This window comes from Thermobia domestica, chromosome 6 (assembly GCF_964235325.1).
Source record: "Thermobia domestica chromosome 6, izTheDome1.hap1.1, whole genome shotgun sequence".
NCBI classification, from domain to species: domain Eukaryota; kingdom Metazoa; phylum Arthropoda; class Insecta; order Zygentoma; family Lepismatidae; genus Thermobia; species Thermobia domestica.
In genome coordinates, this window is record NC_137459.1 from 267,057,102 (window position 1) to 267,129,190 (window position 72,089).

The following is a 72,089-nucleotide window of genomic DNA, read 5'->3' on the forward strand; positions in this document are numbered from 1 at the left end:
ACCGCCGAGCTTTTTGGGTTGCCTGCTATTGCAGGAAAACGAGAATTGCAGGTGGTAATGCACTTTTGGAGTCGTGTATACAAGAACTGTTCAGCAATAACCCTGATAAACTTGCGAAATTTATTTTTGAAGATAGATTAAATCTAGATGGTAATGATACGGGTGAATTCAATTCAGAAGATATTTACAAATGTTATAGTAAATTATGGGGAGTTAAAGGTGACAGTAAAATTAATTTTCATAAAGAAATACTGGATGAGGAAAGACTAGGTATATTGAAAAGTCTAATTACTATACAAGAAGTATCGAACAGAGTTAAGAAAATTAATAACTGTTCTGGTGTTGGCCCTGATGGGATGTCAAAAAAAAATATTAATAATAGACATATGTAGTACATTCTTTGTAAATTATATAATCTAACATTTAGTACCGGAAAAGTACCAAAATTTTGGAGGACTAATCGCATAACTCTCATACCAAAACCTGGGTAAAACTTAAATGATGTGTCAAACTGGCGACCAATTACTGTTTCGTCAATAATATGCAGGGTATTTTCAGGAATAATTGAACAGAGATTAAGTAGAGTAATTAATATCCATCAATGTCAGAAAGGTTTTATAAAAGGAAATAATACGTTGGTTAATTGCTTCTCACTTGATACCCTACTTAAACTAGGAAAGAAATACAAGAGTTCTTATGGGGTACTGATAGAGATTTATAAAGCATTTGACACCCTACCACACAATGCTATAATCAATGCTGTAAAAAATAGAGGTCTCCCGTTAAATTACATCCAATTAATTGAAGAATATTACAGAGATAACGTTACACAATTTAGTGGCACCGATGTGGCTCTAAAAATACTAAGAGGTGTTAGACAGGGAGATCCGTTGAGTCCCTTACTATTTAATGTAGTTACGGATACAATTATAAGGTCATTATATTCAACAGATTTAGGCTATAAATTATATGGTAGTAGAGCTCCTGTATTTGCATATGCTGACGATATGGTCTTAGTAACTAACGAACATAAAAATCTTCAAACGTTATTAGAGAACTTTAATGATCTGCTTAAAGAAACTGGTATGGAAATTTCAATTAGTAAATGAATTTGCTTTGGTATTGAACCAAGAGGGCGTGCATGGTTATGCCCCCCCTTTCACCCTCACTTTGGATAATCAGATAATCAATAGAGTTGAAGTAGATGAAGAGTTTAGATAGTTAGGCTGCAAATATACGATTAAATCAGGGATTGAAAACAAATTTCATTTGGACTGCTTAGTAAACCTATTAAATAGTGTCACACTTGCTATTGAAGCCTCGGCAAAGAATTTTACTATTGCAAACATATATCTCACCGAATTTTTTTTACATTTGGGTTGCTAGTTTTACTTCCCCCACTTTTCTTTTACAAGTTGACGCACTTATCAGAATTTTTTTTAAAGAAATCGTTGCACCTACAACAATTTACTGCTGATGTTTTTTTTTTTTATTCTAAAAAAGAGATGGAGGTTTACTGATGAAAATGATGAATATTTTAAAACTGTTATTTTACAAAGTAACTTAAATTTAGTTCAAGGCAAGCTATTGCATAGAATAGGAATTCATAGACCATATAACTTAACTGTCTTACTTGATAAAAAGAAACAATTGAAAGATGATTGGTTCGTTAAATGGGCTGCTAAAGAAAGTCAGGGTAAAGGCATTATGTATTTTTACAATAATCCAATTACGAACAACTTTTTGTATCAGTAAACATTGCCTGATAATAGATTTATTGATACGATTAAACTACGTACGAACACCTACGGGGTACTTGTTGCTCTGGCTAGAGCGAACCCTAATATTGTTCAAGAGTGTAGAGCATGTCACGAGCCACTCGAAACATTAGGACACGTAATTGGACGATGCATAATGCACGCCACCAGAAGGATAGCTCGACACAATCGAGTTTTAGACATAATAAAGAATCATTTGGCGATAAATAATTTTAAGGTAGCACATGAACCAGTAATCAAGTATAATGATATTACATACAAACATCTTTGAAAAGGGTGAAACTAGAACAATAATAGAGGTTACTATTAGTTTTGAAGAAGGGGAAATGGAAGAGAATGCAATAAAAGAAAAAAACTGAAAAATATGAAGCCTTAAAAATTCTTTATGCGTGGTAAAAACTTTGATATATTACCGATTGTTATTGGTTCTAGAGGAGCGGCTACTAAATATTTTATGAACTTTAGTAGAAAATTTAACATTCCTAAGTTTATTCAGAAACAAATAATTAGTTTAACACTGAAGTCTAGTTTAGAAATACTGACCGCTCACCTAGACTATCAAAGCTGAATTGGGTACAAAGGGAAAAAATAAATAAAAAAAAATAATTAAATCTATAAAAAAATAAATCTATATATTTCAATTTACTGTTCCTATGAGAGAGTCAGTTTTTGGTGTATCTTTATATCAAAATAATTTTAGAGTATTAAGAAGTTTTTAATTTGTTTTTGAAATATTTATTTACTTGTATGCTTTTTACCAGCTTTGTTACTTGTGGTTTAATGTGATTAAGTAATAACAAATACTTTGCCTCTTTATTTGTTTTGTATCTCACTTCTTATTTACATTATATATAATTTATTCCTTCTTATTTCGCTCTTTATTCAGCAATGTAATAATGTAATTTTAATGTACTTTATATTTTTATTTATTGTTTTGTTTATTTATATTCGATTTTAATTATTTTATTTATTTGATACGATTATTTTTTATCACTCTTTAAATGATTATTTCCTGGCTATCTATATATTCTTCGTTCATATGGATTATGAAAATATGGTATAGAGATTGAATATCTAGGTGAACGAAACAATTAATAAAATGAAGAGAAGAAAGAAAGGGTAAAAATAGAGAATTGAAGAAAAAAATAATAAAGAATAAAAAAGAAAAAAAGAAAAAAATATATTTGTGTCAGATTACAACATAATTAATTGATGTTATTGTATTGTATTATAATTTTTATTTGTGTGCATTCCTTTATTTATCTATGTTTTTATCATATGTATCCCTACCATATCTGATCCTGTATGAAACATTGTAAATGTAGTGATTTTGAAATAAAGATCTGAAAGATGCAGAGAGATGCCCAGGGGACCTAGGTTGGCAATTTCGAGCACAGTTCGGCTTCTATGAGCAAAATTCGGCAATTATGAGCGCCTTTTCGTTAGGGGAAAAAATTAAAAAAAAAGAGAAATTAGAATCCTTAGATTTTTGGCACTTGTGCCTGGGGGAAATTTTGTGTATCCCGAGCTAAATCCCCTCAGGTTTGTGACATTTATAGTCACGCCCCTTTGGGTCTATAACTCCCTGCATGTAGTCCAGCCCCACCTGGACTCATGCGGGGGGTTCTTCGCCTTTGAGTCGGGTAGGAGGGTACGGGTGCGCTACCTTGGATTCCCGGGTGGGGCCGACAATCCTCGGAAGTTTCCCCGTATCATTCTCATCCGGCAGGACGGCAGCCTAAACGGGTGCTTGTAGGTTCCCACCAGTGTCTTCACCGGGTGGTGGCTTCTTCTTCGCCATTGCGGCCTGGTTCATCACCTGTATGACAAACCTCCCTGGACATCTCCCCGGATTGGGGCTGGGACCTGAAAAGAAAGACATCCTATCTGAGGTACAGGTGTAATGTATAAGGAAGGGTTAGTAAAAGGAACTAAAAGGTGGCCTAGAAAGTAAGGAAATTAATATAAATGTGTAGATGCATAATGTTGTTAGTACTATAGTGCTGTGCGGTACAACCTAAAATAGGCCATAACTCAAAGAACAGAACAAAATTGTGCACCTGGCTATGGATATAAAAGGCCCCCGTTGGTAGCGAGCACGTTAGGCGCCCTACCATCGGGGGTCGCTACCCATTTTGTTAATCCCACCTCAAGGGGAGTACTCGGACTTTACCTATAGCACCCGTTGAGATGAGTCCCAGCTCCGACGACGTAGCGTAGCACCGGAGCCAGTTGTTATGTTTGCAGAATATATATATAATATATTATATATATATATATATATATATATATATATATATATATATATATATATATATATAATATACGTAATGTTTTAAAGATTGTTTAATAAAGGCAAACGGGGTTAGGGGTTCGAAGACTGATCTATTAGTAAGGGGAATGCTATTTTGCTTTTGAGATTCAGCTTTGCAACCATACTTCTCCCGGAACCCATAAGCTTTGGTTTTCCGGAAGCCGCTCACCGAGTCATTGAAGGAACTTCGGCGGATTGCTGAGTGGCATCGTTTATGGTTAGAACTAGGGCGGTATCTGATCGCCTTCGAACCTCTAACCTTCGTTCTTGATTATTGAAAACGTTCTTGGCAAATGCTTTCGCATCGGTTAGTCTTGCGACGATCCAAGAATTATATACCTCTAAAGCCGGAAACACACTTAATTGTTTGCATACTTCTGCAAAACATACAAACACCAAATTTTGCATACTTGTTCGTCATGCACGTGTTGTGTGAGTAATGGGAAAATTCGGATATCATGAAAAAGGCGACATTTTCCAAGTAAATGAAGGGTCGAAATTTTTCGTCGTTTCGAAATGCTGGTTTTTAGAGTAGTTCCGTACATCATAGAAACGTCATATTTTGTCAGACAGTGAAGATAGGAACATTGTTTATGCTAGAAAAAAAGGAGCATTAAAATTCGTTTCGGTTTGGCGGCGCAAATCGAAAAATGTGAAATTTGTAATGGCTGTGTCTAGGACGTTGAAATTCCGAGGTGGTGTTTATTTTGATGCTTAGTTTGCGAATCCGCCATTATGCTTGAAAAAGAAAAGTCATTTTCGGTGTAGGTTGTCATCTAGACAACTTGTAGATATGGTCGGATCACGAAATTGCGTTCAAGTGTGTAGATTACAGCGTAACCGAGGGGAAAAATCGGACATGTTGGAAAAGTCGTCATCTTCGATTCAAGATGGAGGTTCAAATGTTTGTAACCATGAAAATTGTAAGTTGTTCTCACGGTGGGACAGTCATGTTTCGCTATTACTCTTAAGGATGAAGTGCAGTTTCAATGATAAAGAAATCGTTAGAGAAGTCGCCATCTTGAATGCAACGATGCCATGTTGTTGAATTGGCTTAATCTGCCTTGTTATGAGCTTTGTTAAGCATAATAGAACAAACATGAATCAACGTACAAGCATAGCTGAGAGGTAACGTGTGGGCTTTCTAAGTAGCAGGTCTGGGTTCTATTCCCGACTAAACGGTTTTCTATTTTTTTCCTATCTCCAATTTTTCGTATTAGCAAAGTACTTTCTGTTCGTATTGCGGAAACAAAATATTTTCATTACTGCATACGTAGAGGGAAATATATATTTATACGGCAACTTTTGAGATAGTCCCGAAACGAGGCAGTATGTTCGTCTGAAGTTTCGAGACGATACTGAAGTATTTAAAATCAAACATATGTAGCTTTGGAAATGGAGCATCACCAGTGTGACTTTCGGAAGCAACAATCCAGCGAGGGGGGAATTATTAGGCCGAGGCACTGCTAATAATAGTCTATTTGTTTTTGTATTATAAACGTATTATTTTGATCTCCTCCAGGGGCGCTCTAAGGAGGCAGTGTCCCCCAAAAAGAGCGTAAATGAAACAATCGGCATCATTTTCACAATATAGCGTCTATACAAGTCAACAATACATTTGGTCTCGCAACAACAGTGTCTGCTTCAAACCGGAAATGATTGCAAAATATATCTCTCCCCTTTTATATCCCTCGTTAAGATACATGCGTATACAAAGTTTGAAGACAATACCACAAGTGGAAAGTATAAAATATTTAATTTTATGGAAATACACACACACTCATACATACCCACACACCCAGGAATGGGCACCTCTTGAAAATTGTCACGTCGGCAGCGTAGATAGTTATATAAGATACGTGGAATAGTGTCCCTTTCGATTTAATAGTTTTAGTGGCCTGACCGGTTGGAATGAAATGCCGTGTATAATAGTGTCAAGCTAATGAGCAATCACCTATGCTATAAAAATAAACTTTCAAAGAAAGAAAAAGTGAGATATTTTTTGAGATTCGAACCCAAGTCTCCTGCTCAGTATGCTCACGTCATTCCCCTACACTACTGAATTCCTTAGATTTTCGTCTTCCTACTTACTGCTCAAATAGTACTAATACGTAGAGGTGTGTGGAATTACACCTCTAAAATCGGAATATTAATCGTGTTATATATGCGGTTTTAGGATGATTAAGGAAATGATGTCTTGCTATTTGATTGCAAGAAGAAATGAGAAAGTCACCATTGTAATACACTGTTTTACTACAATGCAGAAAGTGGTGTTGTTTAAGATGCTTTAAGCATTTTTTAAAGCCTCTAATAATATTCATATTCTAAATTATCTAGTAAATAATCGTCTTCATTGAAAATATAAGAGTGAAGATACAGGAAGACTATATGTTATTGTCCCGTATATATAAACATTACAAGAAGTCTTGCTGCCCAATAACTACTTTTGTACCAAAGGACACCATTATAATACGGTGTACTACGTTACAGCGCAATAACTGGTGTTCAGACAAATGTTATGAACTAATGTTTAAAAAGCCTTAACAAAATTTATATTTGTAAATTACCAAAAAATTTAGTCTTCATTGAAAATACAAGACGAGTGATACAGGTAGACTGCAAGGAATTGTCCAGTAAATATAAAATATTTCAAAAAGTCTTGCTGCAGGTAATATGTACTACTATGCCGAAGGATTCCATTATAAGGGACTTTTCTATATTACAGTGCAAAAGTAGTGTTCTCTCAAATGTTACAAACAAATGTTTAAAAAGCCTCCAACAATATTCATATTTGTAAATCATGTGTGGCCCCATCGAAGTGCACTAATTTTAAAGATGACCACCCAGCTTGGTCACGTGACTGTCCTACTTTTATGGCTGAGAAGAAGATCCGTGAATTGATGGTAATCGAGAAGATCTCCGCCGCTGAGGCTAAACGAAGACTACAGCCAAAAGTCAACTTCGGCACCAGTTTCTCTTCGCTTCTAAAGACCAGCAGATCCCAAGGTACCCAGACACTCAATTCTGCTACCCAAACTGACGTTGAGGTTCCCAGTGCGCCAGTCTCTTCCAAGGCGTCCCGTACCACTACTTCTGTGAACCCAGGACTATCTCGCACGAAGCACCGATCATCATCTGCTTCGCAGCCTAAGCTTCCCTTGAACGATCGTTCGCCTCCACGAATTGTTAAGCCCATTCCTGCTTCTCAGCCTCCTACCGCTCCGGCAGCTGGCTCTATCTCGACTGCTCCTACTCCCTCCATAACTCAGTTTTTGAAGCAGTCAAACAGCCAGCCTCCTACCAAACCCCTCACTAAGAAGGAACGAAAAAAACAGCTCCAGGCTCAAGCTTCCAAAGCTGTCTCTCCCTCTTCCACTGCTTCTTCTACCAAGGCATCGAAGAAATCTTCACGCACCCAGTCTTCTAGCCCACCTGGGGCGAAGAAACAGAAGCATACGTCACGTAGTCCACCTAGTGATGACGAGTCTCTTATGGATGATATGGTGGAGGAGGAGCTCGATGATTTTACCCTTGTGGAAGGCCGTGAAAAAGGCAAGCGCAGTACCTCGCTTCTTGTTCTCGATGCTTGTTGAACATGTCCCTTCTTCAATGGAATTTAAATGGCTATTCCACTCACTACGAGGAATTTAAGCAGTTATTGACATTGTTTCATCCTACCATATTCTGTCTTCAGGAAACGCATTTTACCTCTACTAGCAACTCAGTTCTCTCTGGTTACACTGTATATCGTCATGATCAGCTTACTGCAGGTCGTGCAGCAGGGGGTGTAGCAATTGGGGTCTCTGATGCTTACCATTCTGCTCTCATCCATGTGAATAGTGCTTTCTAGCTTATAGCTGTTCGTGTCTTCTTAAGACAACCTGTTACTTTTTGTTGTATCTACCTTGCGCGTCATGACGCCTTTACTGCTGTCGATCTTGAACAGATTGCTCGACAGCTTCCATCCCCATTTCTGTTTGTGGGTGACTTTAACTCGTACCATGTACTGTGGGGCTCTCCTCGTACTGAGCCACGAGGTCAAGAGATTTCCACTTTCCTTGACAACACTAACTCATTGCTCCTCAATGATGGCAGTCCCACACATTTTACTACTGCTACTGGTACCTATTCTCATTTGGACCTCTCCATTTCCAGTCCTCAACTTGGTGCCCATCTTACTTGGCGCGTGCACGATGATCTCTGTGGCAGTGACCACTTTCCTATTCTTGTGCATGGTCTTCCGCTCATCCATTCTGCTCCGTTCACTGCCTACAATCTCCGTCGAGCAGACTGGGATCATTTTTCCGCCACTTTTCATTTCACTTTAGACCCTCGTTTTACTGTTGATGGTCATTGTGAGGCCTTTCAGCAGAGTATCCTTGCAGCTGCGCACGACTCTATTCCTATCTATGCTGGTTCCCGGTGTAAACGCACCGTTCCTTGGTGGTCAGAGGAGATTCGTGACGCTATTCTGGCCCGACGTCGAGCACTACGTACTTTTCATCGTGCTCCTACAGCTGATAATTTGGCTCAATTTCGACTTCTTCGTGCTCGAGCCCGCTATCTGATTAAGCAAGCTGAGCGTCGTAGTTAGCGCACTTATGTTTCTTCTCTTACTGCTGGCAGCTCCATGACAGCGGTCTGGTCGCAAATTCGTCGTCTACAGGGACATGTTTCCTCCGTTGCGGTTCCATCCCTTATTATCGATGGTGTAATGGTCACTGATCAGGACAGAATTGCTGCTGCGTTAGGTCGTCATTTTGCGGATGTCTCCAGTTCTACTCACTACTCAGCTGGATTCCTCAGTTATAAACAACGCACCGAACGTACGCCACTTCAGTTCCGCTCTGCAACTGCTGAAGCTAATAATTTTCCTTTTACTACTGCTGAACTTGCTGCTGTTTTGGATTCTACGAAGGACACGGCACCTGGTCCTGATGGCATCTGTTATGCTATGCTCCGGCACCTGCCTGCGGATGGCAAGCAACATCTTCTTGACCTCTACAACCGCATCTGGCTTGAAGACTCCTTCCCCGCTGCCTGGCGTGAAGCATACATTCTTCCTATTTTGAAGCCTGCTAAACCTGCCACGTCAAGTGGAAGCTACCGCCCGATCGCTTTGACTAGCTGTCTGTGTAAACTTTTTGAGAAGATGATCAATACCCGCTTAGTCTGGTTTCTTGAACACCATGGCCTCTTTCCAATCTTCAGTGTGGCTTTCGGCGCTTCCGTTCCACTACTGATCATTTGGCGCATCTTGAAAGTGCTATCCAGGATGCATTTCGTCATCAAGAACATCTGATAGCCGTTTTCTTTGACCTTGAAAAGGCCTATGACACCGCTTGGCGATATGTTATTTTGCGGCAACTCCATCTCTGGGGCTTACGTGGCCACTTGGCTCTCTTCATCCAGAATTTTCTCCAACAACGTTCTTTTAGAGTCAAGCTTGGAGCTACTCACATTGTTTGCTGTTGCAGTGAACAGTGTGATTTCGCAGCTCTCCCCTTCTGTTCATGGCCTGCTTTAGGTGGATGACTTTACTATGTACTGTCGCTCACGTGATCTACGTACAGTTACACGCCAGTTGCAGTTAGCGCTCAACCGGCTTCACCGATGGTCTACCACTACTGGTTTCAGCTTTTCTCTCTCCAAAACACACTGCGTCCATTTTTGTCGCCTTCGTCACTGTGCCTATGATCCTGAGATGTTCCTTGGCTGTTCTCGATTGTCCTATGTGGATCATGTTCGTTTTCTGGGCTTGGAGTTCGACCTACGACTTACCTGGGCTGTTCACGTTCGAGACCTGAAGTACCGCTGTCTCCGCTCCATGAACTTATTACGTTTGGTGTCCCATCTTTCGTGGGGTGCTGACCGTGTGGTGATGTTGCTACTATAACGTAGCCTCATCCGCGTCCAATTGGATTATGGCTGTGTTGCATATGGTTCTGCTCGACCTTCCATTTTACGTCATCTGGATTCTGTTCATCATCTTGGCCTCCGTTTGGCGCTTGGAGCTTTCCGAACTAGCCCTATTCCTAGTCTCTATGTCGAGGCTCATGAACCATCTCTTTTCCACCGTCGGGACAGCCTGCTCCTGCGCTATTACATCCATATCCGTGCCGTACCTGCCCATCCTTCGGCCTTTGCCCTTGAGGCTGGTGCTCGCTATGACAGATATCAAGCACGACCTACTGCTACCCGGCCTTTTGGCATTCGTGCTCTAGACCTTATGGCTTCATTAGGACTGGAAGTTCCTGCTATCTGTCCATTGGGCTTCCTTCCTATTCCTCCGTGGACTGTTCTTCCACCAGTTGTTAGTTTTCATTTACTGAAATTTAAGAAGTCTATCACCAGCAATCAACAGTTCTGTCAGGAATTCTTCTCTTTTCTGGAGGCGTACCGTACCTACGATATCTTCTACACAGATGGTTCGAAGTCTGAAGCTTTTGTTGGCTGTGCCTTCGTCACGGCTGACCATGGCGCTGGCTTGAAGCTCCATCCTACTACCAGTGTGTTCACTGCTGAATTTGTTGCTATATTGGAGACCCTGCATTATATTCGTCGCCGCCATCTTCGGCAGGTTCTTGTCTGCTCTGACTCCAGCAGCGCTTTATGTAGTCTTACCGACGTGTCAACTGCGCACCCTATCGTTCAGCAAATTCTCCTCTCCTGCCATTCCTTACATTTTGCAGGTTGTGACGTCCAGTTTTGTTGGATGCCTGGCCATGCTGGTATTCCAGGTAATGAGCATGCTGACCGTGTTGCCAGAGAAGCTGCCCTTACAGGACCTCTGATCTTCGTCCTGTGATCGATCGTCGTCGTCTTCACCGCTGGCAGACACACTGGGATGAGCAGATTCACAATAAGTTGCATGCAGTGAAGCCCCACCTTGGAGTCTGGTCGACGAGCTCCCGATCATCTCGCCTGGAAGAGCGGACTTTGGCACGCCTTCGTATTGGACATAGTCATCTTACCCATGCACATCTTCTGCGACGTACGCTCCGACTGTGTGTCGTCATTGTGGTCAGCCCCTGAGTATTCGTCACCTCTTAGTGGAATGTGTGCCTCTTGCTCCTGAGCGAGCTCGACTTGGATTACCAGCCGATATGGCAATCTTGCTTGGAGATGATGAATCCATGATCCAGAAAATGTTCAATTATTTGCAGAATCTGCATATTCTGAATGCTCTGTGAGGGCATTTCTCACGTTTCCTTTTAATTAGTTTATTTCTGATTTTATCTACTATTTCTTAGTTTTCATGATTTTATGCTTGTCATAGCATTTCCTTGCTTTTATTCTATTACTGCACTGTTATATTCCATACTAATTATGGGCTGCCCTACGTGTGTTCACCTATTGCCGAGCTGCCCCGGCAGAGAAGATTAACCTGTCATTGTGTACTAACCAATCCTAGTCTTTGTGTATTGAGTTTGCACATTTTCTAAATGCTATGATATTTTACTTCATCAAAGTCCTGGCACTTTAGCATGCTTCAGATACCTCTTTTCTTTTATTATTTCTGCACTACTATTTTTTCTTCTTGATTGCTTTTATTTTGTTCCTGTCAAAGAAGTGTGCAAAAGACCCCGTTGTCGACGCGCCCAACCAAACAATTTCAATCAATCAATCTCTATGGAAAAAAAATGAAATCTTTGAGTTTTACGTCCCACGGTTATGCCGCTTAGGCTAAAGGAGACGGTGATAATGAGTAATGAATGAAATGGTGGAATGAAGAAAGTGGGAGGAAACGGGAGAACCCCGAGAAAACCCACGCACACGGTGTTTGTCCACCACAAATCAATCTCTATGGAGTTACTATTATCTTCAATGGATATTCTACCTATTCGTATAAGATGTTTCTTTTGTGTCGAATTTCATTAGCCGTACTCGCCTGAAAATGATCGGCTAGGATGGTATTTAGATCTTTATTCCCCTTATTCATATTTGCCACCTTGATGAACAATTCGATCTCTTCGTTTGTCCATTTTGGTCCTGCTCCCGGTATTTGTCTGGATTTATTTTTATTTATTTCCGCAATTTTATCAACATTCCTTTCATTAGGATGTTCTTGTCTTGTATGGGTTCCTCTTCCATGACTGGATGTAAATGTAATCGGGCAGTACCAACAACGAAAATTTCCTTCTTCTACTTTTTCCCCAGGGCATTTAGGGATATGACATATCATATTATGAAATTTCTCAAGTAGTTTCTTGCATTGGCGGCACTTGAACCGATATTTACCCTTATGCTTAGTTTCAAGGTGTGAAACGAATCCTTTCATATTTAAGAATAATTCATTGCGGTGCCTGGGGCACTCTATATTGGTTTCCTCAATTGGATATATAATATCTATGGTGCCTTCCATCTTACGTGATAGTTACCAATATACTGAATGCGTTACAACCAGGAGACATACAAATAATCAGCAGATTAAAATCAATAAATTATTATAAAAGTACTAGTCAAGACGTAAGATGGGTTCGCTTATACATGTTACAACCAATAGTCTATGATTGATTAATAAGTCAATAACTAAAATATTCGAATAGAGGTACGCCTGAGACCTAGGCCACATATTAATATAAAACAACGTTACCACATTTATATTTAAAAGTTTTCAATAGACAAGTTCTTATAAAAAAAACAATAAATAATTAGATTATTTGTTGTAAGCCTTAAAAAAGTTAACTGGACTGTGCTTAATTTTGATGTTCTAAAATTGCTCTTTTTCCTTTTAATTAAAAGAATTATCCATCTTCAAATAAATCATTTATCTTCTTGCATAAGATTTAACTTCATACTTCAAATAACAACTATTGTACTGTAGAACTAATAGAGGAGGACTAACCATAGGTCAAAAAAGAAATTTCCTTAGGCTTTTAATTCAAAAAGAAAGAAGTTAAATCAATGAATACAGTATACCCTTTTATGTGAGATCTAACTTTGTGTCCCTTATTAAAAATTATTTTACTATGATTATAATAAAAAAGGACAAACCTTCGGCTTAAAATTTTAAATTGCTTTTTTGATAAAAAAAGTCGATAATTGCATCGTTCCGTTTTCTACACGAGATTTAACTTTATAACACTTATGACAATTTATTGAGTTATGAATATGATGAAATAGTACAAACCTTACGATCAGAAATTTATATTACCTATTTTAATTCAGAAAGAGATCAATAATTGCAACTCCCAAATTATTACATGAGATTTGACTTTGTATCCTTTGTAACAATTGTTGTCTTATAATTAAAATAAAATTAGGACTAGTCTTAGGTTCAATATTTTAAATTACATTTTTGATTGAGAAGAAAGTTAGTAGTTACAATATCCCACTTTCTACGTAAGATTTAACTTTATACTCTTTATAACAATTGCACTACGATTATGATGAGATAAACTAACCTTAGGCTAACAATTTTGTTACCTTTTTTAATTAAAAGAAAAGTTAATAATTACAAAATTCCGCATTCTACATAAGGTTTGAGTTTGTACCCTGAATAACAATTGCTATGCTATAACTATAACCTCCACGTGTCTCCCTCTCGGATTTTCAAGGTCCATCGGGACTCTCTGGACACTGCTGCAACTGGGGTGCTCTTCGCGTTCTATTCAATATCTCGATGCGAAATGCTTCCAGAGAACGTGAACGCTGAAACAAAAAAAACCTTCCCAGAGCTCCCGGCGGCGTCTCCGAGTCCTGTTAGGTTACCCTGACGAACCTGTGAGGGTCCGTAGAATACGGTTGTGCTGCCCCGCTCTGGAATAGGAACCAGATTCTCTTTCGCCCAAAGAATGGGCATTGCATTGGGAAATCCGTGAAGGCTAAGCCAGATAGCACTTGAGCCGTACTAGTGCCGTATTTCTGGACGAGGGTCCCAATTAACCCCTTGGCAACATATAGGTTTTTCTCCTTCCAAATGAACCACAAACTTTATGACGGCTTTTTAATGCAAAATTCAAAGTCTCCCGACTGGCTATGGTCTGGACGCGCTTTCTATAAGGGATGTTATGCTTTTGGCCAGTGATCCACATGACAGTACCTAATAATAATGATAAAAATAAAAATAATAACACTGGTCTACATATGATTTAAAGGAAATGTTTATATTTTTATTGCCTTGAAGTGGACAATAGCGTCCGCTTGTGATCACGATTATTTCATTTTTTCTTTATTTTTTAACTTGTTGCTAGAATAATGAATTATTTTTATAGAAGGTGTACCTAGATGGAAGTACGTATAGAATGCTTTTGCTTTTAAATGTTCAATTTTGCAGAAAGAGATTCCACTTGAAGTTTTAGCAGAAGGTCTAAAATTTGACGGCGAGAAAAGGCCTCGCTCACCGTCACCTGCAGTGGACACAGTCGGCAACGGTATATGAGAATGCCAAATCAGGTTTATTCTCAATTGTAAAGAAACCGTAGAGACAACAATCAACCGTAGAACTTGTATATATATTCAATTCTAAGAAAGAAAATTCAGTTTATTTTTTACCGGAGGGTTGAAATTTTGTCCGCAAAGACAGGCTTCGCTGTCCGTCAAGATGTGCGGACATTGTGAGGGAAAATGAAAAGAAGAAAAATAGTGATAAAAAGAAAAACAACATAAATTTTATTTCACCATATAATTTTCTGTTTCAATAGGCGAGCTATAACAGAGTAAGAAAGTAAATAAGAAAAATTTTACATTTTGCTCATACTTGTGGTCATTTTTATTCCAAATTAAGTTTTTGCACTATTTCAAAAAAACTATTCATATCAGATTAACGCAATTTGTGCAAGACGTGAACCTACATACTTTACAGGGAAGTTCGTAAAAAGAATTGTTGTATCGCCATCTTTAAAATGTTACAGAAAGTTGAACATTTGACGGCAAACAGAGGCCACGCTGACCGTCGAAAGCTGCGAACGCAGCGGCAGGTGTAGAGAGGAACACAAAATCATGTTCTTTCTCAATTGTATAGAGACCGTAGAAGCTAGAATAGTGAAAGTTCTACACAAGACATACTTAAACACAGTACATGCGACAACGTACAGACAATTTGTATATACAAATTACTAACAGAGAAAATTCAATTTCTCTTTTACCGGAGGGTTAAAATTTTGTCGGCGAAGACAGGTTTCGATTGCCGCAAAGATGTGTGGATACTGTGGTGGAAGGTGAGATGAGGAAAAATACTGATGAAAAGGAAATAAATATAAAATTTATTTAACTATATACTATTCTCCGTCAATCGATGAACTATAAGTAAATTAGAATACTATTATATTTCGCTCACCCTTGTGGTCAAGCTTGTTTGAAATTACTTTTCTACACTATTTTTGGGAAATTATTCAAAGCATAATAGTGCAATTTGCACAGAAAGTGTATGAAAATACTGTGCATGGGAGTTGATATAAAGAATTGTAGTACCTCCAATTTTATAGAGAAAAATATACTTCAAATTGGTCCAGAAGGTTGAAAATTTTACTGCAAGCACAGAGTACACTGGCCATCAAGGGCTTTGAACGCTACCTGCAAGGATAGATAAAAAATTGAAATCATTTTATTTCCCACTACGGATAGAAAACCCAATAAAACTAGAATAGTAAAGTTTCTACACGAAATGTATGCAAACACAGTATATCGGAGTAGGTTATTAGGAATTTTTGTATTCACATTTACAATAATAATAATAATAATAATAATAAAGACAAACATAAAAAAGTTATTACAGTTTAAAATGTAGCGGCGGGTTGAAAATTTTCCGGCTAAAACGAGGTTTATTGGCCATGAAGATGTGTGAGCATGCAGCGTAAAAATAAGACAATCGTTAGAGCAGCGCGGTTGGGGGCAGATAAACATAGAAATAATGAAAAGAAATCACTAATATTAATTCCAGCTTCAATTAATGAACAATGATGTAGGGAGAGATCAAACAACAACACTGTTGTTTATTCCTTCACATTCGGAATGACGGTCATAACAGATTCTGTTTTTCCACTAACTTGACGAAAGAATTGAGTATAGAATAGTGATATTACCAACCTACCTGTACCTAAACACTGTGCATTTGAATATGTATAATATTAGTACTCTCATATTTGCGCAGATAAGGCTCATAGTGCAGTCAACATGCTCACAATTGTCGTCAAAATGCTCACAGGTGCCGTCAAAATGCTCACACTTGCCGTCAGAATGCTCACACCTGCCGTCACAATTTATAAGGTTTAAAAAATGCGGTAAGAAGTAAAGCAACATAAATGTCACTTAACCAGATACTATTCTGTGCCAATGGGTGAGCAATAACAGAGTAAGAAACTAAATTGGAAAACTTTTACATTTCGCTCACACTTGTGGTCATGGTTATTCTAAATTACGTTCTCCCACTATTTTAACGAAACTATTCAAACCAGAATATGCAATTTCTACATGAGGTGTACTTTGATCCCAGCATAACTGTGGGACGTAAATTTTGAAGTTTTCATTTCATTTCATTTTTAATAATAATAATAATAATAATAATAATAATAAATATGTGCAAGGAAGTTGAAATTTGGCTTAATACAGGAGGCGAACCACCCAGGCTGTTTGCCGGAATAAAACTCGGATACCTAACGTCAGAAGGGCATATATTAAGGGCTTAGCCACGAGGTGGCTGATACAGAAATAAAGCAAATTCCAATATTTTTACTTTTCGCTAACGTTTGAAATTATTGATATTGCAAATCACGTTTTTTAAAAAAAGTGTTCTAACTACAAACGTAAAATTTCAACCCAAACCATGGGAAAGCACTGTGTAAAGAAATAAAAAATACAGTTAACCGCAGTGACACGGAATATATATAAAAATTCGTCCATGGTTTTTCTCACAAACCCAAACGCCCCCCACCCCCAAAGAAAAAATAGGTTTATTGCATCTCTTTGGTCCGGTACATAATCGTGGCAGACAGGTTAAAATTTCAAGGGACTTCGTGCACACTATAGCAACAGCAAAGTATATAGGAAGGAACGGCAGAAATCCGATAAAACGCGGTGTTGGCGTGTGCCACCTCGGTAGTGAAAGAAGAATTTCTTTCTGTGAACACGAATTTTTCTCATCGAGATTAAACAAATAAATAATTTAATAAAAATTAAATACTTCTAAGGGAAGAACACAGCAAATGAATGAAGAGGTAGGTAAAAATTTCAAATTGAAATACAGGGCTTTGAACTTCAAAATAAACCATCATCATACTTAAAAATATGTGGTAAAAATTAAAAAGAAAACGTTGTGATAAGACCTTTGTTGTCACGAGAAGTTCGTCTGGAAATTTGAGTCGATAGAAAGCGCATAAATCTGAGCTAAAACAACCAAATTTAAAACGAAATCACCACATAAGTGTAAGCTAATGAAGTTCATCAAAAGAAAGCATATGTTAAATTATGGCGGTGTTGGAGGGCGCAGTTACCGTCATGTAAACTAGTCCGTCCACGCTTAAGTTTAACGGGGGCGAGAAGGTAAACCATGTCGAAGATGGATGGCTTAGTTGTTGTCATACAGAGGAGCCCCTGCTTATCGTGAGACCCATGATCCCCTTGCTAGAACTTTTACGTATGAGAGAAGAAGTAAAGATCGGCAAGTGTGAGTGAGTGGGAAAAGGTAAAGTCGGCAATTATGAGCATATGGAACATTCCACATAAGACACTTGTTGCACTCTCAAGAGAAGATATCTACTTTCCAGATCAGGTATAAATATATAACTGTGAGCGAAAACAACAAAATTAAGAAATCACCCCATAACTGTAAACTACTGAAATTCAACAAAAGAAAGCATACGATAAATGGTGGCGGTGATAGAGAGCGCAGTTACCGTCATTTAAACCAGTCCGTGCACGCTTAAGTTTAACGGGAGCTCATGTCGATGTCGGTGATGGATGAGTTTGTTGCCGTCAAATAAAGGAGCCCCTGCTTATAATGGGACAAATGTACTATGTCTGGGAACGGACACATTATATGGAAGTGTATGCCAGGTGTACTTGTCGCTGATAGTAAGACTACTGTGGTATCTGGTGTCACGGAGGCAGTACGGACTGTGGTAGGGAATTGACGGACGAGGTCGCCCCTGTCTAAAGTAGGTTCCCTTTAAAGATCTCGCCCACACTAACTGCGAGGTTCTTCCATCTCCTGTAACACCGCTTACCCGCAAAACACGCGCGGATCAGACACGAGTCAGACACGTGCGTGTGACAGTAATGATCGAATAGCACTAAAAAGCGGCCGGAGAGGGGGACATGGTCCCCCTTACTAAACCTTTTATATATGGGGAAAAAAGTCAAGTAAAAATGGGCAAGTAAAGTAAAGATTTCGCAACAAAATGTCGGCAATTATGAGCGAAAAAAGTAAGAAAGTACACCACCTGAGGTGGCGTAGATACCCCGGAGGTCCCGTTTAACCGACAATACGAATCCTTCAAGCGAGGGCTAAGTCTCAACAGATCGCAGCGTGGCAACCGCTCTACCGTTCACAATACCCCGCCAGATATCTAAGTCGTTTACAGAGCATTCCACGTCCCAACCTTTCGTAGTAGATAGGTTCGCGTAGTAAACACACTTTCAAATGAGGGACGCCAGATACCGTTGCTTTGTCTAGATCGGATTGTACCCTAGAGGCGTTCAGGTATAATCCAGCGAATGGTATCGTCACACCACCGACCGCTCGACCGAGTGTATGAACCAATTGCTCGTACTGGGCAGGATTACTATGGCAACGTTCGCGCATCAGTAGGGTAAAACTAACCTGTCTCACGGCTAACAGAGCCTCTAGCACCAAAAATTACCCGATAAACCACCACATTCTTAACTTTTCATTTATCCTGAATCACATCAATAATTTTCTAGTATTTATCTTTTCTTTGCCTTATTGCTTGCGTTTCAAAGTTAGACTGCTCAAATCTAACTGTGACATCAGTAATTGATGCACCATTATCTTTCGTGACAACTATATCAGGTTTCAGTAGTTCACCATTTCCTAACTTATTTCAGGCTCCTTACTTATTTTGTAATTATTATCCAACATCTTTTCACAAAGTAGATTAACAATCTCATTATTTCTTTGAATAATTTTATTTTTGTTTTCAATACATTCGCACAGTACATGTGCCAAGTTTTCATTTTTAATCCTGCACCTTCTACACAATACACTACTTTGATCAGAAGCTTGGGCTAAGGTTCCTCTAGTACCAAAAGTATTTGTACGCAATTTCATTAAATCTATGAATCTTGACTCTGACATTAGATTAATATCATAGAATGGTGCATTGATCCATTTATCATCTTTAAAATTACCTATACTTTAGCCTTGAAAATGTAAAGATGACCACCTTTCAAATTCCTTTTTTTTTTAAATTCTAATTTGGTTCTCTCTATTTTTTAATTGAAATAGGCCATTTCAAACCCAGGGCCGTGGCTCTACGTACCATAACTAGATCTACTCTGTTATGAATGTACAATTATTTTACAAGGGAGTCTTCGTTATACTTCCACTTATGCCCCATTTTCAGCACAGCCAATGAGACCACATTTGTTACTCTTGGCAAGCCAAGTCCACCATCCCTTTTTCTACAATATAAAATGGCATCTGTAACAGAATGATTCAAATGTAGAACCTTCTTTACAATATTTCTTAGAAATTCAGTGATACCAACCCATTTATTAGATTATAATAGAACTTTGGCAATACATATTTATAAATTACATCTAGTTTCTGCCTTGGTTTCAACCTTAAAGTAAGTACTCTCTGAATTACTTTATACCTAGGTATATAAAATCTAATTGATTTTTGTTATTTATCCCATCACTAACCATATATTGGCAGCCGAAGTATTGGAACTGCTCATCTACATTTAAATTTCTTATTTTTTTGATTTTCAGCAGATAGTTCAATTTTATGAAAGTACCAGGTTTTTTCGAGAATTTCGTATCCAGAAAGCATAACATTTTTCAATAGATAATTGCATATCCAAGTTATTAAGATATGTGTTAATCATATCCAATTTACCCTGCAGCCCTTTTTCCTCCATATCTAAAACCACGATGTCATCAGCATATGCAAGTATTGAGACATTTTCACCATTAACCTTATATCCACCAACACTCTGTTGTAGTCCATTAATTAGGTAATCAAAACCCAAATTAAAGAGAAGGGAGTAAGAAGATCACCTTGTTTTATTCCTCTTTTTAACTGCAAATGAATGTCTCTGTTACCTTTAATAACTGTTGTAACGTCGGTGTACATGTCCTTTATTGTTTCCACAATCAGATTAGGGCAATCTTTCGCTTTGAGGACTTCTACAATTGCTGCATGGGGGACAGTGTCGAAAGCCTTGGATATATCAATGCCCAAGACGGCAACTCCCTCTTGCCTCTTACTATGATATAAAATTGGTTAAATAGAAAGCAATTATTGGGAGTGCCTTCATTTTTGGTAAATCCTTTCCGCCTATTATTATAGCAAATTTCATTCCGTAGTCTCTCATCCAGTATGGCACTAAAAATCCTGTGGAAGAGTGGGCTACTTGTAATCGGCCTCCAGTTTTTAGCTTGAGATAGGTCCATTTTTTTTTTGAATTAACGTTGTCCTATTTACGTTCCAAATTTGTGGAATTATTCCATTTGAAGGACAACATTAAATAGAGCCTCGAGAATATCAACAACTTCCGGGCTTTCTATATCCTTTTTTCTAATGTTATCTACCCCAGGAGCAGATTTTCCTTTTAATTTATGATCTTCATTAAAATTTCCTTTCTTGTAATTGAGTTACTTAGACGTTCTTTTGATAATTGATCCATTTGACCTCTCTGAAGGTTTATTTCACATTTACCTGTTCTACCCCATAAACCGTTATATAGCCGTTCTATATATTCATCAAGTGGTTTATTTACTGGTCCCATAGTCAGTTCCCCTAAGTTATTATCCATGATTTTATTGGGTAAGGCTTCAGAGTTAGTCCTATATAACTGTTGTGTATTTGCATATTGCCTCACTTTTTTGTTTCCAGAGTTAAATTTTCTTTTAGTTTTATTTACGTTCTTCTTGCTTTTTGTTTTGTCTTCATTACATTTCACTAGACTGCTAACAATTCCATCATTAAGCCTGTTCAAATCCGATATATCTAGGGTGATTTTATTTTCCAGTACAGGTCTAAGGATTTTGTAAATAATCCACAGATCTTCAATTAGCTGGTTATTCTTTAGTAATTTTATAATTTCCTTTCACTTCGTCACAAGGTGTAACCCTTGAAGTCACCTCGCCCAGCCCGGCACGTCAGCGAACAACCCACTTCCCGACCAAGCCCGACTAGCCCCGGTCCTCAGAGCCAATCCTTATCCCGAAGTTACGGATCGGATTTGCTTACTTCCCTTACCTACATTAATCTATCGACTAGAGGCTCTTCACCTTGGAAACCTGCTGCGGATATGGGTCCGATCGGGCGCGACACCTCCACGTGTCCCTCTCTCGGATTTTCAAGGTCCATCGGCACCCTCTGGACACTGCGGTGCTCTTCGCGTTCTATTCCCTATCTCCATGCGAAATGTTTCCAGGGAACGTGAACTCTGAAACAGGAAAGAAAACTCTTCCCAGAGCTCCCGACGGCGTCTCCGAGTCCAGTTAGGTTACCCTGGCGAACCTGTGAGAGTCCGTAGAATACGGTTCCGCTGCCTGGTTCTCGAATAGGAACCAGATTCCCTTTCGCCCAAACGATGGATATTGCATTCGGAAATCCGTGAAGGCTAAGCCAGATAGCGCTTGAGCCGTACTAGTGCCGTATTTCTGGACGAGGGTCCCAATTAACCCCTTCGCACAACAGTTCATGCCCGCAATCCCCTTGGAGTTATCCTAGGACTTAGGATCGACTGACTCGTGTGCAACGGCTGTTAACATGAAACCCTTCTCCACATCAGTCCTCCAGGGCCTCGCTGGAGTATTTCCTACTACGACCAAGATCTACACCAACGGCGGCTCCAGGCAGGCTCACGCCCAGACCCTTCTGCTCACACCGCCGCGACCCTCCTACTCGTTACTGCTTCATTCGGTGCGATATTCAGCCTCCACTGCAGTAACGGCCGAGTATAGGCACGAAGCTTGAGCGCAATCCATTTTCAGGGCTAGTTGCTTCGGCAGGTGAGTTGTTACACATTCGTTCGCGGATTCCGACTTCCATGGCAACCGTCCTGCTGTCTTAAGCAACCAACACCTTTCATTGTTTCAAAATAAGATCCGACTTAGGCGCCTTAACTCAGCGTTTGGTTCATCCCACAGCGCTAGTTCTGCTTACCAAAAGTGGCCCACTAGGTACTCCGATCCTAAACCTCTGCTTCACTTTCAAGCAAGCAGAGTGTCTCACCAATTTAAAGTTTGAGAATAGGTTGAGGTCGTTTCGGCCCCAAGGCCTTTAATCATTCGCTTTCCCGGATGAGACTCGTTCGACATTAGTTCAAATGAGCACCAGCTATCCTGAGGGGAAACTTCGGAGGAAACCAGCTACTAGATGGTTCGATTAGTCTTTCGCCCCTATACCTAGCTCCGACGATCGATTTGCACGTCAGAATCGCTACGGACCTCCACCAGGGTTTCCCTTGACTCCGTTCTGGCCGGGCATAATTCATCATCTTTCGGGTCCCAACATGTACGCTCTAGGTACGCCTCATCTCGCAATGAGAACGAGACGCCCCGGGAATGCGGGAGGGCCCGTGTTAGGCAACAGAAAAGCCGTTTCAACCCTTCCAAAGGAAAAGCCTATATCTTCCCTCAGTCTCTATACAGAGACAATTACTTTCATTACGCCTTTGAGTTTAGTAATTCCCAATGACTCGCGCACATGTTAGACTCCTTGGTCCGTGTTTCTAGACGGGTCGGATGGTCCATTAAACAGTACTCGCCACAAACAGGAGATACGCTCGGTTCATAGAGTCTGCACCAACAGCATCAGATTACTAAAGTCTGTGGCTAAGCCCGACGGCTAACAAATCCAACACTTGTACAGACATGAAGGCGTTAAACGCGGGCAACTCCGTATTGTCATAACGCCGAACGCCAGCCGGGACACCAAGGGTTTAAAAGGACAACGGGGACCCAGACAAGATCCTCCCTGGGCCGTAGACTGGCATTCAACGAGTTGTGACGCCTCGAAAGACAGAAATGCGAGGGCCTATGTACAGTCAGCTGAATCCCCCAGGAGTCCCAACCCCCGAAGGAGTAAATAATCAACCTAAAAGTGCACTCTACACAGTTCTCTTTGAATCTCTAATCCGGGGTTTCGAGGTACCATCCGTTTACCCCCGAACGGTTTCACTTACTCTTGAACTCTCTCTTCAAAGTTCCTTTCAACTTTCCCTCACGGTACTTGTTCGCTATCGGTCTTGTAATCACATTTAGCCTTAGATGAAGTTTACCACCCACTTAGGGCTGCACTTTCAAGCAACCCGACTCTGAGGAGAGGTCTTCCCGGGAACTGAAACGGACGCACGAGCCTGGCACCCTCTATGGGCAGTGGTTCCATTCAAGAGAGACTGAAACACGCCTCAAGAACTCGGGAGAATAGACCCTCCCTAACACCACATTTCTCAACAGCCAAAAACTGCGAGATTCGGTGCTGGGCTCTTCCCTGTTCGCTCGCCGTTACTAAGGGAATCCTAGTTAGTTTCTTTTCCTCCGCTTATTATATGCTTAAATTAAGTGGGTAAGCTCACTTAATCTGAGGTCGAGCGCCACAAGCACAGCGCGCCTGAAGGCTCGCGCACAACAGGACTTTTCAATTTACAAGATGTAAACCGCCAAGGTAAGTCAGGGGTCACCTTGTACTGAAGCTCATCCACGTATAGAGGCAAATTGGAATACCAAGACTCAGAGGCCCCATTACCTTGCGCTGGCCCAGGCTAGAGAATTGCATGGACAAAAGACAGTCTTGTTCCCATCGAAAGGTATTTGGCAAGGATGAAATCCAACGACCAAGTTCCCCAATTTACTCAGGAACTTTCGTCGAGACAAAAACTGCCTCAACAGGCGGATGTAAACCACCAGCCTTTGCTGCTCATTTAAGACAACCGCTGTCGCGGAAGCCCAAGAACACACAGGTTCCATTCCCCGGACCCATGGTCACAAGAGGTTACCAACAAGAAAGTGAAGCCTAGAGCGAGACCCCTTGCCAGGGCCCTTGCACATGGCCACAGAATTACTACCGAAGTAGCGAGAGGCTGTGCGGTCATCCGAAAAACTTCCACCGCCAGGATAAAGATACCGACCCTCAGACAGGTGTGACCCAGAAGAGATCCTGGGTCGCAATGTGCGTTCGAAACGTTGATGTTCGTGTGTCCTGCAGTTCACACTCTTTCGAGCAGCTAGCTGCGTTCTTCATCGACCCACGAGCCAAGTGATCCACCGTTCAGGGTTGTAAAAAATTCTACAACAGCATTTCACGTATGCCGGGCAAGATATTAAAGTTCGTTTAACTTACCGCATCGGGGGCCGCACTGCCTCCAGTTTGGCCCCGTCAGCTGCGGTCGCTAACCACAAAGCTGGGCGTGTTCATTCGAAAGCCTTTCCCTGCATCACAAGGAATTATCTTAGGTTGCCCATGAGTTTCTAGCCAAAAATCATGGCTACCGGTTTTTGATTGAAGGCCATCTTGAACAGAAAATGATACTGGCCTACAAAGCAGCAAATTCTAGCTCTAGTCGCCCGACCCGAGCATATTAAAGGCTTCTTGTGCTACTAACGTGTAAGCCTTGCTCCTCAGAGCCTTTTCAAGACTTCTCCCACAAAGCAGTCACAGCCTACTCGAGTCCTTGGAGGACAAGCTTCCGTTCTACCCCAGAACCCGACATCCGACACAAGCATTTTAAACGCTCCTGCTCCGATGGAATAAGTCTTACTCTTTTAGAGCCTTTTCAAAACTTCTTTTCAAAAGGAATAAGCATACTTGAGCCCTTGGATAACGGAACTGGTTTATCATGTCTCTGACCGAGCATTTACGACTCCTGCTTCAATGGAATAAGTCTTACTCTCCTAGCGTATTTTCAAGACTTCTGCTCCACCGAAATAAGTCTACTCCAATCCTTAGATGATACACGGACTGTGTCAACAGGTAGCCTACGCTACCCTCGCCGATGACAGTGGCTCCCATTCTTGCTGCTCGCTTCCCAACTGTAGGGAAGACACGGCTCACCTTCCTCTCCTTCGCCTGTCAAGATCTATGGCTCCCGTTCAATGGTGTCAATCTAACTGATACGACACACCAATAAGAAACTTTTGACATCAACCACCGCAGTGATGATGAATTGATAATGATCCTTCCGTAGGTTCACATACGGAAACCTTGTTACGACTTTTACTTCCTCTAACTGATCAAGTTTGGCCATCTTTCCGACACGTCGGTACCACCGCAAGACGGAGGTGCCGGGTATCAGTCCGAAGGCCTCACTAAATCATTCAATCGGGAGGAGCGACGGGCGGTGTGTACAAAGGGCAGGGACATAATAAGCGCAAGCTTATGACTTGCGTTTAGTGGGAATTCCTCGTTTATGGGACATAATTGCAAGTCCAATCCCTAGCACGAAGGAGGTTCAGCGGGATACCCGGACCTTTGGTCAGGAAAGACACGTTGATTCCTTCAGTGTGGCGCGCGTGCGGCCCAGAACATCTAAGGGCATCACAGACCTGTTATTGCCCAATCTCGTGCTGCTAGAGGCAGCCTGTCCCTCTAAGAAGACATGAACGTTGGAAGGAAAGACTCCAACGCCTATTTAGCAGGTTAGTCTCTCGTTCGTTATCGGAATTAACCAGCCAAATCGCTCCACCAACTAAGAACGGTCATGCACCACCACCCACTGAATGAAGAAAGAGCTCTCGATCTGTCAATCCTTCCAGTGTCCGGGCAAGTTGAGGTTTCCCGTGTTGAGTCAAATTAAGCCGCAGGCGCTACTCCTGGTGGTGTCCTTCCGTCAATTCCTTTAACCTTGGTGAGGTTTTGCAGGTTGGTGATTAGGAATGACGACATGGCTAATACTTGGTTTCTGCAAGAGTGAAGTCCGTACCCAGCTAATTAATTATAGTGGTAACATTACTATTTTATATTATTTTCCACAGGAATCCAGTCGTCTCTCAAGCATCCTTCAAGATAACAAAACTATTCCATAAAAATATGATTTAAAAGGAGCCATGCTCGCTTGGCTGTCCATGAGTTTTGTGTAATAGTGAAGTTACTGCTCAGTTAATTAATTATTATAACGACCTTCTTATTCTATATTTTTATAGAGCAGTTTGTATATTCCTAATTATATTTGAGATACAGTTGGATTCTTGTGGAAGATAAAAAAAATAAAAGGGGCCTGTTTATTCCAACAAATTCACTAAACCTCTAGCTAACCAAGCATTCTAAATTTCAATAAATACATTAATAATTATTATCTAATAGTGAATACTTAGTGTTCAGTAATAAAAAAACAATTATATGGGTGGATTATTTCTTCACTTGCATACCGGATTGCATTGGATTTCTAAAAAAAAATAATGATTAACTCTTGAGCACGTTTTGCCATGTTAGACATAGTAATGAATGAAAATTATTTTATTTTTCGTGAAATAACTGAGTGGCTTTTGTTAGCATATTTAAAGGTTTCGTGGTAAAGCTGTTTTAAATCTGTAATAAATATATGGCGTTTTGAACCCCGATGCCTAAGATATAATTGGATTTAGAAAGGAAAAGTAAAAGCATCATACTGCGAATATGGCGGGTGGCTCCTTCTTCCTCATTTTGAAGAATCATGGGAGTGAAGCATGCTGGGACTATGTTGCCAGATGTAAAAAAGTTTGCCAGTTTGTCGTTACTATATTTAAAACACACGGTACGGAGCGATACGACAGATTGAGTATTAATGAGAAAATTTAGGTGTAAATGGTATTCTTACTGGTTTTACTAGTTTGGATATTAATCAACTGAGCGAAGATATTAATCGACGGTATATAAATCTTGACGGTGGATTAATGAGGAAATTTAGGTGCAAATGGAATTTTTGCCGTATTTTTATCAGTCTGGATATTAATCAACGGAACGAAGATAGTCGGATTCGACGGTATATGTCTCGAAGGTGCATTTAAGGGTGTGTTGTGAAGAGACGAAATTATGGTGCAGATATATAATAGGGTGTACGGTTAATTGAATTACTAATTGACGATGGATTTAACGGGACGGTGTGAGGTGTGTTGCTGATTTAAGTTTACTGCAATAATTGAAACACACATATAAGCAGCAGGAAGTTTTCTGTCTAATCTGTTATGACGTTGGTCTAAATTTATAGGTAATATATATTAATGAATGCGTGCTGCTTTTAAGCTGGATTAATTATTGTGCCTTTTCACGGTCACGGTCACGGTAATTTTGGAATTGTGAGTAGAGTATTGGGCCGAAGCCCCTGACTCCAAGAGTTAGATGGCATAAGAGATATATACAACAGGTGGAGGTGGTTGGGTGGATAGTACTATTGTTTTGTTTGGTGTGATGGGCTACATCGGCAACTGTCGCAGAGTAGCTGATGATGACATCAGTACGAACGCTAGGAAGTTATTAAATGCGTGGCGTGCGATGGACATTTCGTAGAGCGAATTCAGTGCCGATGTTAGCTATTGCTGGATTAATGTGTCTGGGTAAAGTACGCCAGAATTTACTGTAGAGATGTCGTAGTAGTTCTCTGACAGTAGGGAGCTCCAAATCTTGCAGAATCTGTCTGTTTGATGTATATCTGTCGTGACGAGTGATTATGCGACCAGCTCTAGTTTGCACACTTTCAAGTGTTTGAAGATGACTGTATGAAGCATGTTGCCAAGCAGGGCATGCATATGAAAGAGTGGACAGGATTATCATCTTAAGTATGTGAACACGGACCTCATGAGAAAGTGAACTGCAGCGAAAGATCAGATATAACGCTGAGATTTTACGTAAAGCTCTTTGCTTTATATCACTGATGTGTGTGGCGAACGTTAGCCCACGGTCTAAAGTCACTCCCAAGTATTTGGCGTGGGTGGCGTGAGGAATGTGGGCGTTCTCATAGATAAGATGTCGAGGGGCGCGGACGCGTCTTCTACTGTGGACGACAGCACAACTTTTGTCTGCATTTACTTTAATCCTCCAACGTCTTGCCCATTCTTGAAATCTTATTAGTTGACGTTGCATATAGATGTAGCATTGTGCAAGGGAGCTACTGGTCGCGAGAAAGGCAGTATCATCGGCGTACGTTGCGAGAAAGCTATGTGGTAGTGTCGGTAGATCTGCTGTATACAGAGTATACAAAAGCCGTTAAAGTACAGCGCCCTGTGGAACACCTGCTTTGATAATCCTAGAGGAGGATTTGGCACCATCAACAGACACATGAAATTTTCTGCCAATGAGGTAAGAACGAAGTAAATGCAGAAGACGATCCGGAAGACCTTGGGTATACAGTTTATATAATAGCCCTGCTAACCAGACTTTATCAAATGCTTTTGAGACATCCAGATATACGCCAATAATGTGTTGTTTTCTATTGAAAGCTACAGTTAAATGATCTACTACGCGTACGAGTTGCGTAGTAGTGCTATGTTGTGCACGAAACCCAAACTGATGAGATGGTATGAGATCATTATTGAGTACATGCTGTCTCAGCCTTCAGAGTAACACACGTTCAAATAATTTACTTAAGTGTGACAGAAGACTGATCGGCCTATAGTTTTCCGGGAGCAACGGGTTTTTTCCAGGTTTGGGGATGGTGATGATACGTGCTTTCTTCCAGGTCTTTGGGAAGTAGCAAAGTTCAAGGATAGCATTAAATAAATAGGTTAAGAAGACCAGCAATTTCCTTGTGGGGTGTTTTAGTATCTCAGTTCTAATCCCATCAGGCCCAGATGCTATCCTTGCCGGCAGACGTTTGATATGTCTTCCTATTTCCCGAGGTGTTACTAAGATTATTTCATCTTTAGGGCTTTGTTTGCTTATGGTATATAATGTGGTTCGGATGTGCTGTTTGAAATAAGGATCAAGAATTGCTCTATTGGGCTGGAGCTGTTCTTCCAAAGAGTCGGCGAAAATATCCGCCTGCGACTGAGGGTCTTGAGTCAGTCCTTGAGATCCTTGAATGACTCTAGCTTTTGAAGCGTTTGTAGTGCGTTGGAAGGACTTGGAGTACGTCCAGATTTTGCGATCATTTACTGTGACATTTCGAAAAATGTCTTCCCAGTATTGTTGGTTTTGTCGCATAGTTAGCATCTTGAGCTTTGAACGCAGTTTGTTCCATAGCGTCTTATATGCTGGATGTAATGTGTGCTGCCATCGACGCCTAGCCCAGCGTTTTAGATGGATATACAGTTGTAGATGAAAACTGTCGCATTGACCGGTTTGGGTTAAAGAGATTTTGATGGTGGTGCTCGCTGCCTCTGCAGTACGAAGTGCTAAGGTGACGTGAGAAACTGCTTGTTCGATGTCCTCAATAGTGGCTGGTCTATCTCGTAGATCGATCATATTGTTTAATTCCTGTTTAAATACATCCCAATCAGTTTCTGTTGTTTTGATGAGAGGGGTGGTATGTGCGAGGCTGCGGTGTGAAACGTGGAAAATGACAGGATCATGATCAGAGTCTAAATCCGAGATGACATAGGGATGTACAGTAAAGGATACATCTTTGCAAATAGCGACATCAAGAACATCGGGTTGACCACCGAATTTTGGATGGTAAGTCGGGTCTCGTGGAGCACTGATAATGAAATTAGACGTTAGGATATATTGGTGTAAGGCGTCCCCTGCGTTGTTAGGTTTAATTGAGTGCAATTCGCCATGCTTAGCATTAAGATCTCCAGCCAAGATGACTTTTGTTCCTAAGCTAGCTATGATATCAAAGTCTGTAGGCTCTAGTTGTGTGGCTGGGGACCTGTACCCAGTGACCAATATTAGTGGAACGCCTGGAGTTATTAGCTCAACAGCAAGGGCCTCCAAAGTAAGTAGGGGTGGTATTGTAATCAACCTCACTGGGAATGACTTTTTGATGATAAGTAACAATCCTCCTTTCTGTCTACCCACTCTATCCTGTCTGTACACAATGTAGTTAGGTAAGCGCCAGCTAGTGATTCGAGCAGTATAATGCGTTTCTTGTACAAACATAATATCAACTTTATGTTGGATGAGAAATCTAATAAGTAGGTGTTTCTGCCCTTCGAGACCTTCTGCATTCCACGTAGCAAGAATAAGGGAGTGATGGAGAACCTTGGATTTAGAAGCAGCCATCGTCAACCATTTCCGCTATAGTTTCTATTACAACTGCAGTCTTAGAAGCTGAGTCGACTGCTTATCGGAATCGTGTAATCCACGTTTAATATGAGTTATTATTTTACGGAAAGGTAATTCCTTGAGGAAGGAAAGAACGGACTTTAAGTCCAGACCTCCTTTAGAGTTTCCTTGATTGAGTGCAGAAGTTGGCTCGATGTTGGAAGAAATGGGAGCTTCAGGATCATTATCTGCAGCCATTGGCTGGTTATTAACAGAAGTGGGAATGGAGGTTTTCTCTGTCGTTGGTTCCTGTAAATTTTTCTTGGGTGCTTCTGGGTGTTTCTTCGGCTGCTGTGCCGGTAATTTTAGTGCTTCAGAGTAAGACTTAAATACCGGGCAACCACGGTAATTTGCCGGGTGATCCCCCTGACAATTTGCACAAGTGGCGGGTGTTGATGTGTCTGGTTTACTGCAAGACTGTGTGAAATGCAGTTGTCCACATTTGAGAAACCTCGGGTGAGCTTGGCAGGTATCTTGAGAATGCCCCAAGTGTTGGCACCTGTAACATTGCAGCACTGAAGGAGGCTTATAGGTTTCGATCTGGACCTTGTAGTGCAGTAAGTTATTAATTGCATTTATCTCTTTAACAGCTGCAGTTCTCTCCAAAGCTACCAAGAACAGTGGCAGCAGTATTTTCTTATCAGCCTTGCTTTTGCGAGACATTTGGTGGACACTTATTGGTTTGAAGCCTAATCGTGTAAGTTCTTCCTTCAGGTCATCTAATTCGGTGTCAATAGGCAGTTTACGGACAACTACCTTTATTGGCCTTTCATTTTTTGCTACTCCTGTGGCATATTCAGTTTTCGCTTGCTCACAATAAGCTTTGATAGCGTTATAGTCATCTTTGGTAGCCGCTTGAAGTCGGATGCGCTCCTTATTGGGCTGAGCTAAGGGAGGCTCCTTCAATGCTCGCGACAAGGTCTTTATAAATGTATATGTGTTTGTTACTCCGTATATGAAAATCGGAGGCGGCCTGAAACTGGAGAGCTTGTTAGTCGGTGCATTGTTGTTGCTGGTACTAGTATTATCTGCTTGCTCAGGTGACAAAGTATCGAACCTATTACTGGTGGGAAGAGGTGGATATTCTTGGGTGCTATTAATTATTTTATCTGCCTTGTTGAGGTTCTCCAAAGAAGATATTCGTCGCTTCAGTGTTCCCACTACTCTGAAATCCATATCTTCAGTGTTATGCGACGTTGATGGTTGCGATTTACTTGACTGTTTAAGTGTAGTTGTCGTTTTCGCTTTCAGCTTCGCTGGGGCGGTTGATTGTTTCTTTTTGCCTAAAGGCAGAAGAAAATCTTCCGGTTTATACGTTGATCTTATTATTTTGCCCCTGATACTAGGATTCTTGGATGATTGTGCCTTTTTCTCAGTCTTGACTGGGGTCTTCCGAGAAGTCATCTTTATAGCGAAAGTGGGAGACGGCGCCAGCTTACCACAAAGGAGGGTAGTGGAGTATCTAGTAAAAGATATGTTCTTAGAGCGATGCTCTAAGTTTGGACTTGAATAATATGGCTTTTCCTCCGAAGAGGAAGCACAGAAAGTAATCGTTAGCCGGTAGAGATGCCGAAGTCGTCAACTGGTTTGTTCGAGTATCTCTGCCTCCGAAGAGGAGAGTCTCAAAATAAATCGTTAAGCCTAAAGAATAGCAAGGTCGTCTAAAAATAAGATCAATTTAGTGTGTCAGCCTCCGTGGAGGCACAAAACAATTCGACGGTTGTTTCCTTAACCTCGATGAGGTAAGTAATCCAACCGTATATACGAAGATCGCGAATCAATTCAAAAAAGGGAATGGAATACCTAAATGACTCGTTTATTTTTCTCCGCACAGCTACGGATACCCTATTTTATTTACCTGGTTAGATTGCAGGTGGCCAGGTCTGTGCCTTTTAGGATTACATGGAAATATCCTTTTAAAAGATTTGGTTTCATAGTGTGAGATTCTTTACTTTTCTAACTTTTATAGTTTGTGTAAAAAAAAATCTCAACTAGCTAATAGCATTTTTAGGTATTCATTTTTATTGTGCCTTAAAATAATTGTTTATTTGAATTTAATTAACGTTGAAAGAACAAAGTGAGATTTTATTTATTTTGAGTGTTTGGAATTTATACGTAAGATACTTTTGGAAAGCACTAACACTTTTAGGCATTAATTTTTATTGTGCCTTTAAAATATTTGTAAACTTAAATTTAGTTAATGTAGAGAAGACATAGTGAAATTTTATGTATTTTGAATGTTTTAAATTTATAGGTACGATTTTTTAAAAACATTAGCATTTTTAGGTTTGGTAATTTACTGGGCTATTAATGGTAAATACAATTCTGAATTTAATAGCTTTCAAAAGATAATACGAGATCTTAAATACTCTTTATGTTGTAATTTATATACAATAGTGGAAATTCAAAAAGAGTAGGAAAAAAGTGAGAAAGAAGAGCAACAAAAATGGACAGAGTCATACAAAAATTTTAAAGTATTTTGGAAAAGAATAAGGATGAAGTAGACATTAATGAAATATTTTATAGGTTTTTCCTTAACAAAACGTTAGCGGAAATTAGAAATAGAAAATGTCAGATGTTAAAAAAAACGTAAGTTACAGTAGAGAAGGCCTTGGCCGAGCTAACACCTATAGAAATAGGTATAGATTAAGGAGATGAAGTGGCTAATGAGAGAGATGATGGAAGGGATAAAGATAATGGAGTAGATCATAATGAGGTTAAAAATGTGGAAGTAGAACTATTAAAGAATATGATTTTAGAAGAATTAGCGGGTTAGGTGTCGAGTTACAACAGGGTGATGTGATAGACTTGTTTAAAAGGTTAATAGGGGAAATAATGAAAAAATATAGAAATGTTGTTGAGAAAAGGGAAGAACAGACAAGAAATGCGAGTAAGGAATAATTAGTTCTTTGTTAGAAGAGGTAGAGGGTAAAGTTAAAGACTATAAGGAAGAAAATTTAAGGCTTAAGGAAATGATTGGTAATAATTCAGATAAAATTATAGCGGAAAAGGATTGGAACAAAGAGTTAGAGGAAATAAATGAAAATCTAAATCAAGAATTAGGGAAGGTCCAACAAGAACTGCAATGTTTAAAACTAAGAGAACAAAAGTTAAGGGCGCTCAATTATAAATTAAAGGAGCAAGTAATGGAGTCTGAGTTCAAGGTTAAGCAGAACTATCATGAGAAAGTTGGGGAGTTGGAAAAAACAATTTTAAAGTATGAAAATGAATTAGTGGAATTGAGGGGAAGTATAGTAGGAATGGAGCAAGTTATTAAGGAAAATGAGGTAAATTGAAGAAGTTGGGGAAAAAGGAGGTAACGGTTGATATGGGAATTAATACTGAAATAGTATTGGCAAGGGATAGAGAAATTATTCATAGGCAGGAAAAGGAAAATGTACTTGAGATAATAGTACAATATGTAGTAGATAAAAGATTGGTTGATCAATTGGAGGGTGCAGAAGTTAGAAGAGGAATGGTGGAATATATGGAGAGTCTGTACTTAGATGGAATGAAAGAGGTGGAAAAAAGGATGGATTGTACATTAAATGAGATGTTGATAGAGGGTTGTTCCAATATTAGTGAAGTCTATGATGAAGTAATAGGGATGTTAGGTTGTAGTAAAGACAAAGAAAAGGTTAAAGAGGAGGTTATGAAACGAAAGAACGGTAAGGATGGTGAAAGAGAAGATATGCCAACTTTCAAAAATTATATGAAAAGAATCCAGAAAAAATAGCAACATTATTTGTTGAAGATTGGGATTTGGATGATTTGCAGGTGGATATTTATCCCGATGAAGAAAGTATTATAAACTTTTATAGAGAATTATGGGGGAAAGCAAATTAAGTGAAAATAAATATTGTGGAAGAAATGGTAGATGAAAACAGTAAGAAAGAATTGATGTGAAAAAAAGAGATGGTGGACTGGGTTTCCCGACACTAAACTAGTGTTGACATACTAGTTTATGTTTATCTTCTAAATACTCACCGTTGACTTGCCAATTTTCACACTAACCCTGAAATTGCTAACACTCGCTGTCACAATGCTTATAGTTGCCGACTTTTCATACATAATATAAAATACACGGCTCATAGTGTAAGTTAACTGGTTCATGGTTACTGTCAAAAGGCTCACAGTTGCCGTCAGATTCCTCACACAAGCCATCAGAATGCTCACCATTACCGATAAAGTGCTCATACTTGCCGACTAATCGTTCATAATTGCCAACCCACGGCTCAATGCTGCCGTCAAGACGCTCATAGTTGCCGACTTTTCGTTCATAATAGCGGATATAGGGCTCAGAGTTGCCGTCAAAACGCTCATAGTTGCCGACCTTTCATTTATAATAAGAAACATACGGCTGATAGTGAAATAGAAAATGGTTAATGGTTGATGTCAAAAGGCTCACAGTTGCCATCAGATTCCTCACACAGGCCATCAGAATGCTCAACATTACCGAAAAATTGCTCATAGTTGAAGACTTTTCATTCATAATTGCAGACATAGGGCTCACATGGGAAAAGAAAGTTGTTTTTACTTGCTGTCAAAAGACTCACAGTTGACGTCAGAGTCCTCACACAAGCCGTCAGAAAGCTCACACATGCCGTCAAAACACTCATAGTTGCCGACTTTTTGCTCATAATTGCGAACCTAGGGTTCATAGTTGCATACTGGTTTATGTTTATTTAAAAAATACTCACCATTGAAACGCCAATTGTCACACGAACGCAAAACTGCTAACATTCGCTGTCACCACGCTCATGGTTGCCGACTTTTCATTCGTAATATAAAATACACGGACGATAGTGTAAGAAACAATGGTTTATGGTTGCTGTCAAAACGCTCACAGTTTCTGTCTGATTCCTCACAAATTTAAAATGCTCATAGTTGCCGACTATACGTTCATAATTGCGGACGAAGGGCTCATACTTGCCGTCAAAACGCTCATAGTTCCTGACCTTTCATTCATAGTATCAAACATATGGCTGATAGTGAAAGACAAAATGGTTCATGGTTGCTGTCAAAAGGCTCACAGTTGCCATCAGGTTCCTCACAAAAGCCGTCACAATGCTCACATTTACCAATAAAGTGCTCATAGTTGCCGACTATTCGTTCATAATTGCCGACCTAGGGCTCACAATTGCCGTCAAAACGCTCATAGCTGCCGACTTTTCGCTCATAATGGCGGACATAGGACTCATAGTTGAAAACATAATTTTTCATGTTTATCTTCAAAATACTCGCAGTTGGCTTCAGAATATTCGCACGTGCTTTCAAAGTGCTCACATCCGCTTTCACGATGCTCATAGTTGCCGACTATTCGTTCATAATTGCCGACCCAGGGCTCACAGTTGCCGTCAAAACGCTCATAGTTGCCGACTTTTCGTTCATAATTGCGGACTAAAGTCTCATACTTGCCAACATAATGGTTCATGGTTGCCGTCAATATGCCCAAAGTTGAACACGTATCTCCCATGAAAAACTTTAACCGCCTATCGCCAAGAGAGCTCAAAATCCAGCCTAAAGTAGAAATTGAACGCTGCCAGCGGAATCAAAACCTGGAGGATTTTTTTTTTTACAAAGGAGCTTTCCATAGAATCCCGTAATATGAAATAAACCGACTATTCGTGTGAACGAGCATGAAAATTAGGACCTCTTTTATGCGTGTACTTAAGGGATGAGCTAAGTGACTGATGACAGATATGTTGCAATGTGAATGTCGATGAACCGAATAACATATCGTTGTTAATTCACAGATAAAATTGAGATGTGATATATCTTTTCAAACGTAGGTATTCTGTGAGCAGCAGTGCAAATTAAAGATTTGGCACCAAGTTAAACGTGTACTGAAGTACTTTCGTGGAAGGTGCAAGCAAGTAGCAGTACTTACAGCAGCAGATGTAACTTAAAATATGAGGGGGGAAATGTTTTAAGAAACCATAATGCAAAATTTACTTGCCAATATAAATTTTTGCTTCAATGACTATAAAATCGCAGAGTAAGAAAGCATGTTACAACAACTTAACATATTGCTCACATTTTTGATCACGGTTATTTCATTTTTTTCTTTCTTTTTTAACTTGTTGCTAGAATAATGAATTATTTTTATATAAGGTGTACCTAAATGAAAGTACGTATAGAATGTTTTTGCTTTTAAATCTTCAATGTTGCAAAAAGAGAAGCCACTTCAAGTTGTACCAGAAGGTCTAAAATTTGACGGGGAGAAGAAGCCTCGCTCACCGTCAGCTGCAGTGTACACAGTCGGCAACGGTATATGAAAATGCCAAATAAGGTTTATTCTCAATTGTAAAGAAACCGTAGAGGCAACAAATGTTGTATTGAAAACGTGACCAAACACGGTACATGGTACAACGTACGAGGAATTTTTATATATATTCAATTCTAAGAAAGAAAATTCAGTTTATCTTTTACCGGAAGGTTGAAATTTTGTCCGCGAAAACAGGCTTATATAAGGTGAGACGAGGAAGATGTGCGGACATTGTGAGGGAAAATGAAAAGAAGAAAAATAGTGATAAAAAGAAAAATAACATAAATTTTATTTCACCATATAATTTTCTGTTTCAATGGGCGAGCTATAACAGAGTAAGAAAGTAAATAAGAAAAATTTTACATTTCGCTCACACTTGTGGTCATTATTATTACAAATTAAGTTTTTGCACTATTTAAAGAAAACTATTCATACCAGATTAATGCAATTTCTGCAAGACGTGAACCTACATACTTTACAGAGAAGTTCGTAAAAAGAATTGCTGTATCACCATCTTTAAAATGTTACAGAAAGTTGTACATTTGACGGCAAACAGAGGCCACGCTGACCATCGAAAGCTGCGAACGCAGCCGGCAGGTGTAGAGGAGAACACAAAATCATGTTCTTTCTTAATTGTAAAGAGACTGTAGAAGTTAGAATAGTGAAAGTTCTACACAAGACGTACTTTAACACAGTACATGCGACAAAGTACAAACAATTTGTATATACAAATTACTAACAGACAAAATTTAGTTTCTCTTTTACCGGAGGGTTAAAATTTTGTCGGCGAAGACAGGTTTCGATTGCCGCAAAGATGTGTGGATACTGTGGTGGAAGGTGAGACGAGGAAAGATATTGATAAACACGAAAACAATATAAAATTTACTTAACTATATACTATTCTGCGTCAATCGGTGAACTATAAGAGAGTGAAAAAGTAAATTAGAATACTATTACATTTTGCTCACCCTTGTTGTCAAGCTTGTTTGAAATTACTTTTCTACACTATTTTTGGGAAATTATTCAAACCAGAATAGTGCAACTTGCACAAAAAGTGTATGAAAATACTGTGTATGTGAGTTGATATAAAGAATTGTAGTATCTCCAATTTTATGAAGATAAATATACTTCAAATTGGTCCATAAGGTTGAAAATTTTACTGCAAGCACAGAGCACCTTGGCCGTCAAGGGCTTTGAACGCTACCTGCAAGGGTGGATGGCAAATTGAAATCATTTTTTTCCCACTACGGATTGAAAAACCAATAAAACTAGAATAGTAAAATTTCTACACGGAATGTATGCAAACACAGTATATCGGAGTAGGTTATTAGGAATTTTTATATTCACATTTACCAAAATAATAATAATAAAAATAATAAATAAAAATAAAAATAAAAAAGTTATTACAGTTTAAAATGTAGCGGAGGGTTGAAAATTTTCCGGATAAAACGAGGTTTATTGGCCATAAAGATGTGTGAGTATGCAGCGTAAAAATAACACAATCGTTTGAGCAGCGGGGGGGGGGGAAGAGATAAAAATAATGAAAAGAAATCACTAATATCCATTCCAGTTTCAATTAATGAACAATGATGTACGGAGAGAGCAAACAACTACATTGTTGTTTATTCCTTCACATTCGGAATGACGGTCATCCCAGATTCTGTTTTTCCACTAACTTGACGAAAGAATTGAGTATAGAATAGTGACATTACCAGCCTACCTGTACCTAAACACTGTGCGTTCGAATATGTATAATATTAGTACTCTCATAGTTGCTCAGATAAGGCTCATAGTTGGCGTCAACATGCTCACAGCTGCCGTCAAAATGCTCACACTTGCCGTCAGAATGCTCACACTTGCCATCACAATTTATAAGATTTAAAAAAATGCGTTAAGAAGTAAAGCAACATAAATGTCACTTAACCAGATGTAATGGAACATTACAATTTAATGTAATGATATTTTTGATGGGAGGGTCCCACAAATTTTTGCACCGACTTTACTTCCTATCTAGCAAAAATTTCTTTCGATCCATATAAATTATTTATTTGTTCGTTATTTTATTCCAAATTAACATGGAAGACGGTAAAAAATTGTTTAGGAATCGTATTTTGGGGATTCATATCTTTATTTATCTATTAACTAATTATAAATCTTATATATGCATATTTTAAATGGACGATTACAAATCTCACGGTGTCAGTGCTATTCAGAAATATAATCCCACCATTGGATGGAAGTTTAGAATAATTAACAAATCTAAATTTTGGCACAATATTTTGGACTCTCCTCACCCCTCTTTTGGTACCAATGTTCATCTAAAGATCCGGTTCAATCCAGATTTTACCATTTTTTATTCGTTTTAAATACTCCACCGCCAAAAAAGCTTTACTTTGATTGGTGCAGTTACCCACGCCACAGATTAAGGCGCGATCATCTTCACTCTACCTCGTCGACCGAAGGAAGAAAGCTGTGCGTTCGATCGGATAGTAGATATGAAAGAAATTTAACAGTAAAACCGTGTGAGATTGGTAAATAGTATATCCAGGTAAAAAACTACACTACCAGGAAGCACAGGAGCTCAAATTTAGAAAATTTTAACAGTTAAAACAGGATAAAATCTTAGTGAAATATAGCCAGAACCACAGGACGCCATGTCGGATGTAAATATTTAGTGTGGACAGGTTCGACATTTAAGTGCGGTTAATTTGGTGTGATACAATCTTCATTTGCTTTGACTCAGTAAATTCAATTCAGTGATTATCCTTTTCACCCCTTCCAATATCATTTACAGTCAAGACCTGTCCGTGTAGTAATTTATTACTATAGATAGTGATTTTTTTTTTTTACTAACCCGCATGGCGGTATCTTGAGTTTTGCAATCTTGGTAACATTAGAATGATGGCTTAGGTTAACTCTCAGCACTCCTGTTTTCATCCCGAATTGGGATAGCTTCCACAGGGATGGGTTGAAAGCATAGTTATCATAAGGTTCTTTCCCTTCAGGAAAGGGGCCTATATATATTTTCCAATAAATAGTTTGGATATTAACTGAATAGTTTGCATTAAGAATGTGATTTAGTGAATACAAGGGCCAATTGGCCCTGTTCCTTTCTTTCCCTTTCCTTTCGTGAACCGATAGAGCCGAATTAAAATGGTAAAAATTTGAAGGTTGTTTGTGTATATTTAGTAGTATAACATGTATTAATGTAGTGTGTAGTATAGATGTGGCATGTAGATATTCGTAATGTAGTAAACATTTTCTTGTAGTAGTAATTGTGGTAGTGAGTGATTGGGAGTGTGAGATAATTAAATATGGACAGTGTAGTATTTACCATGCGATTTTCATATTCCGTCATTAAATGAACTTATAAACAATATTTGAAAGTGAACGTAATATAGTACAATAATCCTGAGTACAAGGTCACATTTCGTGGTTTACAGTTCGAACAAATAGTTACTAGCGCCCTTGTGTCGAAATTTCGTACTATCAGTCGTGCATATTTTACCATTGAACCCAGTTAGTGATTTAGATTTCACAAAATTGACCTTTATTTTCGATTTAAAACCGAGTAAACACAATTTCCGGCCCATATGAACAGATAGTTGGATAATGTGATTTGACACTTTAATATTCTGAAAACTACAACATTCTGTGTAATCCAGTAATGAAAATATTTAAGTAAATAAACTATGCATAGATTCTTAACCGAAGTCAGCCAATGTGATGCTATTTCCGTTCTGAAATTAAGATATTGAATTCCAATTCTTTTCTTGTAGATGCAGAATAATTTTCATTGTTGCTGTCAGAATGCTGTCACATTCAGCAATATTATCGCACATGTTTTATTTTTTGTGAATATTTCTATATAGAGAATTGTTTTAAAACAGCTGCGAAGTAAGATATAGGATGGTTTGTGTGGCAAAGAAGTCTTGGGTTCGAGTAATGTTTCTTGCGTGTTGGTCGGGACGCGATTTATAGATTTTTTTTAAGTATTATGATGAAATGTGTATATAGGCTGGGCGTAGATAGAGGAGACAGGGTATTTCTTTTTAAAATATAACGTCGTAGTAAATGGAAAAAATGATGATATGAATATATGAATATTTATTTGAATATGAATATGAATATTGTAGTAAAAGTGAATAGATGATAGGACACCCGCATAGTGTATACATGGGCCCAGTGTATTTTAGCCATATGTTGCTATATATAGATGAAACGTAAATGTGTGGTGAGAATCGTTTCGAGTTCTGACCTCCACGCCGAAACATCACTCGACAAGGTAGGCGAGTTATATATCAGAATGTATTATTACTTCGTAGTTGAGCCATAACAGTAGTATTTATTTATAACAATCTCGTCTGACAGCAGGGTAGGGATAGCATCATGTAATGGCTAACTAAATGTAATTGTTCATCGATTACGATACCAAATAGTTGGCGTTTTGGGCTGTTGTAAATTATATTTACAGTCGGTTATGAAAGAGAATATCCTATGACTCTGAGATTTTTTTTCCACGTTACCTACTCGGGCTAGTTTACACTATTCATGGAGGCGACAGCTCTGACAGGGTTACAGAATTAAAACAATTAGTTATTGGAATTTATTATACCGTACCCGGGCATCGACCCCTCCCCCCTTGAATATTTTTCGTTTTCTTTTCTCAGTTTTCAAACTAAATAGTGATGGAAATTAATCGATGCCTCAGAATTTAGCGCATTCTGCGAAGGGAAGCTATCGGTGATGTTTGGTCATTGAAATCACCGATCCAAAATTCAGTTTATTTATTTTTTTTATTATTTCGGCAAATCATTAGTTAGGGATATCTTAGCTAATACTTTTACTCTAGTTTCATTACTGTCCTAGAACCTTCTTAGTTCTTCTGAGGGGTCAAATATTTTTTTTTCTTAGAGATTTCAAAATTGGGGACGCAGTTACCTGGTCCCTTCCCCCTCTCCTTTTATCCTACTGGTCTGGGCCGGATACGGGGCTCGTATTTCAATCTTACAAGCAAACTCTTGTGGGATTGGGATCTGATGGACACAGAACTTGCATCCTTGGCAGCAGGGCCTCCCTCCTAGTTTACGTATTTAAGTAAACCATCCTTTTTCGGCATATGTGAATATTTTTGGCTATGAGTTGTTATATATTTAAATTCGATCACTCTTCTGTGTAGTGAGTAGTACTTTAATCTTTCTCCTTTCGTTGGCGCCGCTTTCTCTCCCTTGTCTCTTCCTTCTTACTTCGAGATTTTTTTTATTTTTCAACCTTCCCCCCCCCCCCCGATTTTGAAAGTATGATATATCAATGAATTAATGTATAATATTTTTTTAACCGAAATGACCAGCTGAGACATCTCAAGACACGATTCGTTTGATGAAATAGTTAGGGACTGGGTTTACATTATATTTGACCCATCGACGGGGTGAGTAACGATTCGGTATACCGTAATTTCCACTTTCATTCCTTCACCATTGTCCGTCTGGGATTTTTTTTTATCCAGTGGTCACTTTCCATTTAGTTTATTTCCGTGAATGTTGTTGTAATATTGGGCCCAAAGTTAAGATAAAAATTGTTTGGTTTATATATATTCATGTATTTGAGAATGTTCTGTGTTACGTGCCTGCCTCACAAGTTTTTTTTTCTTTCCTTGATCTACTCTCCAATTGGATATGTGAAAATTTAAAATTACTAGACGCGCGGTATAAATGAAATTAATATTTTATGATGATACGTCGGAAGTTTTGTTTCTTGGTGTAATGTTTGAACCTTCTTGGACAAATTAGTGTTGGGGTTATGTAATTAAATGTGTGCGCGTGTATTAAATATATATATATAGAGAGAGAGACGTCGAAATGTAAATATGTATGAAATATAGGATATTAAAGTGAAATGTAAAATGTTAAATTTATAATATGGATATATGTAAGAGCACCGCATCTGCCCCATACGTTTATTGGTTGCCATGGGTTTTAAGTAATGTTTTGCGACGAATGGAATGATGTAGTCTATTTTTTTTAAGGAATACCGCCGCGAACTTAAATAATTTCTTTTGTTCTGCATAAATGTAATTAGTAATCAATAATGTAAAGAGTTTCAATGGCATGCATTTCGAAATAACGGCAGGTCTAAAACATAATCCAATCCCTCGACAAATATTATCCTTTAGTGATCAACCAGAATTTTTTTTTTGAAAGTGTACCTAGAATCCCCCCTGTTTTCCAATGTGTATCCTATGACTTAACCAGTGTTTTACCACGATATAAATCACCACAATCCTCCCAACTAGTGAAGATCTCCTCAAATATAAATACTATGAATAAAAGTTATAAGTAATTCACAAATAAAGTGTTATGATGTGTCCCAGTGATGAATGACTAACTAGTAACCTGGAATGGACTGAACCGAGAGGAGAATTCTCCTCTGACCAAATGTTGTTGGTGAAATCCCTAGATGGGTATAAACGTTGTAGTATGCGAGTACTGTCACAAACTGAAAATAGTTGATGAATGGTTTTATAAACCAATAGTCATATATATATATATATATATATATATATATATATATATATATATAGATATATAGATATATATACACAAACTAAGTTAAATGGAGCGAAATGTTTTGGACACTACGAGTAGTGCGTGATTTGTAATTTGAACGCTCAGAATTATTAATATTTTATTGCTCGACGTGAGGTAGAGACTCATAAGTTCTAATACACCTAAAAGTTTTTTTTCCTTTCCTCTTTGTCCAAATTTTTTTTGAAGTGAAATAAGTGTCTTCTTTGCGTATGTCGCAAATCATAATTTGCTTTAGCATGCCTAAGATATAATATATGTAATTATTTTTTTTGTCAAGATGATTGAATATATAAAAAATTACTAAAATATAACTCTATGTATTCTATTAATATATAACCAAGAAGTTGTGCTTTTAAGATTTTCTTTGTAATTATTTTTCCTTTTCACTATGAATGTAATAAACTATTTGTACCCTTGTAGCTAGTTGGTTTAGCTTTAAACACACATACACTGTCCTGAGTGAGTGAGCGAGTGAATGCATGATAGATTTAATTTAAGTAATTTTAGTAATATCATTTGTCATATTAACATCTATAATATATGTGTGTTAAGGTAAATAACCTAGGTCATGAAAGACCGCCACTAACAAATTTAAAGTCGGCTCTAGGAGTGAGACAAAATAACGGGATGAGCCTAAATACGACATCTTTCTTCCAGGAAGTTGAAACTCTTATTGAGACGATACATAAATTTTATATTGAGTTTATATTTATTTTTTTTCTTCTTCTTTCTCTTAACTAATTCATATGTGTGGTCGATCTCAGATCATGGAGTTCAGATATTGGATAGTTATCAATTATGGTTTGAGATTAAATTACAAAGAATTAAATTTCACTTTTCTCTTTTCCAGGTCTGGGTCTGGGCAACCCCACGAACGTGGTGCCTGGAGCTAGGTCTGGGTGGTATGAGGGAACATGTGTCTATTCCACATCACTTCAAAATTGATTCTCCACTAATAGTATTTGTAACGTTTTACCGGATAATAACCATTCGAATTCATTACTATATCTCCTAAATCATCCAGTAATCCATTCTCCTTTAAAATCCTCAATCTTTCCTTTTCCCTCTCCTTTTCCTTTTCTTTTCTTATTTCTTTCTACTTCTCTCCCCTCCTTTCCCTTCTCACTCTTTCTTTTCTTATTTCTAACAAACCTGAAAAACTAATTAGGTCGTGACTGGGAGTAGTCGCTATCAGCACGGTCAAAAATTTCGATTCGATAAGTTTCTTTGGAAGTCCGATTTGGGATAATTACCTCTAAAATGAATATGTACAGAGACTAAGAATAATAATATAATTTATTCAAAATTTACTTTACTAGAAAATTTTTACAGTTTCAATTAGTAGTAGATATTTCATTATCACTCTTTGCTAAGTTCAGGCGACTCCTCCTTCAACCACGATGTTAGTTATCACGCCCAAATTCGTTTTTCACAAATACTATTCTGTGCCTGGGTGAGTAATAACAGAGTAAGAAAGTAAATTGGAAAAGTTTTACATTTCGCTCACACTTGTGGTCATGGTTATTTTAAATTACGTTCTCCCACTATTTTAACGAAACTATTAAAACCAGAATAGTGCAATTTCTACATGAGGTGTACCTTCATCCCAGCATTACTGTCGGACGTAAATCTTGAAGTTTTCATTTCATTTCATTTTTAATAATAATAATAATAAATATGTGCAAGAAAGTTGAAATATGGCTTAATAAGGGAGGCGAACCACCCAGGCTGTTTGCCGGAATATAACTCGGATCCCTAACGCCAGAAGCGCATATATTAACGGTTCATCCACGAGGTGGCTGATACAAAAATAAAGCAAATTCCTATATTTTTACTTTACGCTAACGTTTTAAATTACTGTTATTGCAAATCACGTTTTTAACAAAACTCTTCTAACTATAAAAGTGAAATTTCAACGCAAACCATGGCAAAGCACTATGTAAAGAAATATATATATATATATATATTATGCTTAACCGCAGTGACACGGAATATATATAAAAATTCTTCCATGTTTTTTTCTCACTAACCCAACCCCCCCAAAGAAAAGATAGGCTTATTGCATCTCTTTGGTCCGGTGCACAATCGTGGCAGATAGGTTAAAATTTCATTGGACTTCCTGCACACTATAGCAACAGGAAAGTATATGGGAAGGAACTACAGAAATCCGATAAAACGCGGTTTTGGCGTGTGCCACCTCGGTAGTGAAAGAAGATTTTTTTTCTGTGAACACGAATTTCCCTCAACGAGATTAAATAAATAAATAAATAATTTAATAAAAATTAAATACTTCTAAGGGAAGAACACAGCAAACGAATGAAGAGGTAGGTAAAAATTCCAAATTGAAATACAGGGCTGTGAAGTTCAAAATAAATAAACCAGTATTGTACTTAAAAATATGTCGTAAAAGTTAGAAAAAACGTGATAAGACCGTTGTTGTACTCTCACGAGAAGATACACACATCGTCTGGAAATTTGAGTCGATATAAAGCACATAACTGTGAGCTAAAACAATCCAATTTAAAACGAAATCACCACATAAGTGTAAGCTAATGAAGTTAAATCAAATAAAGCATACGGTAAATTGTGGGGTTGATGGAGGGCTCAGGTACCGTCATGTAAACTAGTCCGTCCACGCTTAATTTTAACGGGAGCGAGAAGGAAAACCATGTTGGTGATGGATGGCTTAGTTGCCGTCGTATAAACAAACCCCTGTCTATCGTGAGACCCATGTTTCCCTTGCAAGCACTGTTATGTATGTGTAAAGAAATGAAGATCGGCAAGTGTGAGCGAGTGGGAAAAGGTAAAGTCGGTAATTATGAGCAAATGAAAAAAAAGTCGGCAATTATGAGCATATGGAACATTCCACATTAGTCCCTTGTTGTACTCTCAAGAGAAGATATATATCTATACCTCATCTGGAAAGTACACAACTGTGAGCGAAAACACCAAATTAAGAAATCACCACATAACTGTAAGCCAGTGAAATTCAACAAAAGAAAGCATATGGTAAATTGTGCGGGTGATGGAGGGCGCAGTTACCGTCATTTAAACCAGTCCGTGCACGCTTAAGTTTAACGGGAACCAGATGGTAAGCCATGTCGGTGATGGATGGCTTTGTTGCCGTCAAATAAGGGAGCCCCTGCTTATAATGAGACAAATGTACTATTTCTGGGAACGGACATATCATATGGAGATGTATGCCAGGTGTACTTGTCGGTGATAGTAAGACTACTGTGGTATCTGGTGTCACGGAGGCAGTACGGACTGGGGTAGGGAATTGACGGACGAGGTCGCCCCTGTCTAAAGTACGTTCCCTTTAAAGATCTCGCCACACTTGCTGCGACGTTCTTCCATCTCCTGTAAGACCGCTTAACCGCAAAACACGCGAGGGTCAGACACGAGTCAGACACGTGCGTGTGACAGTAATGATCAAACGAATTGCACTAGAAAGCGGCCGGAGAAAGGGACATGTTCCCCCTTACTAACGCTTTTATATATGGGGAAAAAAGTCAAGGAAAGATGGGCAAGTGTGAGCGAGTGCGAGAAAAATAAAGTAAATTCGGCAATTATGAGCAAGTGCGAAAAAACAAAGTAGAAGTCGGCAATTATGAGCGAAAAGTCGGCAGTTATGAGGGAAAAAAAAATAAAAAAAATTACACCAGCTGAGGTGGCGTAGATACTCCGGAGGTCTCGCCTAACCGACAAGACGATTCCTCCAAGCAAGAGCTAAGTCTCAACAGATCGCAGCGTGGCAACTGCTCTACCGTTTTTAATACCCCGCCAGGTATCTAAGTCGTTTACAGAGGATTCCACGTCCTAACTTTGAACATCTCCTTGTTGTAACTCACGACAGAGATTCTAACGATCAATATCGTCCTTACAATACATCTGCCGCAAACCACGGGTCATGTAAAGTAGGACGAGCCTACCCCTACGCTTCGCGTAGTAAATACACTTTCAAGTGAGGGACGCCAGATACCGTTTCTCTACCTAGATCTGATTCTACCTTAGAGGCGTTCAGGTATAATCCAGCGGATGGTAGCGTCACACCACCGGCTGCTCGACCTGGTGTATGAACCTTCGGTTCCTCTCGTACTGAGCAGGATTACTATGGCAACGATCGCGCATCAGTAGGGTAAAACTAACCTGTCTCACGACGGTCTAAACCCACCTCACGTTCCCTATTAGTGGTTGAACAATCCAACGCTTGGCGAATTCTGCTTCGCAATGAAAGAGCCGACATCGAAGGATCAAAAACCGACGTCGCTATGAACGCTTGGCCGCCACAAGCCAGTTATCCCTGTGGTAACTTTCCTGACACCTCTTGCTGGAAACTCTCCAAGCCAAAAGGATCGATAGGCCGTGCTTTCGCAGTCCCTTTGCTTACTAAACATCGGGATCAAGCCAGCTTTTGCCCTTTTGCTCTACGCGAGGTTTCTGTCCTCGCTAAGCTGGCCTTAGGACATCTTCGTTATTCTTTGACATATGTACGGCCTCAGTGAAACTCAACGCCTGATAGTATCCTCGGATCGGATCGTCCGAGAAGACAAACTTGCCAGACTTGGTTCAAGAATACGGTACGCCGAACACGAAGAACGACGCACGCGCTCCGCCTCACCAAGTAAGTAAGGAAACTATGATAGTAGTAGTATTTCACCGGCGACCCCGTAAAGAGTCTCCCACTTATGCTACATCTCTCATGTCTCCTTACAGTATCAGACTAGAGTCAACCTCAACAGGATCTCCTTTCCCCGCTAATTTTTCCAAGCCCGTTCCCTTGGCTGTGGTTTCGCTAGATAGAATAGGGATAATAATTCAGCAAATTTTTAAAAGAATTTTACCAGGTGACATAGATGCATATATTTTAACCAAATGGCAAGACAACTGGAATTCTTCGTCTAAGGCAAGAAGAGTACATGAAATTTTTCCTGACATCAGAGACTAAATATGGGGAATTTAGACTTAAACAAACATACAATTCAATTTTTAACTGGTCATGGCTCGTTCAGGACAACATTTCATAAGATAGGTCTACTAGATACCAGTGTTTGTGATTGTGGCACAATACAAACACCAGAACACCTGATTTTTGATTGTACCGATATACATCTGGCATATGACGATTGTGCTTTAAGAAGAAAATTGAAAGTCCTAAAAGACAGGAATGGTCTAATGGGCCTTATTATTAATAGTGAAAGTAGGCAAAATCTGAACAAGGTAATTTTAGAAATCAACAGAGTACAAATTGGCATGGACTTTGCAAGAAGGCGCTGAATTAAACAAAATTAAAGATAAATATCTATTTTACTTCACCTGATTTCTCTAGTTTATCATATATATAATTCAATTACAAAATCTCAAGTCCAACTATGGTGGTAGTGTAGTGTTATTTGTGTTTGTTTTCTTTTTGTTATAGTAGTGGTGTTGTGCATTTTAGTGTGGTTAATGAGTTATTTTTATCCACAATTGGGTTTGCTGGAGGACCGCAAACAAAAGGGACTGGAGTCGGAAGAACGAATAATAAATTAAAATTACAGAAAACATTATATACAGGTGGAAACCGCTTTTTATTGTAATTTCTTTTAATAAATTTTATTCTTTCATACAAGGTGGAAACCTAAATACATACAGGAAAAACCAGAGTTACTAATTATAATGTAATAATAATAATAATAATAATAATAATAATAATAATAAAAACATAATAAATAAATAAAGAAAAGTGAAAAAATTACGTAAAGGTCATCCAGGTGGATAACAATTCTAGGTTTTCAATTATCTAACAATTTTTAACTCATTAACTTATGTTGTTGTTTTATGTAAGTATTTATGTTGTGTTTGTGTTCTGTTATATATGTGTATGTATATGTAATAATTAATAATTTTTATTTTCTGATTACAGAAGTAATAAAGATTCAAGAAAAAAAGCCTGATTTAAATATTAGATATCAGGCAAAGAAAAGGCCCCACAACCCACCTTTTGGTAAGTAATAACGAAAGAGAGTAGAGATAAGAGGTAAGAGAGAGATTACAAAAGTGTTAGGGGCAGATGAGTCTGGTAATAAGACCTTAAGTAAAGGCAAAGGCAGGGGTAGTGGAGGAATTAAAAAAATAGGGACAGTGGAAATCTCGTTAATCCATTCATGCGCGTCACTAATTAGATGACGAGGCATTTGGCTGTTGAAAGACATAGTCTGTTCCCTTAAATAAGGTCCCCGTTCGCTTTCGTAAGTTTCCCTATAAAATAGGTATAAAATCTAAATAAACTATACAACAAACTAAAACTAAACTAAATACAAATTAAATCCCAAATCAAACCCCCCTGAACCCCCCAAATGTTTCGCCATCTACCTAACTACCTATATTTAATTACAATAGCTTAAAGTATAAACACTATAATTACAATAGCCGAAACTTACACGTACAATAAATACAATAATATATAAACCGAGATACATAAAATAGTAACAAGAATACATAAACTCAAATTACAATACATTAAAATTATACTAACACTACAAAGGCCCTAAACATGAAAGCACTAAAAATTGAAGCAAATAACTAATGCGCGAAACCCCAAAACTATTTAACCCCTAGCGACTCCCAAAACTAAAAAAAATCTACCCATTGGGGAATACCGTATGGTTTTGCCTTCAGCTTTGCAGCAATACTTCCCCCGGAACCAAAAAGCTTTGGTTTCCCGGAAGCCGCCCGCCGAATCACTGGAGGAACTTCGGCGGATTGCTGGCTGGCATCGTTTATGGTTAGAACTAAGGCGTTACCTGATCGCCTTCGAACCTCTAACTTCCGTTTTTGATTAATGAAAACATTCTTGGCAAATGCTTTCGCATCGGTTAATCTTGCGACGATCCAAGAATTATATACCTCTAAAGTCGGAATCACTGTGTTTTGCGGAAGTATACAAACAATTAACTAACACCAAATTTTGCGTACTTGTTCGTTATGTGATGCGAGTAATGGGAAAATTCCGATATCCGACATTTTCCATACAAATGAAGTGTCGAAATTTTTCGTCGTTTCGAAATGCTGTTTTTTAGAGTAGTTCCACACATCATAGAAACGTCATATTTTTTCAGACAGTGAAGATAGGAACATAGTTTATGCTAGAAAAAAGAGCATTAAAATTAGTTTTGGTTTGGCGGCGCAAATCGAAAAAATGTGAAATTTGTAATGCCTGTGTCTAGGACGTTGAAATTCCGATGTGTTTTTTATTCTGATGCGTAGTTTACGAATCCGCCCTTAAATTTAAAAAAAATAGTCATTTTCGGTGTAAGAAAGTGCTAGGAATGTAATAAGGGGGCGTCTGATTCTAGACAACTTGTAGATATGGAGGAATCACGAAATTGCGTTAAAGTGTGTAGATTACAGCCTAAGTAAGGGGAAAAATCGGACATGTTATAAAAGTCGTTATCTTCGATTCAAGATGGCGGTTCAAAAGTTTGTAACCATTAAAATTGTAAGTTGTTCTGACGATAGGACAGTCATGTTTTGCTATACTCTTAAGGATGAAAGGCAGTTTCAGTGGAGAAACAAATCATTGGAGAAGTCGCCGTCTTGAATGCAAAGTTGCCATGTTGTTGAATTCGCTTGATCTGCCTTGTTATGAGCTATGTTAAGCATAATAGAACAAACATAAATCAGCGTATCAGCATGGCTCAGAGGTAACGTGTTGGCTTTCTAAGTAGTAGGTATGGGTTCTATTCCCGACTAAAGAGTTTTGTATTTTTTCTTATCTCCATTTCTTCGTATTAGCAAAGTACTTTCTGTTTGTATTGCGGGAACGAAATATTTTCATTAATACATACGTAGAGGGAAAATATATTTTTATACGGCAACTTTTAAGATAGTCCCGAAACGAGGCAGTATGTTCATGTGAAGTTTCGAGACGATACTGAAATATTTAAAAATCAAACATATGTAGCTTTGCAAATGGAGCATCACCAGTGTGACATTCGGAAGCAATGCTCCTGGGGGGGGGGGAATTATTAGGTCGGGAGCTCTGCTGATAATATTATATTTGTTATTGTATTATAAAAATATTGTTTTGATCTCCTCCAGGGCGCTCTAAGGAGGCAGTGTCCCCCAAAAAGTGTCTGAAAGAAACATTGAGCATCATTTTCACAATATAGTGTCTATACAAGACAACAATACATTTGGTCTCGCGACAACAGTGTCTGCTTCAAACCGGAAATGATTGCAAAATATCTCTGTTGCAAAACGAAATGATTGAAAAATGAACGCAGGTCTCCTGTTCACAAGTTCCACGTTTTGTATTGTAAGATGTATTATTTCGATGTGCTCGGAGAGGCACTCTCAAAGCTCTGGCAGTGTCTCCCCCCAAAGAAAGACAGGTCTGGAAGAAACACTGGGCATCACTTGTACGATATTGTGTCTCGCGATAAAAGTGTGTTTTTCAAACCGGAAATGCCGTGTATAATAGACTCAACCTTATTGACAATCAATATATGTTAACGAAATGTAAGTTTGAAGAAAGGAAAAAATAAGAAAAAGAAATGACGGGGATCGAACCCAGTTCTCGCCCGCAGTAGTCTGACATGCTACCACTGGACTACTGGACTCCTTGAAAATCTGCATATTCAAGTTTTTACTTAGTGCTCACATGGTACATAGGTGGTCAGCATCTGGAATTATATACCTCTAAAGTCGGAAACACACTTTATTGTTTGCATACTTCCACAAAACATACAAACACCAAATTTTGCATACTTGTTCGTCATGTGATGTGAGTAATGGGAAAATTTTGATATCATGAAAAAGGCGACATTTTTTTCCATACAAATGAAGTGTCGAAATTTTTCGTCGTTTCGAAATGCTGGTTTTTAGAGTAGTTCCGCAGATCATAGCAACGTCATATTTTGTCAGACAGTGAAGATAGGAACATAGTTTATGTTAGAAAAAAGAGCATTAAAATTCGTTTTGGTTTGGCGACGCAAATCGAAAAAATGTGGAATTTGTAATGGCTGTGTCTAGGACGTTGAAATTCCGAGGTGATTTTTATTCTGATGCGTAGTTTGCGAATCCGCCCTTAAACTTGAGAAATAGTCATCTTCGGCGTAAGAAATTGCTAGGAATGTTATAAGGGGGCGCCTAATTCTAGACAACTTGTAGATATGGTGGAATCACGAAATTTCGTTCAAGTGTTTAGATTACAGACTAAGTGAGGGGAAAATTCGGACATGTTGGAAAAGTCGTTACCTTCGATTCAATATGGCGGCTCAAAAATTTGTAACCATGAAAATTGTTAGTTGTGCTCACGGTAGATATACTAGGTTTCGCTATATTATTAAATACATAATTCAGTTTAAGTGAAGAAACAAATCATTGGAGAATTCGCCATCTTGAATGTAAAATTGCCATATTTTTGAATTGCCTTCGTTTGGCCTCTTATGTGGTATGTTGAGGATAATAGAAAGCAGACACTTTACCACTGAGCTAACTCACTACGTTGGATTCTGAGTGTTCTAAGTTGCAAGTCTGGGTTCGATTCCCAGACCAACCTTCTTTTATCTTGCGTTTATTTCCTGATCACCGTAACGGAAGAGTATATTCTGAAAACAATGTAAAAATGTTTCTATAATATATCAGAAAATCTTGTTAACTAAACACACAAAATATTTTCCAAAGCATAACGGAAAACATTTTCTATTCATTTTTAATGTGTTTAATTTTCCCTGTTTTAAAGTTTTATATTCAAAATTAGATAAATTAAATATTTTCGTATCATATTTTAGTATTATTTCCAGAATATTTTAAGTTACAGGAGAAGATTACCAAAATACTTTTGTAAAAAATTAAGTAAACCTATTTAAAACATTTCTGAAAAATATTTCTTATATTACGAAATAGTTTATTTTTAAAATATTCTAAATGTTTTTAATATATATATATATATATATATATATATATATATATATATATATATATAATACGTTTTAACGTATAAATAGAAAATATTACAAATAACGTATTAGAAAACATTTTTTAAATATGTGAAATATATTTCGTTTCATTGTTCTCTGTATCATATATGGAAAACATTTTTAGTATCATTCCAAAAATATTTCCCTTCTTGACAGTGAAAACAAATTAGATCCAAAACAATATTTCTAATATATTTTGTGAATATTTTCTTGGTTTTACTTTCCGGCAAGCATTCTCAAAATGTACTCCTGGTAATTTCAACATGCTATACAAACATTTTCGGGAAAATATTTTCGGGAAATATTCGGAATACATTGGGGAAAGCAGCATGGAAATCTTCAGAGAAGGAAAACCTTTTGGAAACCAAGGAAAATATTTTCTTTTGATTGAGGAAATATTCCTTGCTGTGTGGGGAGGTGGCTGATACAGAAATAAAGCAAATTCCAATATTTTTAATCTTCGCTAACTTTTGAAATTGCTGTTATTGAAAATCACGTTTTTAACAAAACTGTTCTAACTACAAAAGTGAAATTTCAACCCAAACCATGGCAAAGCACTGTGTAAAGAAATATATATATATATATATATATAAATTCATCCATGGTTTTTCTCACAAACCCAAACGCCCCCAACCCCCAAAGAAAAGATAGGTTTTTTGCATCTCTTTGGTTCGGTGCCTAATCGTGGCAGATAGGTTAAAATATCAAGGGACTTCGTGCACACTATAGCAACAGCAAAGTATATGGGAAGGAACGGCAGAAATCCGATAAAACGCGGTGCCGGCGTGTGCCACAACGGTAGTGAAAGAAGAATTTATTTCTGTGAACTCGAATTTTTCTCAACGAGATTAAATAAATAAATAATTTAATAAAAATTAAATACTTCTAAGGGAAGAACACAGCAAACGAATGAAGAGGTAGGTAAAAATTCCAAATTGAAATACAGGGCTGTGAAGTTCAAAATAAATAAACCAGTATTGTACTTAAAAATATGTCGTAAAAGTTAGAAAAAACGTGATAAGACCTTTGTTGTACTCTCACGAGAAGATACACACATCGTCTGGAAATTTGAGTCGATATAAAGCACATAACTGTGAGCTAAAACAACCAAATTTAAAACGAAATCACCACATTAGTGTAAGCTAATGAAGTTCAACAAAAGAAAGCATACGGTAGATTGTGGCGGTGATGGAGGGCGCAGTTACCGTCATGTAAAACAAGTCCGTTCACGCTTAAGTTTAACGGGAGCGAGAAGGAAAACCATGTCGGTGATGGATGGCTTAGTTGCCGTCATATAAAGAAACCCCTGTTTATCGTGAGACTCATGTTCCACTTGCAAAACACTTTTATGTATGTGAAAAGAAGTAAAGATCGGCAAGTGTGAGCGAGTGGGAAAACGTAAAGTCGGCAATTATGAGCATATGGAACATTCCTCTCAAGAGAAGATATATATTTATACCTCATCTAGAAAGTACACAACTGTGAGCGAAAACAACCAAATTTAGAAATCATCACACAACTGTAAACTAATGAAATTCAAAAAAGAAAGCATACGGTAAATTATGGCGGTGATGGAGGGCTCAGTTACCGTCATTTAAACCAGTCCGTGCACGCTTAAATTTAACGGGAACCAGATGGTAAGCCATGTCGGTGATGGATGACTTTGTTGCCGTCAAATAAAGGAGCCCCTGCTTATAATGAGACAAATGCACTATTTCTGGGAACGGACATATTATATGGAGGTGTATGCCAGGTGTACTTGTCGGTGATAGTAAGACTACTGTGGTATCTGGTGTCACGGAAGCATTACGGACTGGGGTAGGGAATTGACGGACGAGGTCGCCCCTGTCTAAAGTACGTTCCCTTTAAAGATCTCGTCCACACTTACTGCGAGGTTCTTCCATCTCCTGTAAGACCGCTTAATCGCAAAACACGCGAGGGTCATGCACAAGTCAGACACGTGCGTGTGACAGTAATGATCAAACGAATGACAGTAAAAAGCGGCCGGAGAGGGGGACATGGTCCCCCTTACTAACCCTTTTATATATGGGAAAAAAAGTCAAGTAAAGATGGGCAAGTGTGAGCGAGTGCGGAAAAAAAATAAAGTAAAAGTCGGTAATTATGAACAAAAGTCGGTAATTATGAGCGAGTGCGAAAAAACAAAGTAAAATTCGGCATTATTGAGCGAAAAAAATAAAAAAACGAATCCACCTGACGTGGCGGAGATACCCCGGAGGTCTCGTCTAACCGACTAGACTCATCCTCCAAGCAAGGGCTAAGTTTCAACATATCGCATCGTGGCAAATGCTCTACCGTTCACAATACCCCGCCTGGTATCTAAGTCATTTACAGAGGATTCCACGTCCCAACCTTGAACATCTCCTTGGTGTAACTCACGACAGAGATTCTAAGGACCAATATCGTCCTTACATTACATCTGCCGCAAACCATGGGTCATGTAAAGTAGGACGAGCCTACCCCTACGCTTCGCGTAGTAAATACACTTTGAAATGAGGGACGCCAGATACCGTAGCTTTGCCTACATCGGATTCTACCTTAGAGGCGTTCAGGTATAATCCAGTTAATGGTAACGTCACAAAACCGGCCGCTCTACTGAGTGTATGAACCAATTGTCCGAACCTGCGGTTCCTCTCGTACTGAGCACTGCGCAAGATTACTATGGCAACGATCGTGCATCAGTACGGTAAAACTTACCTGTCTCACGATCGTCTAAACCCAGCTTACGTTCCCTATTAGTGGTTGAACAATCCAACGCTTGGCGAATTCTGCTTCGCAATGATAGAAAGAGCCGACACCGAAGGATCAAAAAGCTACGTCACTATGAACGCTTGGCTGCCACAAGCCAGTTATCCCTGTGGTAAATATTCTGACATCCCTTTCTGGAAACTCTCCAAGCCAAAAGGATCGATAGGCCGTGCTTTCGCTGTCCCTATGCTTACTGAACATCGGGATCGAGCCAGCTTTTGCCCTTTTGCTCTACGCGAGGTTTCTGTCCTCGCTGAACTGGCCTTAGGACACATGCGTTATTCTTTGACAGATGTACCTCCTCAGTTAACTCTCCGCCTGATAGTGTCCTCGGACCGGATCGTCCGAGAAGACAAACTTGCCAGACTTGGTTCAAGAATACCGTACGCCGAGCACGAAGAACGACGCACGCGCTCCGCCTCACCGAGTAAGTAAGGAAACGGTGAAAGTAGTGGTATCAGCGGCGACCCCGTAAAGAGTTGAGTTGATTTTAGTTTAGCGTCCCTTTCAGCAGCGAGGCTATGAGACGTGGACCTACTGATTAACGTGGAATCCGAACCACATGAGCTCCCGCCGGGAATCGAACCTGGCTCTCTCACGCCAAAGGCGTGTACGCTAACCGCTTAGCCACGGAGGAGCTCCGACCCCGTAAATAGTCTCCCACTTATGCTACACCTCTCATGTCTCCTCACAGTATCAACTAGAGTCAAGCTCAACAGTGTCTTCTTTCCCTACTAATTTTTCCAAGCCAGTTCCTTGGCTGTGGTTTCGCTAGATAGTAGATAGGGACAGTGTGAATCTCGTTAATCCATTCATGCGCGTCACTAATTAGATGGCGAGGCATTTGGCTAGTAAAAGGTCCTACCTGTTCCCTCAGAGTGAGGCGCCTGTTCGATTACCTAAAATTCCCTAACTTAATGTTAGGTAATAAAATATCTAAGATAAACTAAACAACAAATTTAAAAACACCCGAACTAACCCTCCTCTAGAATAACCCCCAGAAGTCTCGCCATCTTCTAACTACACTAAATATTTATTACAGTAAACTAAATTGAAACAGTAGAAGAATACAAAATGTGAAATGAGAATACATAAGAAAGACAAATTAAAACTACCGAAACACACTAAAATTACATAAATTACTAAATCGCATAAAAGGATCTAACAAAACATATTAAAATACATATGCAATATGAAAACAACAAACTAGATAACACCTAAGATAATGCAGGCTACCCTAATACGCAGAAGACCCAAAATGCGGATAAACCAACCCCTTGGCCACATGTCCTTTACATCCTAACTTAACCTTTCCCATCCTTAGACTAACCCTACCAATCCAGCAACCAATCATACCGGATCTACCACGACCTTCTTCAAACAAACATACGACCATACACGAAATTTGTCTAAGTCCTCCCATTTAGCCGGCAACGCCGTTACCAACGCGCGCCACGAGGAGACAGGGAGTTCGAATGGATCAAGGAGATCTATTGATAATCCAAATGGGCATTAACAATCTTTATACTAGACCTAATACATATCATGGACATAGTCCTGATCTCGCTGCTTTCCACTAACACTATTCGCGACAATTCTTTTACAGTTAAATTCGGTACCGCCCCCTCGAACCTAAAACAACTGGCAAAACTCTAAACCCCTGTCATCGTTAAAAGCTACTTTCATACCTCCATACTTGCTAACCTTCTCTCTCGCAGCAAGCTCAAGGCTATGGCCGTCCTCAAACCTGACCGTGACATCGAGAATGAACCGATCTCGCTCGGTCTCGATGACAAGGTCAGGCTTGAGCCACTCACCCTCTACATGAAAGGCGTTCTCCCTAAACACCCGGAAGCATTTCTTCAGGCAAAATCCTGGATAAGCTCAACTACTTCGTTGTGACGGTTCACCCTCCGAGGCTTGTGTATGAAACACTCCCCAATAACGTGCCGGCCGTCTCCACTCTTTCGTGACATCCCCTGCACTGGACGTCTATACCTTTGGTTGCCCGAGCCAAAACTGCCCGAACTCCCACAGTGTTTGAGCGCAGCTGTAGTGCGTCTATGAATCGCCTATCAGTAAGCAGGGAACCATCATATAGAAAGGCGTTGGAGACCGCCGACCGGCGGAAATAAGTGGCACCTTTACCTTGGGTCTCCACATTAGGCCATTTCTCACACTCTTCCTCCCTTTCCCTCTGCGCTGACTTCTCCAGTTTCTCTATTGACAGTGGCCCAAATATTTTCTTTTTCCTTGCAAACTCCTTCATTTTCGCAGGAAGTTCTGCTTCCAGGGCCATATGCCCAATTACATCATCTTTGCCATCCACGAATTTTATCCAGTTCCTGACTGCTCCATACGACACAATCCGTTCTATGCAAGGTATAGCTAATCCCCCGTCTTTTCTTCTCGCGTATAGGAGACAGACGGTGGTGGAGGCAGGTAAATGAAGGGTTTGCTTAACGAAGTTTCTTACTTCTTGATCAAATGAGCGCAAAGCGGTAACGCCCACTTCTGCCACTGTCCACTGGTAGTACAGACAGGGGAGTAAGTATTGCCGGAGAAGAGTTATTTTCTGTCTCTGCTTTAACCGGATTCTGCTCAGCCTTCGCAGAAGGAGAGAGAGGTATCCCACATCGTAGAACGAAAATCGTCCACTATTAACAGTGAACAGGCAGCCCAAGTACTTAAAAGCCTCCTCAAACCTGACCTCGTTGACCGCCACCTTAGGAACCGTCTGGGGCCCAATACTAACCTTCGGGTCTCTAGTATACCAGCTCTTACCTGTTGTCCCCAGCTCGAACGACCTCCACTTGGACACTGATAATGACATATCGAGTGATGATAGAAACTCCTCCAGAACCGACAAAGCACGCTGAAGGTGCGCAGCTGAATCGTGTACCAAGAGCAGATCATCCGCATATGCTAGGCAGCTTACCTTACTACTACCCACCTGGAGTCCACCCGGGGCATCCTCCAGGCGCCTCAGGAGTTCATCCAAAACAAGATTGAACATAAGTGGGCTTAGAAGATCTCCCTGCTTGACTCCTCTTCGAATTTCAAGGGTTACCTGGTGATTCTCAATTGATGTCACGTTGTGACTATATAATGAGCCCACCAACTCTATGAATTCCCCAGGCAACCCTCTGCTCCTGATTGCCCGGAGGATAGTCTCGTGGGGCACCGTATCGAACACCTTTCGTATATCCAGCACAACAAATGCACCGCTCTCCTTCTTAGCCTTTCTAATGAGCTCTCCAAGGAGGAAACAGTTGGACGCGGTGTTTCCACTCCTGAGAAACCCTTTCTGGGATCTGTGATATTGAGCAACCTCCTGGAGGCGGCCCGCCAGCACCCCAGTAAACACCCCCATAAGCAGGGGACCAATGGTAATAGGCCTCCAGTTCTCCGGCTTGGAGAGTTCAGTCTCAGACTTGGGGATCAGAACCGTTCTGTGCTGCATCCATCCCACCGGTTTCATGCCAGATCTTAAAATAGCATTACACAACCCCCGGACCAGATCGCGCCGAACCTCTTCCAGAAGCTCGTATTTACGCAGGCCGTCCGGCCCAGGAGCCGTGTCCGCCCTACCCTTGGCCAAGCGAGTCAGAAGCTCCCTCGGGAAGATAGATGCGCAGAAACAATTCGCCCCATCAGACTCCACCGTTCGAAACTCACAATCGCATCTTCCTACCACAGACCACAGCCGGATGTAAAGTTTCTGTATCCCACGAGATGCCAGCGTCTCCTCCTCCAGGTGGCCACTCACACGTCCCTCTATTATCCGATCCACCAGAGCACGGGGATCTTTAGCAAAGAACCTTTCGGTGTCGGCGTACTCTCGAGCCTTTTTAGATTTCTTAGCCCGATTTGCCCTTTGAGACTTGGGTTTCTCTTCCTTTTCTTTTTCCGTCAGGATCGACCACTGGCGACAGAGATGGACAACCCTATCGTTCCAGCGATCCAACTGCTCCCACCTCAGAGCCTCATCTACCCCCTCAACATACTCCGACATCTCCAAGACGAGATCCCTGGCCTGAGCCCATATGGCCTCCAGCGAGCTGGGCTGTTGTTTTCTCCGTATATGGACGCCTGAGGGCTGTTTCATCATCATCCGAATCTCCTCCTCCTTGACACATGACGTCATTTGCCCTACGAGGAATAAGTTCACACTGGATGGTCTGGTCTGTTCCTTTTAGCAGTGCGAACCTGGAGGCTCAGGAGCTCAGAAGTATACTGGAGATTTTGGCGGGTTCCTTACTGAGTTGCTCACTAAGTCTCTGTATTTCCATCGTTTTCAGAGCAAGCTCTGTTTCAAGGACTTCCTTTTCTTGTTCTAATTCTTCTAACAGAGACTCGGCCTCCTGCTGTAGGGAGCCTGTATTCCTCCTTTTCTCATCCTCCTCTCGTTGTCCAGCATGCTGCTCAACTTGCTTCAACAGACTCTTTTTCAATTCTGAGCGATTTAATTTGTTGCTCGAGGAGCTCACATCTTTTGATGTGTCTTTGGATTTCAAGATCCTGCTCCTCCAATGGTCTTGCTTCGCTTGCGAGTCATTTCTCAGCAGACGAACCTCATGGCTCAGTCTCTTTGTTTCCTCCTCCTCGGTGTTTCGCTTTCGGAACTTCTCGTTCAGTATGGCGATAAACTCGTAGCGCCCCAAAGGTGGCCTTCTCCAGCTCCAACTTGTCGGCCCCAGGGTCCAGGCCCAGGATCTCGTCCACCAGTTTGTCCCTACCCCCACGCAGCTCCCCGACCAACTGGGAGAATCCGGCCTGAGAGATAAGTGTCTGGCTTCGATCTTTAAGATTGCGGACGTTGGCTTCCTGCGGGATGACCCCTTGCTGGATCAGCTTTGTCTTTTTCAGTCGGATTTCATACACCGTCCTCCCCTGCACTGCTTCGGCCACCAAGAAGTTAATGTTTGGATATCCGGCATGTCTCTTGCAGCCTGCTATGAGCGTGGAGATCTCTTGGCTGCTCCAAAAATGAGGGAAATCTTCCTCTCCTCCTGCCCGTTTAGCGTCCCACTCCTTTGGATGTTTGCTCCTATAGTGTTGTCCGAGTCCTGCTTTTGTGGCGAACGAACGATCGCACAATGAGCATCCATGTTGAAGTTTTTGCTCCATTTTACCCGGACATCTTGGTATATGGCAGGTAATAGCGTTGAACTTCATAAACTTCCTGTCGCATTTTGTGCATCTGTATCCGACTCGATGGTATCTGAGATGCTTCCTGAAATCAGACTCCGTGGAGAAAGCTAATCCATGATGTTCAGGGCATTTCCATTCTTCGAACGGAAATCTTAGTTGAGACTCGATTTCCTCTTCTCCAACTCCGGACGTGCTGGCCCCACTACCGTCTGCCACATCCGCTTTGTCGCTGGAGAGTCCTCTTCTTAGGGTCCTCTTCTGGCCAACATCCTCCGCAATATCCACACTTCCAGGCGTCTCCTCTTCATCCAGTGCAGTGGTGAGAGATGTGCTAGCGTTACTGGTTGCCACACCTCTCCTAAATCGTCCTCTTCTTGGTGGTTCAACGTCCGATAGGTCTGAGTCCACGAACACATCATCCTCCTTAGACTCATTCTCCACGTCCATTTTGCTGGAAACCCTTGTCATGGCAGGAACATATTAAAATCCAACACGGTCCACTAGACGACAGACACAAACACAGCACCCAATCTTCCCAAAGACGATTACACAGACGAACAGCTAAAAGCACTTCCCCCACCCAGTAAAACCCCTCTCCCCCCTAAAGACAGGAGTTGAGGTTGGGTGAGGCAACCTTGGCCTGGATTACCACGATCCCAAAGTCTCTACGACCACTCACTCTCCCTCCCCGAAGGAGGACCTAGAAGACTGGAACACCGCCCAACTGAGCCGCTAGCCGTGCCCCGGGACTTACCACTGACTAGCATGGAATAGCGCCAGTAACAATCCGCCCGGAACGTCGTTACCAGCCCCCACCTCGCGGAGGTTGGGCCTCTGCAATCTATGATGGAAAACGGCCACACACTCACCAGGAGAACACAGTCCAGATTGCATAGCGGGGGCCAAAGGCCGAGAAGCAAAGTACACAACTGGAAAGTACACAACTGTAAGCGAAAACAACCAAATTAAGAAATCATCACACAAATGTAAACTAATGAAATTCAACAAAGAAAGCATACGGTAAATTTTGGCGGTGATGGAGGGCGCAGTTACCGTCATTTGAACCAGTCCGTGCACGCTTAAGTTTAACGGGAACAAGATGGTAAGCCATGTCGGTGATGGATGACTTTGTTGCCGTCAAATAAAGGAGCCCCTGCTTATAATGAGACAAATGTACTATTTCCGGGAACGCACACATTATATGGAGGTGTATGCCAGGTGTACTTGTCGGTGATAGTAAGACTACTGTTATACCTGGTGTCACGGAGGCAGTACGGACTCGGATAGGGAATTGACGGACGAGGTCGCCCCTGTCTAAAGTACGTTCCCTTTAAAGATCTCGTCCACACTTGCTGCGAGGTTCTTCCATCTCCTGTAAGACCGCTTACCAGCAAAACACGAGTCAGACACGTGCATGTGACAGTAATGATCAAACGAATGGCACTAAAAAGCGGCCGGAGAGGTGGACATGGTCCCCCTTACTAACACTTTTATATATGGAAAAAGTCAAGTAAAGATGGGCAAGTGTGAGCGAGTGCGAAAAAAACAAAACAAACGTAGGCAATTATGAGCGAGTGCGAAAAAACAAAGTAAAATTCGGCAATTATGAGCAAAAAGTCGGCAAATATGAGCGAAAAAAATAAAAAAGGACACCACCTCACGTGGCGTAGATATCGCGGAGGTCTCGTCTAACCAACAAGACGAATCCTCCAAGCAAGGGCTAAGTCTCAACAGATCTCAGCGTGGCAACTGCACTAACGTTCACATTACCCTGCCAGGTATCTAAGTCGTTTAGAGAGGATTCCACGTACCAACCTTGAACATCTCATTGGTATAACTCACGACAGAGATTCTAAGGATCAATATCGTCCTTACAATAAATCTGCCGCAAATCACAGGTCATGTAAAGTAGGACGAGCAGTAGAATGCAAACCTAACTTCTAGCCCACTTTTCCCCTCCAACCCCTAACTGCCAAAAATTACAAATCCACCACTAACCATTGAACTTTATCAAAGAAGAATAGCACAAAGTAGATTGGGTATTGCACACTGCACATAAACTTTTATGACATTTAGAATCTTAAAAACTTACATCTAAAACTCTTACTTCTGGCTACAAAAAATCTAGTTACAAAGTTACAAAAAATCACTAGATCTAGTTACAAAAGAATTTTCAGACGCATTTAAAATCATAAAAACTTATATCCAACTACAACTAAATTATTCTACGAATTTACAAATATAATGATATCCATAATGTTCACATCTACTACATTTTCCAAAGCTACAGAAGTCACTTGTACATTCTTTTTTAGTTTGCGTTGCAATTGATTTACAAGTTGTGCAATAATATCAAAAGTAGTCTATTTTTATTATGTTTTGTTTAGGCATTTATTATATAAACGAATTGCATATATTTTATTTCTCTTCTATCTTATAATGACCCCATGGTAGGGTATTGATCCCGTCTTTTAAAACACATCTTTTATCATCTACAGAACTTAATGCTAACTTATTTACTTGTATACTAAATATATCATGCTTATAATTTCTAATTAAATTCATCTTTTTATAATATTCTCTATGACTAATGAAACAGTCCTTATATTCGTTAAATGTAAGTTCTTTATACACAACACTCTACTTAACATATTTAGCTTTTTTACAACACTTTTCTTTATCGAACTTATCTTTAAAGTCTTTTTCTGTTAAATCTATTTGAGGTGCTTTTATACTGTACAACTTACTTCTTAAATCCACAAACTCTTCTATGATTGTACCTTTAATATCATCCTTCATCTTACCAAGTATTTTCTTATTGATTTGTGGTATCTTATATTTGTTATCTTTAGGGTAATCACTCGTGTCGAAGTAACCAATGTAGTTTTTCATGTCCTCGTACACATCTTCTGTTTGAATATGGTATATATAGCTATCAGTATCTGTATAACATACTTCTATTTTGTCTTGGTATTTTGGCTTCATCACATTATAATGGAAGTCGTACATTAAATATTTCGATAGATCTAAGATACTCATTCCAACATATATTGGTTTATTAAAAGTTAATTTTGTTTTATTCATTATGATTGCACATAGATTCTCAGTGTAAATAATTCTATCTTTAAAATTCGGTTTAGCAATTAGTTTTTCTACTCTTGTTGGATCACATTCTATTTTTAAGGTTTACATCTCTTTCTAATATTTTCCATAGTCTTTCCAAAAACTGAATTGTTCATTAGCTTATAAAAGTCTTTTTCAAAGTCATTTGTTGCTCCAGTTCTCATCTGCATGTTTAAATCTATGTAATTCTTTAACCAATCTGATTGCTCGACCTCTATTACACGATGAATTTTCTTGACTTTTAATCCAAGCGATAAACATTGTTTTAAGTTTCGATAGTGAATTACATATTTTTCCTTATTGTATAGGGTTGTTAATAGTTTTGATTGTTTTGAACCAGGTGGACACATGTTTTGAGGTGCTAATGGGTAGTCTTTTTGATAGTCATGCAATTCTTTAGAATATTTAAGATCAACTTCTAATATGTAACCAGTATCACAATCATCAGCTATATTTGTGATATCTGTTTCTCTTATCTCGTCTTCACTTAACCATCTAAATCCCTTAAATAGCAAGTATTGGCTCATTGCCCACCCATACAAGTTGTTAGCATCCAAGTACATTAAGTAAGAATTTTCTTTGTTTCCATCGTAATCCTCCATATACATATTGTTTGCTTTAACACATCTTTTACTACATTGTGAAATTCCACCTCTTATACCTTTCTCTATCACCAATACCATATCGTAATCAGTTAGTAACTCTAGTTTTATATTTGCCATCTTTAACATTGCATCCCAAGCTAAACCTGGTGCTGTCGTATACCAAGCTGGATCGAGACGATAAGCTTTAAGACATATGTTTCTAAAGTTCTCAAACACATCTGCTAATAACAACACATCAGTTTTTAGATATAGATCATGGTACTGTGCGAGATTATTAATTTTAAATGTGTTCAACACTTTCTTTGCATGCTTATAATCCTCATCACTTATATGTGCTTCGTTTAGCTTGTTGAAAAATGCTTTCTTTGGAGATAATTTTCTTTGTCTAAACGTATTCCAATCACTAACATAATCGTACGGGTAAACACTTTTCTTGTTACAAGGTTAAATTGTTCTTCATCAGTATAGAAGTGTTGTGTGTGAATCATTTGTTCTCTCGTTAGGTTTGATGATAATTTGTCTAAACTACATGCCATAAATCTAAATGAATCTACGAATTTTAATTTGATAGTTCCAACTTTTTTACTGAATGATATGTAGCGTTGCTCGTTACTAGGTATTAATTCTATTTGTTCTTTATTACATCCTAGTTCTTTTATAAACAAGTGAGAGTCATATCCAGGTAAGTTATGTATAATCACTGGTGCAAACTTAGGTATTCTAACTTTTAAATTACAATTGTTACATAATGCAGCTACAAACTCTCCTGTTATATGATCGTGATGTTTAACTTTGTGGTTTTCTGGTGTATATTTTACTTTACAGTAAGAACAGGATTGGGATTTGTTGAAATCTTTTATTTGTTTATGTGTTAATGGTAATTCATTATTTTGACTATATATGTTTGATATTTGTTTAGCTTCTTTCTTTAACATTCTTATGAACTTTTTGCTGCATCTTTACCTCTATACACAACAGGGTCAGTTTTACTTCCATCACTTTTTTACAATATAGTAACAGAATCCAGATGGCTTGTGCTGTTGATATTTTTTGGTATATGATTCATTAACTGGATAGCATTCTTTACATCCTATAATCTTATGCAATAAACATTCAAAATCAGCGTAAATCACAAATGGCAACTTCATCGTAAATTGATAGTTTTTAAATTCAACGTATGTACCTTTCGGTGGCATTTCTATCTTCACAGCTTCGTGAGTAGAACAATCTTTTTCGTGTTTATCTAATGCACTTTGTGAGTAAAAATATAACAAGCATCTATCACATAAGTATTTTCGAGCTCTCCATTTAGTTATTTGGCTGCTTACTAATCTACTTAGATCTTTAATCCAAAATAGTGTGTTTTATTTTCTTTTATATATAATAAATTCACATGGGTGTCTTTTTTGTTTTTAGTATGATATAAAACGTACACTATATACTTTCCATCATCATCATATGTATAAACGTTAAATGATATATTAAGTCGTTTTTCAATTTTTGGGATGTCACTTAGTTTTACAGGATAATTGATGTCTTTTAATTTTATTTCTAAGTCTATAACAACATGTTTGTACTTTGGTGGTCGTTGTGGATGTTTTTCAACAGGATGTAATGCAGAAGCTATTGAATACAAGAAACATTTCTCATCTTTGTTCTTTACATTGATAACAGCTTTTTTCGTTTTAATTTCATTTGGTAGTTCTATGTATGATGATCCTCTATATGGTGCATATTTATTAAGAGCTAACTCTAAGTAGTTTATATTTGTAAGAGTCCATCCAGAACCTCTAGCTTGGAACTCATCCATTCTTGCTCGTAATATTTCTTTAGCATCACTTATGAATTCTTTTAGATTGGTTGATTGGAATACCTCTTTGTTGTTAGTGTTAAAGTAAAAGTTTAGAATTTCCTTACCTTTCTTATATTGACAGTTTATTAAGAGATTAGCCTTTAAGCCTTTGATGTTGAATTGATATATTGTTCTAGAGGATCATGTTCTTTATAAGTTGTTGTAAATCTCCATGTTTCTAATCTTGATTTGAATGCCGTGTTTATAAGTTTTACATCGATTGGTATTGATTCAACTTTGATTCTTGGTTCTTCAAATACTTCTTGCTTAAATGGAAATATATTCTTTAAATAGTTACTTACTTTCGACTCTTCTTGTATAGGCTTATCTTTAGTTGTTTTTCTGTTTAATCTTCGTATAGGTTGGTTATAGTTTTTAATGTGTTTTTCTTTAGCAATTTGTTTAAGCTGTGTTACATTTAACTCGCTATAGTTATCTGCATTATAGAATGGTAGTTGTGTGAGATTGTCATGTTGTTTAAGTTTGTCAATCAGTTCTCCTTTTCTTAATCGGGAATAGCCTTTTATTCCCTTTTCTTTACATAAGTTTTTTTTTAATTCAACAACAGTATGTTTAATTAAACTCATAATTACTCTATCGTTTTATATATAAATTTTAAAAAATAATAATCATTTTGCTAGTTTTCTATATAATAAATATGGAAGCACATTGTAAATTGATACACCCTTATTCATCAAGATCTTAAACTCATAACAGCACTACTAGTAAAAGAACAAGAAATGTTATTAAAAGAAAGATTTACACCAGAATCAAATTGGGATAGCGGCGAAGAGATTGAGTCTACAAATGAGGAGGAAAAATGATTCAGTTTTAAAATGTATATATGTAGCTTTGATGGGTTATTCCCATAAAAGCCGTGTTCTAATACAATATGCTAATAGACATCGAGATTTCCTAGGTCACATGAATATTAGCTGTTTGTATTAGTTAACAAAATTGATTAAAATTATTTTTGTATAATAAAAAACGATAAAACTGAATCATTTTTCCTCCTCATTTGTAGACTCAATCTCTTCGCCGCTATCCCAATTTGATTCTGGTATAAATCTTTCTTTTAATAACATTTCTTGTTCTTTTACTAGTAGTGCTGTTATGAGTTTAAGATCTTGATGAATAATGGTGTATCAATTTACAATGTGCTTCCATATTTATTATATAAAAAATTAGCAAAACTGATTATTATTTTTTAAAATTTATATATAAAACGATAGAGTAATTGAGTTTAATTAAACATACTGTTGTTGAATTAAAAAACTTATGTAAAGAAAAGGGAATACGATGTTATTCAAAGCTTACAAAAGCAGAACTCATAACCTTAATCAACGAACACAGAACAACTACCACAAGTTCACAACAACTAAATGAACTTATAAAAGACATGGCTCAAAAATTAAATCCCGAACATATCGTAAACTACTTTGAAAATCCACTTTGTAAAAATATAGTTATATATGCCAAAGATATCCATTACCAAAGATATCCATACTTATTATATACAAAATTTATATCTATTTAACAGCGAGAAGAACAGTTATACGAGCTCTACCAAAATCAATCAAATCACCATTCTCATCTCGAATTGAAACTTTTATATTATTAAATTTGTTGTGATGTATTGGGAAAAATATCTTCTCTTTATGCTCATATATAATTGGTTCTCTAAACTCTGCATTTGTTCTAAACGTTGCTATTAAATCTGTTTCGTTGTGTGTTGTATCATTATGTTTTAAAATCATACCTTCTGCTAAATCACAGTGAATATTTATAGTATCAAATGGACGAAATTTTGGTAGCTTATCTCCAACATGTTCTAAGTTTGTAGCTAACTTCTTCTCACTAAAACCTAATACAGTGTTAATAGTATCTAAGGTAATATCACACAAACTACTAAGTATTTTAACTCTATTGGTCTTTCTGTCTTCGGTGAATTTAATACTCCTATTAGATACGAATTCGTTTGGAAGATTTGATTTAATATATTCTTCTAATTCCTTTAAACTATATTGGCCAGGTTGAACTATGACTTGCTCTGAAAGTACAGGACTATTGCTACAAATTGTTAACTTATTATTTTTTTCTGTAATGTTTGGAGTTAAGTATGTTGTGTAAAATCCTGCAACTGCTACTTCTAAATCGTTTTCAAATGGATAATGTAAGTACATGCCTAGTTCAGATGAATAACCGTTTAAATTAAATGCTTTCATTTATTATATAATAAAAGTTGAAATGAATAAATGGGATATTCAAGTAAGGTTATTAGACCAAACCGTAAAAAAGAATAAGAATGCTATATTGTTACCTGATGATATAAGATGTTTAATTATAGGACCTAGTGGTTGTGGAAAAACGACGTTAATGATTGCTAATTTTTTACTAGCACCAGATTGGCTTAAATACTCAAATGTTTATATCTATTCTAAAAGTCTACATCAACCTAAATATCAAAAACTAATACAACTTTTCCAACACGTAGAACGAGATACTAATAAGACAATTGCAATAGTAAAAGGAAACAACGAAGAGATTATTCCATTAGATGAGTGTGAGAAGGATTCTGTAGTTGTGTTTGATGATTTCATTTTAGAACAACAAAACCACTTTAGAGAATATTTTACTCGAGGTAGGCATAAAGGTTTAAACTGCTTCTATCTTGGACAAACATATTCTAAAGTACCAAAACAGCTAATAAGAGATAACTTAACTTTTCTTTGTATTTTTAGACAGGACAATGAAAATTTAAAACATATATATGATGAATTTGTTGGATCTGATATGTCGTTTGAAAAATTACAATCACTCTGCAATAGGTGTTGGGAAGAACAACATGGTTTCTTAACAATAGATATGACTAGGAAAACGAATAATGGAAAATACAGAAATAAAATTAAAGACTTTTTAAAAGTATAGAGAACGTGATTGAACGTAGGTGAACTTGCACGTTATGTTACGTTTTTATTTTTTATATAATAAATGATTGAGTTAGATGCTGCTGAAGCTAAGAAATATATAAAGTTAAAAGAAGAACTTGTGAAAAGATTTAAGGAAATTAAACGAACTAATCGAGGTAAATATGAGAAATATAAAGAACAAGATCAGCCTGTTATAGATGCGATTGAAGGCTTAGGACAAAATATAGCAAAAGTAACAGAAGAAAATAAAAATCTAATTCAAGAGTTAGTTCCAGTTGTAAAGAAGAGTGCAAGATTAGATTCTGATATATTTGAAACACCTCCAACAACAAGTTATGATAGTTCAATAGGTGAGGATGATTCGCCTGTGACTAAAGAAATTAAGCATATGGGAAAACAAAATAAAGTAGAAAGTATAGAACCAATTGAAAAAGGAACACGATTTGGTAAAGTTGCTACAAGATATTATACAACAAGAGATGATAAGGTTTTCGGAATACAAGCATATAATGAGGATGGAAAAATAATAAATATGATTGGAGATAAAGAAGTTAAAATAAATGGTGATGACTTAATAATAAACAATCGACATTATACAGGAACAGAAGGTTTATGGGAACTATTGTCAAGAAACAATCCGACAAATTATGACGAGGATGATTTACAAAAATATACACAGATAGTTATTGACTCTAATGTTGCATTTCAAGATAGCGATCCAAGTAGAAGAAAACAAAGGTCTAACAGAGGTAAAAAATATCTAGAAATCATTAAACCCATTTGGGATTAATATATAAGACCAACATTAGGATTAACACCACCGAAAAAGAAAACACCAACTCAGGAGAAGGAATAAAAATATACAACGAATTACCTAAAGAATATATATGGATTTATGATGTGAGAAAGTTAATTGATAGGTTGATAGTTATAGACGGAGAAGACAAAGCTGGGAATGATAACTTTTACAATGAGAAAGTAGGCATAGTGGATATGATTAATTCTAAACTTGCACAATTTATTCCTAATGATCTAAAGGGTATAGGTTATTTGATAAAGATATTGAATACGTTACCACCAAAGTTTTGGAACAGTGAGAAGTATGGAAAAGGACTACTAAATGATTTGACTAATAAACTTCCTGTTGAATTACATATTCCAGGTTTTAGATTTTGCGGTCAACTGGGCTTCTGTCGTGCTTGAAAAGGGCATGGCAACACACACCTTGTTGCGGGAACGTCCTTAGAGCCTAATCTACCACATCTATTTGGAAACTTTTAGGAGGTACTCGGGTAATGACCGAACACAATGGTAATAACGATTAGGATTGGATAATCCGCAGGCGAGCTCCTTAGTTAGCAATATAAAATGAATTAGTATAATAAAGTTGATTAAGAAAAATAAATATGAAAGGTGTTATTTATAAACTCGTAAATAGTATCAATGATAAAATTTATATTGGAAGTACAACGATGAGATTATTCGAAGAATGGGTTCTCATAGAGATGATGCTAGGAATAATAATCCTAAACGTGTTAGCGAACATATGAAAACTATTGGAATAGATAAGTTCTCTATTGAACCTATTAAGATTGCAACTGTTTCTTCAAGAAAAGATTTAAGAATTAGAGAACAGCAAGAGCTTGAAAAATTTAATAAAAATATTATACTTAATGTTCTTCGAGCTTATTCATTTAACAGAGAGAAAAAAAGAGATTTGGATAAAAAGAGATCAGTAAGAAGGGCTTATCATCATCGACATAAACAAGATCCTATTTGGCGTGAAAAACAAAGAGAAAGAGTGGAACTTAGTATGAGGGAGCGAAGAAGTAAAGAGAAGCTATTTAAAACTGTATGGAAAGAATTTTGCAACAAGAAATATAATGGTCAGTCTAATATGGAGCCGTCTCAGAGACTGAACGGGTGTGGTGGTGAGGGGTTTGACCAATTCCTATGATCCATTAAGATACAGTCCAGCCTTCAGGGAAACTTGGAGGGTTAACTGCCAGGAACTAAGCTACAAGAAAGATTAGAAAGAGGAGATAAAGGTATTAACCCATTAGATGAGGCTTGTAGAGAACATGATATTTACTACAGAGATAACAAAGATACAGCTTCTAGACATATTGCAGACAAAGAATTGGAAAATAAAGCATGGGAAAGAGCTTTTGCTAAAGATGCGAACTTCTTAACTGAACGATTACCTGCTTTAGGAACTGCTTTGACTATGAATACAAAAGTAAGATTTGGTTTAGGTTTATGAGTATTTGTGTTTAATTTTTATGTTTTATAATAAATATATAAGTATGAAGTTGACTAGTTTTACATTTACAATTCCTAATTAAGAAATTAATCAATTAAATATTGATCACATTTTAACTAAACAAATTAAACAAAAAGAAGAGAAACTAAGTAAAGGAAAATGTATGTCTTTAA

General features: G+C 38.5%; 1 non-coding gene and 4 pseudogenes across 1 annotated transcript; all 5 read right to left on the reverse strand.

Moving 5' to 3' along the window:
• Positions 1-21,493: 21,493 nt before the first annotated feature.
• Positions 21,494-23,795, reverse strand: LOC145688682 (large subunit ribosomal RNA; annotated as a pseudogene).
• A 557-nt stretch (positions 23,796-24,352) lies between these two features.
• On the reverse strand, positions 24,353-24,504 carry LOC145688746 (5.8S ribosomal RNA). Its single transcript, XR_014131977.1, has one exon. It is a non-coding gene; the product is annotated as a 5.8S ribosomal RNA (ribosomal RNA).
• An 891-nt stretch (positions 24,505-25,395) lies between these two features.
• On the reverse strand, positions 25,396-26,517 carry LOC145688630 (small subunit ribosomal RNA; annotated as a pseudogene).
• Positions 26,518-46,969: 20,452 nt separating this feature from the next.
• Positions 46,970-48,162, reverse strand: LOC145688718 (large subunit ribosomal RNA; annotated as a pseudogene).
• A 7,318-nt stretch (positions 48,163-55,480) lies between these two features.
• On the reverse strand, positions 55,481-56,732 carry LOC145688728 (large subunit ribosomal RNA; annotated as a pseudogene).
• Positions 56,733-72,089: the final 15,357 nt, after the last annotated feature.